Genomic DNA, 72,089 nt, shown 5'->3' with positions numbered 1-72,089 from the left:
ATATCACACTGCAGGAAATGGAAGGACCTGTCCATTACCTATGTTCCTGAGTTCTTGACCAAGACCCAAAATCATTCAATTTTCGAAAACAGATTTGTCTCCTTTTCCATCTCGGCTATCAAAGAGGTAACTGTTGATCCAGACAGTCTTGTTACAGTACTTTGTCCTGTAAGGGCAGTCAGATGTTATCTGAAGTAATCTTAAAGTATATTTTACCTTGAGGCACATATCTAGACCTTGCCTCTCATATGAGCCAGATTTAGATATGATTAGCATACTGTATAGCTGAGTTGAGGCTAATCAGTTGCCACATAGACTCTAGAGACTCTTATAAATTATGAGGGTTTGAATTTGCGTAGTTACAAGCTACAAATTTTCCACACTATTTGTATTTATTTCCTTTCTATACAAACTCGACACACTTATTTTAATGTCTCATCTCATCCAACCCATAAAGACTTGACCATGATAAAAGTTAATAGCCTCAATGAGGTTCCGGTGGTTCGGTGCTTGCCATCATCGTGGGTGAACAGCTGGTAACTACACAATGTTACTAGCATCCCAAGAATTATTTTCTGGTCATAGCAAAATGAATTAGGAATAAACCCTTAAGACTCAACTATGTATAGCCGGGAAAAATACAAATTGTTTTTTTTTTTTTTTTAGATTATTTTTCATGCAAGTGATTAAGATAAATTTTACTTTCATGACAGTATCGTTTTCTATAGGTATGTTGTCTGACCTTATCTACTGTGTAATATGCTCTTGGTTTTCCAATTTTTTTAAGCAGATTAAGACAGGATTTTGGTTGTAGCTTCATCTGTGGCTTTAGGTCAAGTTTAGGGTTACCAACAAGGCCTATTAAAGAACTTACGAAGATAATCCTTGTTTGTTCCACCTCGGAGTACTTACCTCGATCTACTTTTTTAAGAGTACCTGGGATCTCCTTCCAACCGACCAGAATTTTGTGTAGTTTACCCTACTCCCGTTTTCTATGCGGGGTAACCTCTGGCGGAGTCATACACGCCCAGAGATGACCCGGGGTCAGAGAGCATGCTTGCTCAGGTCTCGATCTCCAGTAAGTTTCTGGTCGCGTCGTGGATAACATCCCGACACACTCTCTTACCCAGTGCGACCCTTTGTGTCTCACGCGGGAATCCCACATGGTCCCTTTGTGCTCTTCCTTATCCTTTTCCCTCTGTGTTCCTGTGTCTCTCGGTGTCTTACTAGAGTGTTATGGAGCATCCCCGTCGTTGCCCTGGGCCTATGGCCGGTAAATCGTGTGGCACCTTCCTCTCTAAGCCTGAAGTTGACCCGCACTCCTTGTGTCCTTCGTGTAGGGGCAGTGTGTGTTCCCCTACAATCAGGTGTCCGGAGTGCGAGTCCTGGAACGAGGTGCAGTGGGTGCGCTACGGCACCAAGACGAAGAAGACCTCTAGACGTTCACATAGGAAACTGAGCGTCTCTTTGCCTCTCGCTTCGGCCGGCGTTTCTTCGGACAGAGTCTCTCTGCCGCCTTCCCCTACCCAGCGTAGGGGTCGAGGCGAGTCTGTTGCGGGGAAGAGGCCTGTGGCCCTTCCCCAGGAGTCTGATTTACCTGACAGTGGGATTGTGTTTTCGATCCAGGCTAGGGGGGGGGGGGCCTGAGGGAGGGACAGGAGTGTGTTCGGGGGACGGAGCCCTGGTGAAAGCAGAGCCCGTCTCGTTGGACGATCCTATGTGGGGTAAAACTGCTGCAGTCTCTTCTCCCGCCTCTTGGGCAGGTTTTTCAGGTGCGTCAGCAGCCGAGGGTGCCGCCGAGAAGAAAGACTCGCCGCCGTCAGACCCCCTCGCGTGGGCGCCTCCGAAGACGCCCTTCAGATCTTCCCCGAGGATGGAAGAGGAGTTTGAGACCTGGTTCCCCAGCGAGGAGCTCCCCCACTCCCCTCCAGCGCCTTCAGCTACGTTCCCGTCCGTCTTCCTGGAGCCTTCGTCGCCGACGGAACAAAATGTGAACCCACCAGCAACGAGGCGCGACTCAGGCCCTTCAGTGAGGTCCTACAGGTCTTCGGGCTCTTCGGTCGAGGCCTACTCCTACTCCTCGAAAGACGGAGCCCCGAGGGACCATAGGAGACAGCGAGATAGGTCTCGCTCACGTTCCCGGTCCAGATCCCGCCACGAGGGTAGGCGCTCTAGATCCCCCAGGAGGAAGTATAGGAGAAGCGACTCACCGGAGGAAGAATGGGTGCGGGTCGCCATCCCCCGCAGCCAACTCCTGGGGGCTTCAGCAGTACCGAGCACCTCGGGATGGCTCCCTAGGTCCCGCTCACCAGTAAGATTTTTTACCAGCAGCAGGTATGATCGACGGAGGGAGTTGTCTCTTCAGGCCCCAAGGGACAGGCATAAGTCCGCGAAGGTTCCGACTCCATCCGCCCAGCAGAGAGAGTCGCCCCTTCGGTCTGGCAGCCTCGTCCCGGCCTCAAATTCTACAACGAATCGTCCGGAACGAGAGAGACTCCTTCCCTCGATGGGCAAGCCTGCAGACCCCTGGTCCTCCGGAAGAAGAGAGAAATCCAGGACGGAGGCCTCTGTCCCTGCGGCAATGCCCGTCTTACACCCTGAACTGCCGAGACTGGACCACTCCAAGAATATGCCTCCTCCCCGTGCGGCTCCCCCTGTCGGAGGTCCTCCGTCACGAGCACCAGAGCCTCCGACGGAGAATGTAGAGGACGGTGTAGAAGGTTCGACAGCGGAAGTTTCGGCCTACAGGCGGGTGATAGGCCTCATTAGGTGTCACCACAGGCTGGACGAACCTGAGGCCTCCACTGACGAAGTCTGGCTCTCGAGCCTCAGCAGACTGGTGGATGCACCTATGCAACAGAGGCCCTCGCTAGCCCTTCCTTTGGCTAGGGATGTTAAACTGGGCATGGCGCACGTTGACAGGATCGTGGCCAACCACGCGGAAGCTCCCAAGAGCCAGAGCGCCTCCAAACTTCTCCTGGGCCTGAAGACACAGAGCCGTTTCTACCTTCCCGAAGGACACCGCGCGGGCCCCTGTATGGTGGAACCAGTAGTCGCCATCCTGGGACAAGGAGCAGCAGAGGAGAGGGCTACCACTGCCCCGGTTTGTTTCTCTCCTGCGGAAACGTCCATGATGGAGGAGCTGGCCAAGGACCTGGTGCACGTGTCATCGTGGCTGGGTTAGTGGGCCTCCATGCTGGTGGGGTTCCAAGCCTCGTACGACCTCGCAATCCCGGAAAACCAGGCCTTGCTGAAGGAGCTGATTAGCTCGGGAGGCAAGGACCTGAAGTTCCTCTCCTACCAATCCATCGCGCAGGCCGCCAATTGGATACTGCGGAAGAGGGACACTGTGCTCAACAAGCTTGTCAGGAGACTCCCTGACAGAGAAGCGAGGTCCCTGAGGAGCCTGCCACTGTGGAACGACTCAGTGTTCCCCTGAAGGTGGTGGGGGAGACGGTAGAGAGGGTCAGGAAGCTAAAGGATGCGGGAGAACCCAGACCCCCTCCAGCGAGAAGACCAACACATAGAAGAAGACCCTCCGACGTCTCACCTAGCCAGCCCAGGAGAGACGCCCTTACTACGTCCTGGCATCAGCCTTTGCAGCCCCCCGTAGAGGAATGCCTGCTGCGCAGTCAGCCTTCAGGCCTTCCTATTCGGCCGCCAGAAGAGGTCGTTCAGGCCGCGCCTCTCGAAGGAGATAGGGAGAGAGGCCCCCTACTCCTGCCGAAGCCTCAGGTGGGGGGATGCCTCAAACATTCTTGGCAAGCATGGCGAGACCACGGATCGGATCAGTGGACCGTAACAGTTCTGAAAGAAGGGTACACGTTGCTCTTCCTGGCGAACCCCCCACCTCTGATACCAGACCTGCAGGCGGAATGGTTGGCACTAAGACCCCTTGAGAAGGACGGCCCTACAAGAAGAGGTCTCTGCGATGCTGGCGAAAGGGGCAATAGAACCAGTCAAGAACCCGGGTCCAGGGTTCTACAGCAGACTCTTCCTGGTGGAGAAAGTGACAGGGGGCTGGAAACCAGTCATAGACTTCTCAGCCCTCAACATGTTCGTGTGCAAGACCGACTTCAAGATGGACACTCCGAAGTTGGTCCTAGCGGCCTTGAGGGAGGGAGACTTCATGATGTCCATAGACCTCAAGGATGCATACTTCCAAATCCCTGTTTGCCTCTCCAGCAGGAAGTACCTAAGGGTAAAATGGGTACCCAAACGTTGCAGTTCAAGACCCTCTGCTTCGGTCTGTCCACAGCCCCTCAGGTCTTCACGAGGGTCTTCGCAACAGTCTCAGCCTGGGCACACGAACAGGGTATCCGCCTGATTCGGTACCTGGACGACTGGTTGTTGCTTTCAGCCTCAGGGGAAGTACGGAGGGAGCAAGGCACGAAGCTCCTGCAGTTCTGCAACATCCTGGGTATTATCATCAACCTGGAGAAGTCCCAACTGATACCCTCCACCAGGATGAACTACCTCGGGATGGTCCTGGACTCTCTGTTGGCGAGAGCCTTCCCTTCCACGGAGAGACTGGACAACTTGGACCAGATCCTCCGGCCCTTCCTGTCGGACCAGCCCAGGAGAGCCGAGGACTGGCAGAGACTGATAGGCCACCTTGTGTCGTTAGAGAAGCTAGTCCCACAGGGGAGACTCAAAACTCAAGGGAGTACAATGGAACCTGAAGGAGACCTGGAACCAGAGAGACAAGGTGGTCCCGATGTCCCCGGAGACGAAGGAGTGGTGGCACGACAGATCGAACACCCTCAAGGGGATGCCCTTCGCAGCCGACCCTCCGGAGATGCTCCTGTTCACGGACGCATCCAAGGAGGGTTGGGGTGCTCATCTCCTCGACAGCACAGCAAGAGGAAGATGGTTAGCCGAAGAGAAGAACCTGCACATAAATGTGCTAGAAATGATGGTAGTGCGAAGAGCGTGCCTATAGTTCATCCATCGGCTCCGGGGAAACACCGTGGCACTGATGTGCGACAACGCCATGGTGGTGGCCTACATAAAGAAGCAAGGAGGACTGAAATCAAAGGAGCTGTGCGACCTCACGTTAGAGTTTCAGGAATGGGACGAAATGGAGCAGATCAAGATCTCGGCCAGATTCATCCCAGGGAAGAGAAACGTCCTGGCTGACGGCCTCAGCAGAATGGGTCAAGTGGTAGGGTTCGAGTGGTCTTTGCACCCGGAAGTGGCCAAGACTCTCATTCATTAGTGGGGCTCGCCAGTGATAGACCCCTTCGCCACAAGACTGAATGCACAGCTCCCCGTGTTTTGTTCTCCTGTGCCAGATGCGGAGGTGGCATTTAAGGACGCCTTCCAACACCCTTGGGACAACCTCGATGTTTACGCCTTCCAACACCCTTGGGACAACCTCGATGTTTACGCCTTCCATCCCTTCGGAATGCTCAAGCAAGTGGTTCGCGGATCTAAAGGAACTGGCGCGCCTCCCACCTTGGCCCCTTCCGGACAGACCAGACCTTCTCCAGCAACCGCACTTTCAAAGGTTCCACGAAAACCCTCGGTCCCTCTGCCTTCACGCGTGGAGGTTATCGAGCGTCTCCTGAAGAAGGAAGGGTACTCGGCGAAGACGGCAACAAGGATGTCAGGGTACCTGAGACGTTCGTCAGCCGCAGTCTATCTCAGGGACGAGGTGAACATATCCATACCAGCCATTAAAGAAGTCCGGGCTGCCCTGGGACAAGTCTTCCTCCTGAAGGGCATCGACCTGGGTACCTCCAGACACATCTCAATGCTCATCAAGAGCTTCGAGCAATCGTGCCCCCTCAGGCCGTTAGGGTGCCCCAGTAGGTCATGGCTAGAGTCCTGAAGATGCTGTCAGAACCTCCCTTCAAACCCCTAAAGGACATCTTGGACAGAGTTTTTCTGTTAGCGATGGCATCAGCAAAACGGGTAAGGGAGATTCATGGACTGTCATACGAGGTGTCACACTCGAAGGGCTAGCGTGAATCTACCTTCAGGTTCGTACCATCCTTCGTGGCCAAGACCCAGAATCCAGCAGTCTGGGACCCCAAGTTTGAAGGATTCTCGGTGCCGGCAATCCCTCGTTCGGACAACCCGAGGGACTTGCTTCTGTGCCCTGTCAGAGCAGTACGGAAGTACTTAGAGAGGACAGCCAGACTTCGACCCGAAATCAAGAGTCTGTTCGTCTCCTAGGACTAGTAAAGAAGCCAATCTCCAAGAATACGATCTCCTTCTGGCTACGGCAGGTGATCATGAGAGCCTACAGTAGTGCAGGGGTTCCTCTTCTGGGGAAGCCTAGACCCCACGAGATCAGAGGACTTAGTACTCCGTTGGCCTTTGAGAAGAACATGGCAGTCGGCCAAATCCTGAGGGCAGGTACATGGGCTAGTCAGTCAACCTTCACAGCTCACTACTTGAAGGAGTGTTCGAGGAGATCCCTGGACGGATTCTCTCTCGGTCCCGTCATTTCCGCGCTTCAAAAGATTTAAAGGTGTAGCCTCAGGGAAAACCACAGGCAGTAAGTCCAAGAGACACAGGTTCCTTCCTTACTCCCTTTTTTCCCCTATTACCTTCCCTGAAATGACCCTAAAATCCTTTAACTGCCATGGGATACATCGTCAGTGATTGAATAAGTTTCCAAGGATTTTTACAGAGGTGAGTTACTTGGACACTAAGATAGTTTTATAGGTAGTTTTTCCTATTTCTCGTGTTTTCTCTTGGGGGTCAGCAGAACCTAGCCTCCTATTTAGGTTCCCCTTTTCTCTCCTCATCACGGTCTCTGGGTCCTGTGGGACACTTTCACCTACTAAGGTACAAGTCTCCTAAGAAAGTAGTTCGAGGTAAGTACTCCGTGTTGGAACAAATCACAAATTTTAAGTCTTTTTATTTTTCCTAACAGTACTTACCTTGAACTACTTTCGGGTTATGCCCCCCCCCCCCTCCTACCCCGAGTGCCTTACAGGACTTAGTAGAAACCTATCTGTCAAAAACTTACTGGAGATCGAGACCTGAGCAAGCATGCTCTCTGACCCTGGGTCGTCTCTGTGCGCGTATCACTCCGCCAGAGGTTACCCCGCATAGAAAACGGGAGTAGGGTAAACTACACAAAATTCTGGTCAGTTGGGAGGAGATCCCAGATACTCCTAAGAAAGAAGTTCAAGGTAAGTACTGTTAGGAAAATACAAATTACTTAAAATTTGTGATATATTCTCACTTTGAACATGGGGAGATGGGTTATGTATCGGAAACAATTCCTTCCTCGAGAATACATTTCAGTAAGAGGTTCTGGTATTCACTGCAATTGTTGGAAACCTTGTGCCCTGAAGCAGAGACCAAACAGGTGAAGGAAGTCTTTCCCATGGATGGGAAAAATCAACCAACATCTGCTGCCGCTGTACGTAATTCTCCCACAGAAGGGAAAGTTCCAGCACCTGGAGGCAAACCTTCTTGCCGCACTTTTCTTTCCCATCGATGAGCTGTAACTCAATTTGAGGGTTAACTTTGAGCGTTGCCTGAGAAACGTAGCCTTAGCTCGTTTCCGGGTTACCCCTAGTCCATTAGGAAGGCTGATCTCGTCTCAAGGAGATTTAAATGACAGTACCCTTCGCACTCTGACCAGAGCCAGGAGGCCGATTGGTACAGCATGTGGCCACTCTTTCTTTGATGCATTTGAAGGGCGCATCAAATCCTGGGAAGGGACGAGGAGGTCGATTCCTCGGCTGAGATTTTCGTTTGTCAACCATCTTCTCAGGTCCATCACCTGAACCACCTGGGATCTGGCTGCCCCTGAAGAGGTTAGATTCAAAGGACTCCCATGCGGGTTTGACGAACTAGAGTGAAACTGTGACCCACGAGACGTAACCACCCCTGGCTGAAAGTGCGTCTTGAAGAAGGAAGAGACTACCGCCATCTTCCGCCTTGGACCCTGTCGTTCTGGGGAAACTTCTGCAGGCTGAAGACGACGAACATGTCTAAGGCTACCCGTCTCTGATAAGGAAGCCAGAATATCTCTCAAGATTAATTTAATTCTCAGATCATGGTAAACTCAATGAGTTACGTCGGTGGTGATGAAGGTAAACCACCAAGTCTTAGGATCAGCCAGTCATCCCGAAGTCTTCGGAGAAAGAAGCCGATCCTGTAGGACCAGGTTGGCACTAGGGTTAAAAATCTTTTGAAAACCCGAGTTGCTGTCAAAACCGAAGCACCGCCCCATTATATAGAATGTCTGTATGAACCAAGATACTTCCTTGATGACGGATGTCCAGTTAACTAGGAGTAGGAGTCCTAGTGGTCAAACTTGCACAGGAAGTCCTGTGGACTAACTGCTTGTGTGACTGTATTCTTTCTCCTTGCCGGACAGAGTTTGATAAACTAACTTGTTCCCAGAGGAGAGGACAAAACTGCAGATTTCTTTAGGAAGAAGTGACTAGAAATTTGGAGATATCTGGATGAAATACGTCGTTCTGCCAAAAAGACGAAATACCCAAATCCGGGCATCCGACCAGATGTTCAGATTGCGAAAGTAAAAGAGAGAAAGATCTGAGGGAGCATAGGCCGATAGAGACAGCAAGAAGAGATGCCAACAGCCTCTGGTGTTCTAAAGGGGTCACCCATCAAAGGGCCAACCGGACCCCACGTTGCATAACTTCGCTGGTCGGAAGAATCCATGCAACTAATTTGCTACAGCCGTAGCGTAAGCCAGCGCAGAATTCAATCCTTTAGTATCGAGGGAATGAAAGAGGAGATGAAGGGCCAAGAAGAAGATCCAAGGAATTGGTCCAGAGATCCAGCAAGTTCTTGAACTTGGGAGAGAAGAGAAGCAAATAACAACAATGGATTATGTTCGCAAGATTCGTTACGACTCGCTAAAGACAGGCAGCAGAGCTGAGTAGTCTGAAGACTTCTGTTGGGGCAACCGCTGTGTAGAACTATGTTCTACCTACCTGGAGGCAGCGAATAGGTGCGACCTCATGCACTTCTAACACAGATATTATCAATGAAGACATAGGCTTGTAAGGTAACCATATACGGTACGAGAGTGGGGTATTAAGCGCCAAGGTAACACTTGTGCTTTACCCTGCCCCTCGGTGAAGAGTTTTGGGTTAGGGAATGTGTGCTAAGCTCCAACTGCATGTGGGAAGCACTACTGAAGTAGCGCAACTTGAAGAGACCTTGGGATGATTATTTATGTCATCTCGATGAGGATACTCTCCGATGACCAGAGAAGGAGAATCTCACCAGGAATAGCAATATATTAAAGTTATGGTCTCAGCAGAGCAGATCGTACAAGAGAGTATCTTTACCTAGGAAGGAAAATGTAGCTAAAGGAAAACATCAGGTGCTGCAAGCAGTTGCTGGTACAACAGCAACCTAGTGACGATCACAAGCTGGCGAGTGACTATCACGAGCTGACAAACGACAAGCTGGAAAGTAACGATCACAAGTTGGCAAACGACGAGCTGGAGAGTAACGATCACAAGTTGGCAAACGACGAGCTGGAGAGCGACGATCACGAGCTGGAGAGTGGCGATCCCGAGCTGGTGAACAGCGAGTGACGATCATGAACTGCCGAACGGCAGGTTGTAGGTGAAAAGAGTCTGCTGGGCTAGAATAGACTACTCTGCAAGACAAGTTAACTTGGCGAGACAAGTCTGCTGGGCGATGACTGCGCCTGACGAGGAATGGTGGGGAATGGACAAATCCAATTGCCGTCGAGGGAATCCTCCGAATGGAAGAGCGAACAAGTGAAGGAAGTTTCTCCTGCAAACAGGAAGATTGCTGAACAGTGGCTGGTGGAGGGACTCTCCCTCGGAAGGTTAAGTTCCAACACCTGGAGGCAAGCCTCCGGGCAGCACTCTACTTCCCTTCAACGAACTCTAGCTCAAATTGAAGGTTGTCATAGAATGTTGCCTGAGAACAAAGACGAAGCTGGTTTTCTGGGTTGCCACAAAGGGGCTGTTACCCAAAGAACAGTGGAGAGGTTCGATCACACGTACGGAAAAGGCCGACGTCAACGTGATGGACAGGAATTGGAGAATCCAATTCCCACCTGAGGAATCCCTGAAAGAGGAGACTGAACATGTGAAGGAAGTCTCTCTCGCTGACGGGAAAAGGCGACCAACATCTGCTGCTTCTGTTGGCAATTCTCCCTGCTAGTAAGAAGATTGCCAGTGGTTGGTGTAGGGACTCTTCCTTGGAAGGGAAAGTTCCAATATCTAGAGGCAAAACTCTGCCTCCCCTTAAAGAGCTCTAACTCAAATTGAAAGCCAACATAGAGTGTTGCCTGAGAAAAGAAGCCATAGCTTGTCATCTGGGTTGTCCTCCGAAGGGGGTTACCTGAAGACAGCAGCTGCACCATAGACAACCGATCCCGCTTACGGTGAAATGTCATCGTCGGGGCGATGGTCAGGAACTACCACAGGCGCAGGCGAAGAAGGTGGAGACTGGGCAGCAACAGGAACATGCAACTTCATACTTTTACGTCAGCCGATAGCGATGAGGAAAAAACAAAACGAAAATGTAAAGACTCCCTCAGCAGGACAACCCAACCCGCGGATGGGAAAGGTCTCTCCCGAGAGGCACAGGAACAAGCTAAAGACTAAGCACTCCCTTTTCCGACTGTCATCACCGAAGTAAGGAGAGTGGCATCATTAGTGCTGTAGAAAAGTTATATTAAAACAATTTAAGATTAATTTGCTTAAGAAAAACAACTCTGGACAACAATCTAACCTGTAGGCAGAAAGGTGTTCCCAGAAGGGCACAGGATCTGCAGGCTGCCCACGTAAAGAGGGAGAGCGGTATTGTTAGCTTTGAGCAATAGGACCGAAGTCAAGCTCTGGCTAGGCTGCATGCAGTCTTCCCTCCGATGAACTGGCAGTGAGTGAGCTACAACAATATCTGAACGGAGGAGTATTCACACAAGGACAACTCACCAGCGACGAAGGCCAGGTCGTTGTACTCTGAAAACGAGTTGTACGGCATCAAAGAGGGAGAGACCGTAAGAGGAGGTTTCTCCACCCTCGGTTGATGCTGATCTACGCTGACAGCAACGTTAACTGTAATGATAAAGGAATATTTATATATATACATATACAAATATTACATGAATGTTTAAATATATATATAAAACCATAAGAAAAGTAAGACTTGTAAAAACAGTTGAGAGGAGAAGGAGATGAACGTCAAGTCTCGCCAAGTAAAAAGTGATGAGACAACACAGGTGTGTGTGAGCAGGGCAGCTGAATACCGATCTTATTCCCCACTAACTAATAGTAGGGTAGTTTACACCTCGCTAAAAGTCTTGTGGCTAGCCTTCCAGCTTCGCCAAAAGTATAATCCCTATAAAAAGGGAGGGTTTGTATTTAGTGTCGGAACAAATACGTATTTGCACATCGCCCACCACATGACATACTACCCGGATCGTCCCTAACAATCGTAAGTTCGAGTCCAACCTTATCCTGGAAAACTTGGTGCCAACCCTCCTGACACCTCTTGAATTATTCCATAGAATGAAACAATATTAAATTATCGCTCAAATCAGGCGAGGAACGTTAGAGAACCCAGTCTGAATGCTTTTGGATGTACTGTAATTCTGAGAAATAAAATGTCCGATCCATTATCATTTGGAATCTTTTATCAGAGAAAGATCTGCAATTCTATAATACTGTATTTTACACTCAAAACATGTCATAAATAGATATTATTTTGACAATCCAATATATAAGTTTCTCACCTGGATTTTTAATTGCACAGTGTGGCCTTCTGCTCGTGCTCCTCCTCGTAGTGGTATACAACTGCCACGAAGAGAAAGTCCAGCTCTCATTTTCAACGTGCACATATTTTACTCCGATTCTCATCTCGTCCAGGTCTTCATCTTAAGTCCAGGATGTGCTGCAGCATGGCAGGGTTGTGTTTGATGAGGCATGGTGTCACATACTGCTATAGGGTCATTGTGAGTGTGGTTTTCTGGTGGGCATGTAGCAGCTGATGTCTGCCGAGTTTCATCAAGTGGCCTCTTTTACATCACAACTGTCAGTATGTCAATGTTCGCACGCCCCTAGTGCCGTGTTGCTGGTACCTTCGTCTCCAGACACTCAACATGTCATCCGAATGGTCATCCAAGAAAAAAATTCGCCCGCTGTCATTCCCACCATCTATTGATGGTCTGGAGGTATATGTCAACATTCAGCACCGCTCGATGAAAAAATCGCAAGAGAGAGTCCAACCTTAATCTTTCAAACATGACTGTGACAGCACACGTGCCATTTCCTCAGAAAAAAAGAAAAAAAAAATATTTTCTTTAGAGAAACTGTAAGAGTGCATCTGTACTAAATGTAGCCAAAATAAAGATCGAGTGGAGGGTAAGCCCCTTGCCCTCTACCTGCCAGTAACAACTATTACCTTCCAGCTAAGCTAAAATCCTATTTCTTTTGAAGGACAATGATTTGTATTTGTATAGGAACAATTGATTTTTCCCTTGTAAATACCGTACTTTTTTGGTGACTACTGACTGAATTGTGCTAAACCAAAATCATAGCTTAATTGAAATAAAAAAATTTGCGTTTTTGGATCATGAAAACTATGTAATTCATCAATAATGCATTTTAAAAGCCGAAAATTTTGAGTGTACAGTATATTAAACACGAAGTAGATACCGTACTTAAAATTAATATACTGGTAATAGAATAAAAGAGTACAATAATGCCAAATTTTATTATGATAAGACACTACCCTCCATAAGCACAAGGCCATTTAAACTTTCAATAAGCATGTTTTTCAACATGTTTGAATCTCTACAAAATACATATCCGCAAAATTAATCTCATCTGATTTGAGCATGTATCACTTGTCCCAAAGGATCATTTTTCTTTTTCATTTTTTCCGTGGTGGTAATTTTCATATCTCTATACTTCTATGGCATTTGTAGGTTACATCTAATCCTTCATTGCCTCAAAAATATGGACAAAAGGACAGATGTAAGATTCTAGCCACCACTACTTCCGAAGATAATAAAATGGCACATTCTGCAGTTCCATTCCCTGCACTTGTACTCGACTTCAAACTTGAAAATGCAAAACCCAAAATAAAACCCTCTAAATTGCCAAGCTGTTTAAATAATAGTTTCTTCTTTTACAACTGTACCACAAAAGATTAAAGCTTCTAAAGAATCTTTGAAAACAGGAGAGCTTCCCACCCTCCCCCCAAAAATAAAAATAATTTGTCAAATTACAAACATAGTCCTTTAAAATAGATTATTTCAGCATGAGCTGTAACAGCCGTTTAAGTCATTAACAAGATAGCTATTTAACAAACAGTGGTGCGAAGGGGAAACCCTCCTGTCACACAACTGATGTTAGACCTACGACTGAGAGGGATGGATAAGGAAAGAAATAACCTCAAGTGTCTTTTTTGCATAGCGGGGAAAACTACAAAACTGCTTTTAAAATTTATTTTCTACTATAGGTATGCAACCCTTTTTATCCTTAAAAATTGGAGACTAACTCATTGGTGGGAGAAAGTCCTAATTTTTTTCTGCTCTTGTCATCCCTCTTGGTCCTACACAGGAGCAAGAAAGGGGACTCCAACAGCTTAATAGACCTACAAAGGGATGTACTGCAGAAGCTGTTAAGACATTGCCCAATTTTGCCTTAAGAGGAAGCTAGTACAAGAGCACAGAAAACCTATATCCTTAACAGGGAGATGATGTCAGATGTTTAAACGAGGTACATCAAGAAATGTGTAGCAAGACACCAATCCTTCCATCCCCTTGCAAAAAGGATGGAGGAATTGCTTCGTGCAAATGAAGTGAAGTCACAAGAAGGGTCTCTGTCACATAACTCACCAGCACTAGTGTGTTACAGTTGCGGCTACTGCATACCCTCGAGAGGGGAACAACTTTTCCCTGAGACAAACAAAATGTGTTACCTTATGATGAGATGCATACTTGTCCCATGAGGGTACTTACACAGCTTATGAGCAAACACCTCAGGATCCATGAAAAGCAAGCCAAGGATCTCTGGGCAACATCCCTAAGGAACAGAGACAATGGTGATCCGAAATGCTAGGTCATGACCACCAGCTCCAATTACACCAAAAGGTAAACCTGAAGGCTACCAACATGGCTCAGCTTGCAAGATCCTCCTCAAGATGATAGTTGTCTGCATATGCAAGCAAGCAAGCAGCCTCACAAAGCCAGAAGGAACAATGTCTGCACAATTCCTTCTTGATCCTGCGAAGGTCAATGAGAAGGTTGCAACACTTACTCATAAGGTTTTGAGTCCTCTCAAGTAACACTGCAGGCCCCTCATACAACACTAGACATCTTTGTGGCAACTTCACATCGGAGGGATTGGATCAACTAGGTTCTGAACTGGTGATCAAGACCAACTAATACTGTGTCTTTATAATGGTGGCAGAATCCCCATTCCTTTAAGGTTAACATGATGAGAGATCCAGAATACTCTCTTGTTGAAAAAAAGAGACTAAAGAAAAGACTCCACTATGATGCCCTCTTCAGGTTAGCATGAGCCTGTAATCTAAGGACGAGAACCATCCCACCCAGGGACATAAGTCATAGGGTAGACAGAACTGCCAGAAGCTTCCTTCAAACATAAACCGTTCCGTCAAGGACGAAAGATCCAAATCCTAATGACGAGGTTCTCTGGCAAGGGCAGGTGAGGCTGTCAGTGAAAGGTGCTCTGTCTGGACAGATACATCCTTTACAACCCTCATTGTAGTCAGTCAGTCTCTCTGTATCTCTCTCAGGGCCTATCCAAGAGCTAGCAGAATGAGATACCAACTGACTTGAGACCACCAAGGTGTGTCCTCTGGATGTGATTGGAAGGATGGATGAACATATTGCACTCTACCTGAAGCAGCACCTGCTGCCAGTATGTCATAATAGCCTCTGTGTCAGTATAGATAAGATCTGTCACTCCCTACATAAGGAGGAGGAAGGTGACTTTTTTAAGGCCATGTATAACCTGGCCTGTTGTACTGGTGATGGGTTTGTGTTAGACTGCTCACCTGCAACAGGTAGCTGTCATATGGTGCTTACCCTTGATGTTCATCAAGCCTAAAGTATTAGTCAGAATTGAGCTCCATTACTGCACCCATAAACATTTGGCATGGTTACCATCAAAATGCCATGGCTCTTGAGGGCTACTGCATAGTGAATAAAGGAGTCCTAACACAAGGTTGGCTGTCTTTTACTGCTACCTCATAATTATCAACAACATCTTCTGAAAAGGGAGATAAGGAGTCCAGCAGAGCAATTATCATTTCTGTGCCAACAGCAGAGTAGGGATGGTTATCTGTCAAGTAAAGAAAAAAAAATTCCATTTCTCCCAAAAACACCAATCTGAAACTTACCCCAATATGTACTAGGGAACTGAACCCATCGAAAGGCAGAGTTCACTAACATGGTGTTGGTCAACATTACCATTAGACAGAACATGGTCAAAGACAGTGCAGTGTCCTCTACATCGAAGACTGTTCTTGAGGCAGCAGAAAAGTCAAGGAATTTCAAGATCAACTACACCTACAAATATTTTAGACCGACACAGATCTGAGCATTCGCCCCATCCAGGAGCATATAGGGTTTGGTTTTGTATCGCGTGGGTCTTTGAAATGCAGTGCTCACAACCTTCAGGGACTGGAGCCATGGTTGCCAAGGACCGCAACGCTATGTGGTCCAACACAAAAGCAACCTGACAGCAAGTACTTCTAGGTAAAAGGCTTGCGAGCCTTCTGCCATTCACAAGGACAAGTTCTCTGGGGATTGTTCCCTCTCCTATAATAGAAATGGTCAAATCCATAAACAGATCTAGGATTGTGTAAATATAAGGTATATAGATGTTTAATAGGGCCATAAATGGTCTTGTTCCAGGCCTGGAATGTAACCCTAGAGCTGTACTCTGTACCCTCCCTCTAGCGATAGATCGTGGCTCTCCTCATGAGAAAGGACCGATCATGTACAGGCTAGGAAGTAACCTCCCTCTTGTGCACAAGTGGGTGGCTAGATTGCTATAACAACAATGAAAAAGGACAAAGACAATCTTCCAGGTACCAGAAAGAAAATTTCTTTTCTTTCTGGTACCTGGAAACGGGAGAATGAAAGTTTCTTCCCCCTTGCCTTGTAATGAATTGGTAACTGGCTGCTCACCTGCTACCAGTACAACTGTCATAAGAAGATTCAGACTCAGTTTCTGCTGTCCAACCCTAAAGGTACCAGTTGACAAGAAAGCTCTGTAACATTACGAGAAGTAGCAATTGATACTAGCTATGCCTACACTGCAGTGCTAGTAATTGGTCCGCGTGGGACCACTTATTTGTGATCCGTATAAACAGGATAGCTGTTGTACCAGGCTCACAAGCACCAACCACTCTAAAGGTATTGGTCAGATAAGGGGCTCCATATCAACTTAAGGAGGTAGCATGATCAATACTCTTATCAGCCTACCATACAGTACTGGAGATCAATCTGAGTAGAACTGTTCCCTTGCAACTGATGAAACAGCAGTAGCTATCACAGCTACTGTCACACCACCATCACACTTCACTAATCGACCCTTAAGGTATCGGTTGGTGGGCAGGTTCCACGTGGTACATTACAGGGCACTTAAGGTCATAAATAATTCTATGTCACTCATGTTTCTATGTCACAACAGGAATGGATATAATAGCTGCATATGCCACACCCTACCCTGGTCTCAGGTGCTGGTGTTTGGTCCAGGTAGGACCACTCCGCTGCACCCAGTGCAACAGTGGTAAATGTCACAAGCAGTCATCATAAGTCCCAAGGAACTTGGCCAAAAGCATTCACGTACAACTTTTCTTCAACATCCGTTTCTAAAAGAAGTATTTGAAAAAAAAAAAAAAAAAAAAAAGAGAGAGAGAGAGAGAGAGAGAGAGAGAGAGAGAGAGAGAGAGAGAGAGAGAGAGAGAGAGAGAGAGAGATATATGACAACAAACTGCCTCTATACCCCCTTGCCAACTATTCTTCTTTGATGCTACACAGTAGTCAGTGGTCTGAGTAAATGATAATGAATGCACTTCATTGGAGGAGTTCCTCCACAACAACACAAATCATCACTTGGGGTTTTACTGGAAGCACTCACTGACATCAAAGTCACCTCCAAGAGTCAATGGCTGTGGCATGTGTGCGGGCAGCAAAAATATTATTTTCATAATAAAATAAATTTTTGAATATACTTACCCGGTGATTATAATAGCTGCAACTCTGTTGCTCGACAGAAAAACTCTAAGGAAAAAATTCGCCAGCGATCGCTACACAGGAAGGGGGTGTACTTCAACAGCGCCATCTGTCGTCCAGATACCCAGTACTCAATGTAAACAAAGAACTCAATTTTCTCCTCGGTCCACTGCGTCTCTATTGGGGAGGAAGGGAGGGTCCTTTAATTTATAATCACCGGGTAAGTATATTCAAAAATTTATTTTATTATCAAAATAACATTTTTCAATATTTAACTTAGCCGGTGATTATAATAGCTGATTCACACCCAGGGGGGTGGGTAGAGACCAGCAAAATATGTTTACATCATTATGAGCTAAGAATTTTTATTTCATTTTAGAAGTTATCAAAATAACAAAAACAAAATAAATAGGTACCTGGTAAGGAAGTCGACTTGAACAATTACTCTGCCTTTTTAAGTACGTCTTCCTTACGGAGCCTCGCGATCCTCTTAGGATGCTGAGCGACCCCTAGGATCTGAAGTATCAAGGGTTGCAACCCATACAACAGGACCTCATCAAAACCTTTAATCTAGGCGCTTCTCAAGAAAAGAATTTGACCACCCGCCAAATCAACCAGGATGCGAAAGGCTTCTTAGCCTTCCGGACAACCCAAAAACAACAATAAAAACATTTCAAGAGAAAGATTAAAAAGGTTATGGAATTAGGGAATTGTAGTGGTTGAGCCCTCACCCACTACTGCACTCGCTGCTACGAATGGTCCCAGAGTGTAGCAGTCCTCGTAAAGAGACTGGACATCCTTAAGATAAAAAGACGCGAACACTGACTTGCTTTTCCAATAGGTTGCGTCCATTATACTTCGCAGAGATCTATTTTGTTTAAAGGCCACGGAAGTTGCGACAGCTCTAACTTCATGTGTCCTTACCTTCAGCAAAGCTTGGTCTTCCTCACTCAGATGTGAATGAGCTTCTCGTATTAACAGTCTGATAAAATAGGATAAAGCATTCTTTGACATAGGCAAAGATGGTTTCTTAACTGAACACCATAAAGCTTCTGACTGGCCTCGTAAAGGTTTAGTTCGTCTTAAATAGAACTTAAGAGCTCTCACAGGGCATAAGACTCTTTCTAGTTCATTTCCAACCATATTCAATAAGCTTGGAATATCGAACGATTTTGGCCAAGGACGAGAAGGTAGCTCGTTTTTGGCTAGAAAACCAAGTTGTAGAGAACATGTAGCCGTTTCAGATGAAAATCCGATGTTCTTGCTGAAGGCGTGAATCTCACTGACTCTTTTAGCTGTGGCTAAGCATACCAGGAAAAGAGTCTTTAAGGTGAGTGTCCATCCTTGGTCTAGCTGACAAGGTAGGCAAAGGGGTGGCTTTGTGAGCAGAGGACGCAACCAGATCGTGAGTATCCTTCTGTATCAAAGAAGCAGCAATCTCCTTAATCAGGTCCTCTGGAAAGAGGCACTTGGAAAGAGGAGCAAACAGAAGTTCGGATCTTTGGCAAGGTGTAACTCCAGCTGACAGGAAAGAGCAAAGGTTCTCACGCTTCTTGAGGACTCCGGACACGAAAGATGCAGCAAGCTCATTAGATCCATCACGTACGGCCTTGTCCATGCAGGACATGATGAGCAAGGAAGTCTCCTTCTCTGTCGGAGAGATCTTTCTGCTTAGAGCTCCCAGACACCAGTCTAAAAAGTTGAAGACCTCGAAGGCTCTAAAAATACCTTTCAAAAGGTGGTCCAGGTCCAAAGAAGACCAACATATCTTTGAGCGTCTCATGGCTAGCCGACGGGGAGAGTCTACAAGACTTGAGAAGTCGCCCTGGGCAGAGGCAGGAACTCCCAAGCCGAGAACTTCTCCCGTGGCATACCAGATGCTCGATCTAGAAGAGAGTCTAGCAGGGGGAAACGTAAAGGCTGTCTTCCCTAGACTCTTTTTGGACTGCATCCATTCTCCTATCACTCGTAAAGCTCTCTTGGACGAGCGTGCGAGGACGAGTCTAGTAAAGGCAGGCGTGGATGACGGCATACTTAAAACAAACTCTGACGGAGGAGAGCGCGGAGCCACAAACACAACTGGTCCGGAAACATCTCTTTGAACAGTGGCCAAACCTTCCTAAAGTCCAAAGAGGGTTGCGTAGACTTAGGCTCGTCCAGTTCTGAATGTGGTTCATCTACGTGTGCAGCACCATCATCATCAGAAAGTCCCTCATCCGAGTATTGAGGAGGAAGCGGCAATGGAGTAGGTAACGGCTGGTTAGCTGGGTCCGGTCGCACGGGTGCATGCGTGACTGAGCCGGACGCAACGTCATGGAACTGTTGCCCAGTCTGTGAGCTGGCAACAACCATAGCAGTGCGGGGACGCACAGCGTCTACTCCAGACTGTCTAGCCTGATGTGGGTGAGCAGTGGCAACCACACTGGGTTGCGGAGGTTGACGCACCGCGTCAAAACAAAACAACTCTGACGGTTGTTGTACCTCACGAACGTCAACGGAAGGCTCCGTGCGTCGCTGAACGTCAACATGCGGCTGGCAGGGCACACTGGAACGCATGGGTGGCGGAACTCTCTCAACTGGAGTGCGCAAGAAGGTCGCCTCAGCGTCCACAGGACGCACAACCGAGCGTGTGGGTGGTTGTAGGCAAGAGGTTGCACTAGCTGGTGCGGCAGCAACCTTCTCCGCATGCAAGTCCTGCATCAGAGACGTTAATTGGGACTGCATGTCTTGCAGCAAAGACCACTTAGGGTCTGCAGGAGCAGGTGCGGTGACAGACAGTGTAACTGTCTGAGGCGGTACCGCTTTGCCTCTCTTAGGAGGTGAGCAGTCATCGGAAGACTGCAGCGAGTCCGAACTGACCCAGTGGCTACAGCTGGGCCGTTGGACTTGCGCGGAAGGGACCGACTTGCGCTTTAATGGTCGTGAGACCTTGGTCCATTGTTTCTTGCGAGAAACACCTTCCGAAGACGAGGAATAAATGGGCTCTCTCGTCTTTGTGCGGCAGGGGCGATCTTGGGAAGATGCGCCCGATACCACGGAGGGAACGTCTGTTCGCTGATTAAAGCCTCTCGAACCCATTGGTCGTACGACATTGCTTCTCCCCTGGACTTGGGAGCTTGCAAGAGGTCCCGGACTAGGAGGACGACAGGCACGAACAGACGAACCCTCAAGCGCAACACTATCCACAACACTATCACTCACTTTAACACTTCCCACTGCACTTTTACACTTCAGCTCCTTGACGTCCGCCATGAGCTGGTTACGGTCACTAGCCAGGGACTCAACTCTCTCACCCAGAGCTTGGATGGCACGCATCATATCAGTCATCGAAGGTTCCTGAGTGCCAGAAGGGGGATTAGGAGCAACCACTACAGGGGAAGGAATAGGTTGTGGGGCATGAGGAGAGGAAATGTCAATAGAACGAGAGGAACTTCTCCTAACTCTATCTCTCTCGAGCCTACGTGTATACTTTTGGAATTCGATAAAATCGAATTCCGAAAGCCCAACGCACTCCTCACATCGATCTTCCAATTGACAGGTTTTATCCCGACAATTGGAACAAACAGTGTGAGGGTCGATAGAGGCCTTCGGAAGACGCCTTGAACAGTCCCTAGCATTACACTTCCTAAATTTTGGGACTTGTGAAGGGTCAGCCATTTTGAATTGGTCAAAGGGGAATTCAAAAACTATCCAAAGTCATCAACAAATAATCCGTAATCAAAAAAAAAAAAGAATGCAAGGATTTTTGAAGAGAAAGCCTGCACAGCGATAGCTCAAAACTAGAATAGTGTACTTCACCAAATAGTTGTAAAAACAAATCCAGTTAGCAACAGCGAATTAGTAGGTCTTGCCGGTAGCACGACAGAGAGAAAATTGAGTTCTTTGTTTACAATGAGTACTGGGTATCTGGACGACACATGGCGCTGTTGAAGTACACCCCCTTCCTGTGTAGCGATCGCTGGCGAATTTTTTCCTTAGAGTTTTTCTGTCGAGCAACAGAGTTGCAGCTATTATAATCACCGGCTAAGTTAAATATTGAAAAAATTAAGTTGTTTCGCAGACACAATAAGTTGCAAACCAGGTAGGTACCTCCCAGGTAAGGATACTATTACAGAAGAAGTTGAGTTTGTCATCTTTCTAATATGAAAAGCATGAATGACACTCTCGGGAGAGAATGGGCAGTCCTTCCTTCACAAAAACTCTATAACACATTTGGATTCACAAATAACTCATTACAGTACTACATGTATTTCAGCATGCTTCCTGTCACAAGCGTGAGTGCTCTGATGAAAAAAAAAAAAAAAAAAAAAATTCTAATAGTGAAAGAGCATAGCAACAGTACAGTTGTGGCCAAGGTATATATAGATAAAAAAAGAAAAAATAAATAAATAAATCAGTTTGCGACAAACAGATGGGTGAAGCCTCACCCTCAGACCACCTGTATTCACTAACTACATTTTGAACAATACAGCGGTCATTCCAGCTCAAGCTGAAGTCATTTATTATAAATGACAATAGGTTTGTATACTCGCAGGAACAAATAGGACGAATCTGTGTATGACCCAAGTACAGAGTTGGTGTCTTGATTTTTAAACTATGTTCCAATTTTATTACTTGAAACAAAAGAAAAGTTAAAACTGTTATGCAAGTCATTATCTAACATGGCAGAAAGACTACAACACCACATATAGTCAATGCCATCCACAAGAAAAGTCACTTTTCAGTAAAAATATGCATGCTATGTTTAATATATGTTGCCCAACTAAACTTTTGGTTCTAAAATTTTCATTAAACTGTGTACTAAGCTCATATTCAACCATAAAACTTGTCCACTAGTATGACTCACGATTGACTCCTGCAAAATTCATGAGCATCTATTAAAGTGAGATATTACTGTACTTGTGATTATAAAGAAGAAATTATATAACCATATTTACATGTCCTTCAACAGACCTACATTAACAAAACAAAACACTACAAGACTATATAGATCGCATAGTTGTTATGGAATACAGACTTAAAAATCTTGCCTTATTACGGTGGCTCAAAAAAAAAGAACAAAAATATTAGCACTGATTATCACACTGTTAAGCCAAAATTTACTTTTGTCATTAATAATAAAAAAGCCCTCAAACCCTACTTGGCGAAATAAATATATCAATTCAGTATTCACACTTTCCTTACAGGAGTCAAAAGCACTATACAGTTTAAGCTTGGAGTAATGTACAGTATAATAAGAAGGTATATGGGGTACCTACTATAGTATACAAAAGGAGGTTTGCATTGCTTACTGGAAAAAAAGTTCTATGCAAAATAAATATAATTTGATCTTCCTTGACCTTAAGGTCTATGTCTGAAGAATCAATATACCTATGTTTATCCCATATGTACAAAATAGAATATACAATTTCCAAAATTAACAACCACAAACTTCTTATACTGTACTTATAAAATAGAATTCTCATCAGGATGCATATAATGTAAGACAATTACTGAAATGGTATTACAATTGTAATAAGTGTCAAAATTTACTGGGAAAAAAAGCATCTTATGAATTCTCTGTTCATGCTTATTAATACAACATGCATTCAGTAACTATTTGAGTGTTGAACAAGAAAATGAAAGAAAAAATAATGCATCTTGTCAACTATCAAATATAAATTATACAGTACTTCAATTAATTCAATTTTTTATTGATTGTAAATATCCCAATACCAATCCAGTCCTGTCCTCATGACAAATAATAACTATGCAAGACCTTTTCTTATACAACCAAAACAAAAATATATTTTCCTCACTTCTATCCCTAATGAAATTTACAATAGTAGGGTATAACATCGGCACTAAGCAATGAGGAACATATTTAAACAAACGGCTTTACCAATTCCAGCCAATATACAGCAATCTTAATAATCCCTTCCACTCCCTGTTAAGACTTACAGATTAGTGGTCAGTCATTTTTCTTTCTCTTTGGACTATAGTTGCAGCAATATTATAAATGCTTTTTTAAGTTTATTCCATGTTTTAAGTATGTAATCAAAAAGCTTCAGAGGTTTTAAATAATAAGACATGACATTGAATATAAGGGTCAATGTATCCTTCATTGGTAGCCCTACAAACTTCACCGTTATACACACTTGCAAAATTTTAAAGCAATTTCTCCATTACATAAACTAGTATGACTTATCCAATCATGTCAACTCTTGAAAGCTGTCCCTCATTTAATGAATTATAATCTTTCCTAAGTCAGTGATAAAATCCATTAAATGTTGAAAATTCAGAAAAAAGATTAACATACAGTAGAGGAGATAATATTCAAACTTGAGTGCTCTTTTAGACTTGAAGAATGCAACAATTCAACAATAGGTTTGTTTTAATTTATCAGAATCCTTCCATAACAATGACAATAGGCCTAAGATAATGGAAAATCACATCTTATATTTGTTCTGGTCATAGTAAATGCAACTTTGATAGCTTTTTACAAATCTCTATTTCTTTAAATCCCTAACTGAACTAGAACTCAGCTTGTAAGTGATGGAAAATATCAGGAATCTACCAAAAAAAAAATTTTAACTGCGAACAAGAAAATCTGTTCAGGGTGCAATTACGGTATATAAAGCATCGGAACCCGCTGCAAACTAATAAATTTGCAGCTATATACAGATATTTTTCCACAATACAAAATCTTAATTTTCATCTGAAAATATAATTCATGGAACAACAGTTTAATACCAATATATTTTAGTAGCCTCAATCCGATCTCATTTTATCTTTTTACCATCAATAATAGAAAAGTAAAACCTCACTGGCACAATGCATTTCCACGACACAAATATGGCAGTTATGCAGATATCTAATAAATGCATAGAAGTAGATCCATAAGTATTTTCATATTTAATCAAATAACCAAACATTTTATTTGCATAATCATTGTATTTATGCCACGAACAATAGTAATAACTTAAGAACCCTTTGGCACCAATTCTAAAGTGAAAATACACTACAGTACTATAAAACTAAAAACTGGACAAAGACACCTGATCTATTAGAAAAAAAATGGAAGCACAATGGCATCTGATTTAAGGAAAATTTGCATGATAATTTGTACACATTTGTAATTTGTTACCCGACATGAAAATGAAAATAGTTCTCATAACCATGGATTAATTTAAAGAATCAAGTCAGATGACCCGGTGTTCGTAACCGGGCAGGTCTTCAATGCCATCAATAACATAGCAAAAGGCTCATATTTCTTACATTAATTATACTACTAAGCACTTGGCCCTATCTTCCAAAACCTTGTCAAAAACTTCCTGAATGCCTTACAAGTAAAAATCTTAGGAGAGATGGAGCAAGCAGTTAACAGCCACGAAAATTGCATAACTATGCATGTGTCCATTACTAAACAGAGGAGCAAACCATTCAAGAGTGTAACACCTAGTAAAGTTTTCAAATTACTTCATTTCTTAACTAAGCTAATTTCAGCTTTGTGAATGTACTGTACTAACAAACATGTCATAAAACCATGTTGGACAGAAAGCTTCATCAGTACACCATTGATGAAGCTTTCTCTCTAACACTATTTTATGACATATTTGCTAATACATCCCCAAAGGTGAAATTGGCCTAATTAAGAAATAAAGTAACTTGAAAAGTTTTCTAATACAATGTTGTGTGGTTTGCTCCTCTGATTAATAGTTGATACATGCTTAGTTTTTGCAATTTTCTCAACTGTTTAAATGCTTGAAAACGTGTGGTGAGCAAATGGATTCTATCCACTCACCACAAGAGATGGAACACAGTACCACACATTAACATCATAAAAAAATTAACAAATCTCTTGCATTGCAAATTACCCCCACCCCACCCTTCAGCATCTTCGCCCAATCCTAAATTTCACCTTTAACCCAATTATTGTATAATAACCCTTACTCTAACTTATTCAAATAACTTTTTCCAATGAAGAGAAATTAAACCTAAAGCCTTCCAAAGCATTATACTCAAATTTTGTTGAGGCTTCTGACTACTAAACATGCTGCACAGTATGATATTTACTTCCCGAGTAATAAACAAAAAAATAATGATAATCACAGCAATGAAAAATGTCTTGCCTAGTTCACTTATATAAAATTAAACCTGCTGATTTTGAAAATAATAATATGTAGTCACCAAGATTATAAATGGCTGATCAGGTTACCAAATAATGACAGAAGTGCTACTTTAATACTCTTTAACCAAATAATACACTAATCCACATGAATTTTGATTACCCAAGAGAATAGGTCATTAAGAACAGTCAAGAAAAATACTCTGAAAATGCAGAGCAAGGGTTATGCATTGAAAATAAATAGTTATCTGATACAGATAACATACATAATTCCCAGGCTGTTTTAATATGTACTGACATTTGATTGTAACCCTGATACTGTACATAGATCACCATTAACTTCTAACTACAGACTAAAATGAGTAAGTCCCAATTACCAAAAAATATTGTTCAGTTATTGCTTAAATACAAGTCTTAAGAATACAATATAAAAAATAGACATAAGGATATAATTTCTAAATTTCCTTTATCATTAAAACAATGCATTTTTTAACCAAATTTCTTTAGATTCATTATTGCTTGTTTCTTTCACAGGTACATATAAATATCACTTGTTAAATAATACTCTACAGAGATTTTCACAATGATTACAATATCAAATTTAGAGCACTACCTACATAAAATCTCAGATCTACTGCACATTATGCAAAGCAAAGCAAAGCAACAGAACAAATAAAATTCGATATTTGGAGTAGGCCTACTGTATAATTTATACAAAAGGTCTGGTAATTGTTATAAAGCTGTGCATATTCAAAACCTTTTAAAAGTTTTCAGTAATGTATGTACAATGAGGTATTTGCCTATACTAATCCTCCTATAAAAAGTACATTGCTTATACACCTGTACTGTGAAACCTAAACCAATGTAAATGGCATGTTAAGCGTTTTTATATTGTTTTGTTAAACAAATACTGAAAGACAATAAAAGTGTACTGTACACTTTCAGCACCGATGCAAGTAATCACAAACGTTCCAAAAATGACAACGTACTGTATTTTTCTATGAGCTCTTATATAACAGTTCTTGATATAATTTATTTTCTCGCTCTCTTTCTTGCCTTTGTTAGAGATTTAAAAAAAAAGTGAATTCCATGAAAAAGCAATGAATTTGCCCTTATATATAATATTTACAGTTCCAGCTTCAAGCCTTGGCTAAATCGAAGAGCAACGAAAGGTGGTACAGTACACCAACAGTAATCAATGATAGAGTTCTGGTTTCTACTCTTTACTATAGAACAGTACTGTGTATCAAACATAAGGTGATAATTGCAATACATGTCATTCTGAATAATTTTATAAATCAAGCCAAAATGATTCATACATTTCCAGTCTTGATGTGAACAGAAAATATAAATTGTTTGAGTTTTAAGATGTTTTGAGGATTTTTCAAACATGTTTTTAAATTTCTGAAAATCATATGAATGTTGATAGTGCTGCACAGTATTAAAATTTCTATGAAAAACATATGATTTCAATATAATAAAAATATTTCACCCAAACTTGATAGAAACAAGCAATAAGAAATCTAGAACGGCAATGAAATTTCTTGCAATTTCTGCCAGGCAATTAAATTTGTGATTTGAGTTTCAGAAAAATATGATTACCATTTTAGCCATAATTTTCCATTTGAATAAGTTTTACAGTTAAGTATTTAGCCAATTTTCCAATGCAACTTTATTCCCACTGTTATGAAACACCCCAAGAAACAAAATACTGTTATGTAACCCAACCAAAAAACAAAGTACATCAGATTATCCAAATGCCTTATCACCTGAATTCTCTACAGCATCCTTTTGGCACTGTCCACATTAATTCCTCAAAAATCTAATCGATATACGGAACATCAAAAGACACCACCCTAATGAAATTTTATGAAATGAAACTCAAAACCTGCGATTTTGGATCCCATATATATTACTGGTAGCATACCAGGTTTGTTCATTGTTACTACAGCATCTCTTCAGTCCCAGTTATGTTTCTTTCTGCCTTTCACTCTTCATCCCTTCCCTTAGGTAGATTCCAACCCAGCTGTCAAACTCTTCTAAAATTTTCACTACTTTTAAAACAAATAATTTGAACAAGCCCTATGAGTCTATAAATGATATTATCATTTGGAAATAATTTACATCAACGACTAAAATTCACTCCTGCTTAAATAATATCTCTAAATATCTTCACTGGACTGGGAACTTAGACAAAATTATCTCAAAATTCTGGACTTTCAGATGTTCTTAAAATTCAGAGAAATTGTATATAACTATACTTACATTTTGCAGCAACTACTGTAGAGGGATGTTTTTCCAATGAATGGGCATTTGAGTTTGACTTTCATTTAAACCATCACCACCAAAAAAACTGTGAAAATGAGTTATAAACAGGCTGGTAGTATCAAAAGATATTACTCAAAGCAACAATATCAGTATTACTTATGCAATTTAAACAGTAAATCTTTACTGTTCTAAACTATTAACATACCCACGATAATAGTTCAAACGGGCAGCTATATTGTTTATTATTTTAACTTTGCACCAAACTACAGAAATATGAATACTGTACTCTATTATGGATGAACTAATAAATATTACCAGAAATAGACTCATTTTGAAAGGTTAAAGTAGCAACAAATTACCAAATATTTTCAGACTCAAGTAGAATATTAAACATTTTAAAAAATGCTCACTGTATATTACCATACGAGATGTGTCTTGGTAAAACATAGGCCAATTTACTATCTCCATATTTTATTTCATCCAAATCACTACCCATGTAACTTCATTTCAGTGCATTCAGTACTAAAAAGAAAACTTTGCATTGTTTTATTACAGCACTGTAAAGTCATCAGGAAATTTCAATCTCTGTCTCACAGCTACTTGTAGTAGCCTTTTATCAACAATGTCAAGCGTAGTACACAAACCAAACGACAAAAAAACTTATTGTCCAACCTCATCACTAATTTATTCAGTTACTAAAGATATACTTTTTGAAAACTGAAAGACCATATAAATCTTGGCTGATCCAAGGGCTCGAGATTTTGTTTGGAGTGAATGCTTCTATGTAACCTTAAAATTTAAATCATGAAAATTACTTTATAAGTTAGTATATGTACTGCACAGCATAAAGGCAACCCAAACAAATAGCTAGTGCCAGAAATTAATAAAATCTATTGATAAATCTCTTTTCTCAGATCTTTTGCAAAGTTAAAAGTTGATGTTAATTTTTTCTATTGAAAGCAATGCTTTTAACAAATTTCAAATGGAGCTAAAATAAAAGAAATAATAATAAAGGGTACCTGACTTTCCAGTTTGAGTATGAAGTACATATAGCAGTAAGTTATTCTATTCACCTAAAATAACGAGATTTATGTAGAACAATCTATTATAAAAGCTTTATTAAACTAGAAAAGCATAACGTTGTACTGTATACAACCTCTTGAAAGTGAAATGTCAGAAAGAAAATTTATCTAATAAATAATCACTATCTTTTTAAGACGTAGTATGTTATAATGCAGCCTAGAATTTTAAATGCATCATTCTCTCATCATTCTCTATCTTTTCCTTTCCATTTTTTCTTCACTCCTAACAAAATATTTACATTAGTGTGTACTTTTAGTAAAGTATTTATGTACAAAAATTTACTATGGCATCTTATAAATCACTATCTAAGAGAGAGTTCAGTAAGACAGTTCTGATATTAAACAGCAGCTTTGGGAAGTGTCTTTTCAGAATCAGTGGTATCAAATAGCTATACATTTATGCCACCACATGTATATTTTCATCAACATGAAGAGCTGTCCACATCAGTGAACTTGATATGTTCTTATTTTTAATGGAGTTTTTGATGAAATGCTGGACGTTCATTACCTTCATAAGTACAAGATAATAAAAAAAAGTGAAAACTATGATAAAAATACCATATACTGTAGTAGTTCACAAAATAGGACTTCCCAACATTTAAAACAAATTCTGAATAGGCTTTCAAGCCTACGTTAGAGAAAATTTAAATCGGCATAACAGTAGGAGAATGAGAAAGATCATGTTATCTACCTAAGTTAATAAGTTAATAACCTATAAGCTTAATAAACTAAATATAGTATATGCTAGAACTAATGAGGATGAATAGCATGAGAAAAAAAATTAAAAATGAAAACTTTCATGATAATTTATACTATATTACACATATATTGCTGCAAAACTCCTATGTACTGTACAGTACTTTAAAACCAATTTCTGTTTTTCTCACTTTTCAAAGACCATTAAAGAGGTAATGAAGTATTTCCAGTTGACCGAGTATATCATGAAAAATGACAGATTCTGCTTCACAAAAGCTGAAGTCGCATCAAATCATTTGGTAAACATTACTGATGACAGGTTTCTAAAATTCTGTAAAAATTAGAATTTTCATAGTATTTCAGACTACGGTTTTACTAAAACCTAGAGGCAATACCCCTTTATTCAGATTATAAGAAAAAGAAAAAAATATAAGATTAAAGGCAAAAATTATGCACGTGAAAGCTTAATACAAACCCAAATTCTATTCTATGAAGATAGTTAGAAGGAAAATAATGCATTGTTTGAAAATCCCAATGCTGCGAGATCTACACACAAGTAAATAGTATATTTATGAAGAAAAAAAATTGGCACTGACCAAGAAAATGGAGGGAAGATACTACAGTACTGAGATTCATAAGCAGGATGTGAATGGAATATCATATTACAAATCAGGAAGAGATGGAAGGAAGTGGAAAAGCAGTAGATTAGGGGAGTAGCATGGCAAAGAACTGAAAGAAGGCCTCAAATGGAAAAAGAAGACCTAGACTTGTTGGAAGTTAAAAAGAAGAAAATGAAAATGACAGTGTGGGAGAAATCATTCCATTTCTAACTACACAAGAGGAAATAATAATTCACATGAAACCAGAGATGCATAACCCAGGGTAAAGAAATAAGTTCATAACCCAGGGTAAAGAAATTAGTTCACAACCCAGGGTAAAGAAATTAGTTCATAACCCAGGGTAAAGAAATTAGTTATCTACAGCAAAGAATATACTAGAATCATTAGAGTAGGTATATACTTGTCTTTATTAAAAAAAATTTAAAACCACTACATGAAATCTGCATATTTCTACAAGCTGTTTTTTTTATTGATAGCTCATAAACACCCACATATAATAGTTCTCATATATCCATAGCATTACTTTGTAACTACAACCCTTAACTGGATGTCTTCTGGGCATTTAGTTAATGTTCAACATATTAACACTACTTATAGCTATATTTTACTATAATTGTAAAATTACTATGACTATACTTTGTATTTTATTTGTATACTGTATGTAATACATCAATGAAAGACACTTGAAATTTATCTGATAAGATTTATGGGTAAGAAGCCGTAAGTAAAATATGTAACAAATATTTAGTACTAAGACAAAGCCAAATTGTACAACTAAAATTTCCCATCATAGCTTGAATGATACGGAAAACAAAAGTTGGTGTCTTACCATTTCCTTCCGTATAAATTTTCCTGAATTAGCACTAGCAAGAAAGCATTAATTGAAACTTATGCTCTGATGGAATAGCTATGTATAATGGTAGTCTACAAGATCGGATGGAAAAAATCTCTAATATCGCACTCACAATTAATGTATGACTGAAGTAATACTAAGTTCAAAATCAAGAATAAATTAAAACTTTCACATAATCTGGTGTAATTATAAAAATCATTAAAGCCCTTGTATTTGGCACTCTATTCTGTCAACAGTTGATTGTTTTGGTTATAAATTTGAGCCATAAGACCAAGCAATGCCAAAATTAATATGTATTTAAATCTAATTGCAACCAAAGAGGACAATTAGTACATACTATATTACGATCAGGATTTACATACCAAAGGTGGTTTTTCTAACAGAAAACAATGGTTACCTTAGCACTGAAATACTCTGGAAAATAAGTTACCTGCCACAGCTAAAACACCACTTTTGTTTGATGACCAGAATAAAGGACTAAAAATCCGTTAAAACCTCTTCTGAGCACAATAAAATCACTTTTTTCTAACATGGACAACTGGAAATGCATCATTCTTTCACTCGTATGATTGCAGGCAAAGGAGCCGTAATTGTACCTCATTGATTTTATATACTGTCAAAAAACGGGTGTAAATATTGGTCCCACCAGTTAAATTGAAGGCATTAAGCAGGCTCTTTAGATCACATCCTCCCATTATTCCACAACGATGACACCACTGTCTCTCTCAGCTGTGAGGCACCCAGGTTTACAACCACTGAAGAGTATAATAACTTAAGCTACTAAACTGGGCCATCACTTGAAAAGTCATCAATTTTTTGAGCGGAGTGTAGGCTGGTGGGAGGCCAAAACCAGTTGCATTAAATTCTGTAATGTTAACAGTGATTCTTGAAATAAACAATAACATCTGTAAAAAATTTTTGTACAAACAAATTTCAATATATAGAGTTTTATTTATTTAAAACTATCACTGACATATGAGGGTAACGTACCTTTAGCACATAGATATTGTTACATTAATGCCCAGGTTTCCATTATCTGCAAACAACTGGGCCATCGATGTATCAAATACCATACAATCTGAATTCATTATCGCTGACTGGACACCCTCATGTATGGATCTTGGAGTAGCTTCCCACGTAAATCTTCGTCGCGGACCATTGAGCTCCAATCTAAGTTGATTATTAAATTCCAATATGTAATAAAACATTAATACTGATGAAGCAATAACTAAAGAGTAAATGGGAGGTTACAGTAAAAAAAACTACATTGCATTTACGTTTATCAAATAAACTAATATGTCATAACTTATAACAAGTCAGATTTTGTAGTAGTGAACTCAAAGGGCACTACCAATGATCCAAAATGAAGAGACACAAGATAACTATATATCAACATAAAGTTCCAAAGAGTCTTGAGTGATAATCATCATTTTTTATCAATAATGGTGAGCACTATAATTGTCACTATGCCAATCATACCATCTCTTACTTTCTTGACTTAAATTCTTTCCAAGTGAATATTTTTATAAAATTTTCTTTAATAAAAGTCACTAATCATAGATACCAAGATAGAAAATAAATAACCATACTTTCCCATACAAATCACAAATTATAAAGCATCCTCATTTGCTGTCTGGTGCGCCCAGATATGTATACTCTTGTCTTTTAAGAAGAAAAAGGAAAAGGTCTTAATATACTGTGCAGGCATGCACATCTTTGACCCAACCGTAGGAAGTAACTATATTTACCTTTATTCACAAACATTGAATATGCAACCCCCCCTTCTTGCCGAGAATAAAGGTATGGAAGGTGAGCACATCATACAGTATGTTTTCGGCGGCACTGGAACAACCATCGTATCATTAATAAGGTAGTTGGTAATGACATGGTACAAAGGTAAGCCCCGCCCAACCGCATATTACAGAATAACCACTTTTGTCCATATGCCTAGGACTGGGAGGGATGTTATTCTTTATTTCAAGAATCTCTGTTAACATTACAGAATTTAAAGCAACTGGTTTTGGCCTCCTACCAGCCTCCACTCCACTCAAAAAGGAAGACAGATAGCATGGCCAGTCATTCTCTCTCCTCAAGATTTATGCCAAACGCATTACTGAATGGATGCATAGTAAGTCATAAGAAGGCACTAGGAGTATTACACAATTACTGAACAGTCACCTTATAGCTTGAAAGAGGTCTAAGGACCTGTGGGGGCATCCATAAGGTATAGAGGCAAAGGTAGCAGAGGTACACTGACTAAAGTCACATATGCAAATAAGCAGCCTCACCAAGCCAGAAGGAAACATATCTGAAAACTTCCTCACTGTTCCACCTGGGGCTAATGAGGTGGCTGCGATATTCACATGCGAGGTGTTGAGTACTCCTCAAGCAGCAATGCAGAGCCCCGATGTAATACCAGACATAGTCATGTCAACTTACACAAAGGGATGATTTTGAGAAGGTTCCAAACTTGCATTTGAGACCAACTGGTACTGGGTCTTCGTCACAAGTCTGTTATGACAAAGGTGACAGAACCTTTATCCCTCCAAAAGTTTGACATGATGAAGTGTCTGATACTCTCCAACTCTCTTGCCAATGCTGAATCCATTAAAATTGAGAAAGATCCCTATGATTCCTTCCATAGGTTGGCAGTAGGATGAGGGCCATCCCACAAGGAGACTTAATACCAGGATGGGCTATACTGCTCAAAGCTCCCTTTGAGCAAAGACCAATCCCTCCACACAATATCGATGAGCCTCTATTCTACACATCATGGTGAAGCAGAGAAGAGACAGTCTCAAAGAAAAGAAATTATGACCACCTACTCAAGTTAGCAGGAGACATGTGGGCCCATGCCCCAAGGCTAAGAATTCTCCCACAAATGATAGGCAAGAATTCTTGAAACTCCCTTCAAACATGGCCCATTCCCATGAGAAGGATGGACCAAAACTCTACCAACGAGCTTTATTGGCAGATATATCTGCCATACTGGGGTCATGGTCCAGTCGAGTGCTGGGAAAATGGTCAAGGGCGAGCTCTGTAACTCCCCCACCTAGGAGGAGGATGACACTAAAAGGAAGTATAACCTTACCTGAGCTCAGGTGCCGGTGCCTGGTACGTGTGGGACCGCTCACCTGTGACCGGTACCACAGAGGCAACTCGCACCGGGCTCATGCTATGCTTGATGACCTTGAAGAAATCTGTTAGCAGTAAAGCTCTACTACTCACTCCTGACAGAGGAGAGTGGTCCTATAAGGGCAAGGACAGTCCTCCCATTTATAGTAGGAAAAGGGAAAGCGAGTGAAAGTCTCATCTTTGCCTAACGTCCCAACCAAAACCGGTCATTTACAGCAGAAAAAGGAGAAAACCGTTATATCAGGCTCACAACCCTTCAACCAACCTAGCAGGTATCAGTTGCAAGATGAGAGAGGAGCAGCTGCTTTCTAAGGGCCAGGGCATTCCTCCTATGAAACAACTGGAATGTTGAAGCTAGGTAATGCTCACTTTCACCTGGCTTACAGATCAGCTTGATTGAACACTAAGGTAATATCATCAGGTGAGATATGTTATTCGCTCCCGAAGGAGAAGAGCTGATGTTAAATATCTCCAGGAACTTTTTACAATAGGCCACCTGCAGGTTTTCTACTGAGTTCTACTTCCCTAGAAGTGTTGAAATAAGAAAATGCATGTGGGAAGGAGTTGGTAAAAAAGGGAAAGAAAGCAAACTCATTCTTGTCCCCTTGCCAACAGTTCTTCTTTACTAGCATGAGTGCTTCAGCAGCTCCTAATTAGCAACAGGTAAGTTACCCTCGAGTTCACCAATACAAGTTCAAGGAAAAGTTCCTAGTCGAATAGCATTTCCAGATATTCATCCTTTGCTTTGACAAAAGATCAGTCTCTCCTCAATCACAATCCTCAGATTGTAATTAGAGTGGGGAGTAGTTTCCATCACTAACTGGAAAAAGTAAGAGTGAGGAGTGGTCTCAATCATTAAATGGAAAAAATCCGAAGAGGTCAATCCATGCGGCCCATGCTTGACACTTGGGTGGACACTTGTGTGGACACCTGAGAAATTGAAGTGGCCCTTTTAGAATGAAGGCCTACATACATTGCAAGTTCCTCGAGTCACCAAAGGCACGAAGTCTTCCTCTCTAAAGACCTGACATATACGGGGTTGGCTGGCTAAGAAGAGTATGGGCTCAAGCTACATCTGTGAGACATCTCGTGAAAAGCAGACAAGATCATACAAGACTTTCAAGACTAAAATCCAGGATCATTCCACCTGTCACATTTCCAGAGCTGAAACCTGGAAGGTAGGTATGGAACAAATTTGGATGGAAGAGGGGGGACTGTGCACAGCAAGGATCTCCTCTACTGACAACATGGGACAACTTCTCCATCATACCCTTCTTGGAGTGAGCCTGGGAGGGGTAATAACAAGTAGACCCTTATTCAAACCCTTTGGGAAATAGAAGATCCTAGTAGTCATTGCTGGGATATGATGAAGGCTGGGACCTTCCTCAAACTCAAACATAATGGTATGGCCATCCCTGAAGGCTTTGCCAATATCTCCCTTGAAAGACCAGAACCCATGTAAACATTTATATACGAATGGATCAGGAACGTATTATCGGGAAGCATGGTATGAATCAACCCTTGAACGGTCTTGCTCTATGACTAAGAAACAATTCCTGGTGTCAGTGCACAGTTCACAGCACGGAACCAACACTGAGCAGTGATATCTCTTCTTTCAAAGATACCTTAGTGCTATACCTCATGAAAGAATTAAGACAGAAGCTGTACTCCCTTCATTTAGGTAAGCTAAGGAAAGTCAAACTCCATAGTCACATGGCCTTTGCTATGATCTTTCCTGTCAAAGATCAGCAGCCCAGTGATCAGACGTTAGCCCAGCATAATCGCCTGCAATTTTAGGGTAGAGAATGTGAGATCAACAGAAAGGGGAAGCGGGGTTACACATTCAAGTACATAGAATCTTCTTTGTTTAAAGAGTGCAGGAGGTAGGATCATACTAGACTGGCTACACTACAGTGAATTCTCAGCCCAAGAGGTCTGAGATCTCACTCTGTTCAAGACCACCTCCCACCATGGCAACTCCAGCAAGGTCTTTTGATCCTTGAGAGGCACCAAAGCATCCATCAAAGACTAGATGCCATTATCCCAGAAGCACCAATAGCCTTCCAAGTTTCACTAATGAAAGAGCGTACAAAAGTCAACAAATGAGCACTCAGTCCCAGAGGTTCTCCACCTCCACTAGCGTTGGACTGACGTCGGGTATCAGGAAGTGAAGAAAACCCAAATTCCACCTTCCTCTCAAGGGGTCTCAACAATCACCTTGGATGACAGTTGCTCCTCAAAGAGCAAGCATGATCTGAATCCATAGTTGAACTGGGAGTGTATTCATAATAGTATTTGAAGATTTCAAGATTTTCTTCCTAGACTTCCTAGCCAGAAATAGGCTCTTGTATAAGAAAACCCTGAAGAGACACTATTGGCAATCTGCTTTCCTCCTTTAAAACAGAATGCCTTTGGCACTCAGGTCCCACCATAAATTGATAAAGTAAAGCTTACTTAAGCCTCTAAGATACATGTTAGTGAATGCAGAATCAGGAGGCAAGCAGGCACGGCACATATTTATCAGTCACTAGTGGTGGAAGACCTTGTCACCAATCACTTGTATGCGATAGAAAATATCTGTGCTTGTAAGAGGGTTGAGATCGGTGTAAAGTGGTCAAATGCTCTTGTTCTTGGTTGAGCATAAGCACTGGAAATGCTTGGTACATAGTCTGCCCCCAGAGAGGGAAAAACAGGTGACAGATGAGTTTGTTCCCTATCGTAAGCATCTCTGTGATCCAGGAGTCAAGAGAAGAATGATCAGAGAGGCAGTTTACACAGTAACCTATTACAAGGTGACCAATTAGAAGATTTACCATGCAGTGACCAATCACAAGGAGACTGTGAATCGTATTCCCTCTCACGCATACACAAAATGCATGGAGACCGAGCATTGGTTGTAGAGTGGGTGGCACCCTTTATTATGAGCAACAGGCATGAGGCACTGATAGCAAGAGCATAAGCTCTTGGCCCGCATACCGAGATACCTTCCCATTCTGGGTTTATTTTAATACTGCATTGTTTCTCTCATAACAGAAGAGAGATCAGCCAAGTTTCCACAAAAAAGGGTGAGTGTCTGATCCCTTCATCCCAATTGACAGTGCACATGCACAGCTCAGAAAGAGATCAAGCACCAGTAAAGCTAAGGCGTAAACTCCTGTGTCGCGTAACGAGACGCATTCCCTGCCTGGGCTGGTTCTCAGTACTGTATTGCACACACTCTCACAAGTAAGTGGGCAGAAACCTAGTTTTATGCGATTCCTGCCACCTGGTCTTCCTAGAATTCTATAATGATTTTGTCGTAACAGCATCTGGAGAATCTAATGAACACTATATTGGGAGGAGAGTGATGGAAATGGAGGTACAGGGAACGAGGAGGAGAGGGAGACCAAAGAGAAGGTGGATGGACTGTATCAAGGATGACCTTCGATCAAAGGGATTAACCGGTGATGAAGTGTGGGACAGAGGTAGATGGAGAACGCTGGCCAGAAACATCGACCCCACATAAAGGTGGGAAAAGATGTAGACAAAGAAGAAGAAGAATCTGGAGAATCTAATGAAGACGAAACAGAGGGGAAAGAAGAACTAAAAGAGGAGCACACAATTCTTGTCAGCTTTCTTTGAGGTAGAGGTCTTAAAAACCAATGACGATGGTCCCCTGAAGAAAGAGACAACACGGAACCCTTTAAAAGCAAGAGACAGCACCTGCATGTGTCTAGGCCCTTCAACACACTAACATGTAAAGCAGCATTCGGAAACACACCACAAGTGCAGCCTCAGAAGTCATGGCAGTGACAAAAGACATCCTCCCAGTGCTGCAGCATCAGTGATACCTGTGGCAGACCAATTTCCTAAGGTTCAGGTTGTCGTCGTATACATACAGGCAGCGTACTACGAGGATAACTATGAAGAATTATAACCCACCCACAAAGGGCACAAGGATTATTAGATTAATGGCAGATTTGCACATAAATCTGCCACACATTTGTAGCTTTACCCAGAAACGGATAAATTTCCTTGTACTTTTCTTTTAATTTATCCAGGATTACCCAGACAACTGCATGTCAGCACAATTAACCATTTATTAAAGAAAAGATTTTATTGAGAGAGTACAAGAATACACATGAACTGCTTGAGGGCAAGTCAAAAGTGAGTGTCTTACAGACTGGCAATCAGTAGTTACTTTAACTACCTCATTGAATTTCAACTGCCGTTTTAGCTTCACTGAAGTCATTCTATTAAAGATGATGGTTTATATTATGTTGGAACAAATTTCTCTTCTCGTGAATTTCAATTACAGTACAAAATAAATTTAATAAAGCTTCGTATGTACTCTTATACAACAATTTTCATGAATTAATGTTCAATCTTAAACAACTTACATGAATTAATACTTTATCTTAATCATGTTTTCACAGTATAACGATGCATTTGCAATGAATTAACAAAGTAAGCCACAAATTGGCTCTCATTTAACTAAAGATAATTATATTACAGCAACTCCTGTTTCAATTCTTGGTTATACCACAACAAACAAAAGTGGTCTATTTCTAAATACTGAAAGTATGATAGTAGTAATTAAAACAAAACAAAATTCTTGGTATACTTAAGTGTGTGAAATTAAAAAGTTATATTTGGAAACATTTTTGTTAAATTATTACTTAAGCACTTTAAAATTAGAAAAAGGTTGCTGTATGTAACTTGATCACAAAAAATCCCAAAATGGAAGAAACAATCTGGGGAACTACTTAGTTGTTATCAATGCTGTAGATGCACAAACAGTGAGGCAGATAATTTACATGTACTGTATCCACAGTGTCAGGGGAACTAAATTTTGTTTCAAATGATCATCTGTATATTAGACAAATGAGTGCAGGGTATTAGGACATTCAAATACAGTAAATGCATGCTTATATGAATGATAGTTTGTGACAATTATTTACAGCTTATACGAGTGATGAGCTGTAATGAGATAAATGTATTTATTCATGTATAATTAAGAATTACAACCCATTCATTGAAATTTCAGAAGATATAAGACATGCATTAATAAAAGAAAAATAATTAGAAGACATGAATAAAGCGAAGCTTCCAACAGATTAAACAGTGTGGCTCCACCTACCAGGGAATATCTCCCCTATTGATTAATACTTGCTTCGTTGTTTATAATCACTTATGAAATTATCAGTTTAAAAACCAAAGAGCATGAACCTATAAATTTTACTTTACAAATTAAAGCACAAGTTAAGTAAGCAAAGCAGTAGCACATTAAACATCAAAGAATAATGGTGTAAGCCCAAAATACACAGTACTGTATCTAACATAAGACAAACATTATGAAAGACTCGACTACTTGCCTATAAGCAAAATTTTCCGCTTGTTTTCTTGAACCTATAAGCTGAACAATGGCAAAAAATTGTTGATGGCCGTCAAATTTTTCTTGCTTCTCCAGTACTAACATAAAATGATGACCAAAACAGCTTTGCATCATAACCCAATCTACGGCACCTGGCAAATTTATGTCTGTTGCCAGAAAAACGATGTCCTCACCTGTCATATAACCAAAACTTTTTAATCAAATAAATCCTTACATTTAGATTAAGTTTCATTCTTCTATAACATGGCTAAAACTACAACTGGCCAATAAAATTTTACAAAAATTGTAAAATGTTATTTTCATAATAAAATAAATTTTTGAATATACTTACCCGGTGATTATATAAGCTGCAGCTCTGCTGCTCGACAGAAAACTCTACGTTAAAAATCCGCCAGCGATCGCTATGCAGGTAGGGGGTGTACTTCAACAGCGCCATCTGTCGTGCAGGTACTCAGTACTCAATGTAAACACAGAACTCAATTTTCTCCTCGGTCCACTGCGTCTCTATTGGGGAGGAAGGGAGGGTCCTTTAATATATAATCACCGGGTAAGTATATTCAAAAATTTATTTTATTATAAAAATAACATTTTTCAATATTTAACTTAGCCGGTGATTATATAAGCTGATTCACACCCAGGGGGGTGGGTAGAGACCAGCAATAAATGTTTACATTATTATGAGCTAAGGATTTTTTATTTCATTTTAGCAGTTATCAAAATAACAAACATAAAATAAATAAGTACCTGGTAAGGAAGTCGACTTGAACAATTACTCTGCCTTTTTAAGTACGTCTTCCTTACTGAGCCTCGCGATCCTCTTAGGATGCTGAGCGACCCCTAGGAGCTGAAGTATCAAGGGTTGCAACCCATACTACAGGACCTCATCAAAACCTTTAATCTAGGCGCTTCTCAAGAAAAGAATTTGACTACCCGCCAAATCAACCAGGATGCGAAAGGCTTCTTAGCCTTCCGGACAACCCAAAAACAACAATAAAAAAACATTTCAAGAGAAAGATTAAAAAGGTTATGGAATTAGGGGAATGTAGTGGTTGAGCCCTCACCCACTACTGCACTCGCTGCTACGAATGGTCCCAGGGTGTAGCAGTTCTCGTAAAGAGACTGGACATCTTTAAGATAAAAAGACGCGAACACTGACTTGCTTCTCCAATAGGTTGCGTCCATTATACTCTGCAGAGATCTATTTTGTTTAAAGGCCACTGAAGTTGCGACAGCTCTAACTTCATGTGTCCTTACCTTCAGCAAAGCTTGGTCTTCCTCACTCAGATGGGAATGAGCTTCTCGTATTAACAGTCTGATATAATAGGATAAGGCATTCTTTGACATAGGCAAAGATGGTTTCTTAATAGAACACCATAAAGCTTCTGACTGTCCTCGTAAAGGTTTAGTTCGTCTTAAATAGAACTTAAGAGCTCTAACAGGGCATAAGACTCTTTCTAGTTCATTTCCAACCATATTTGATAGGCTTGGAATATCGAACGATTTCGGCCAAGGACGAGAAGGTAGCTCGTTTTTTGCTAGAAAACCAAGCTGTAAAGAACATGTAGCCGTTTCAGATGAAAATCCGATGTTCCTGCTGAAGGCGTGAATCTCACTGACTCTTTTAGCTGTGGCTAAGCAAACCAGGAAAAGAGTCTTTAAAGTGAGATCTTTAAAGGAGGCTGATTGTAGTGGCTCGAACCTTTCTGACATAAGGAATCTTAGTACCACGTCTAAATTCCAACCAGGTGTAGCCAAACGACGCTCCTTCGTGGTCTCAAAAGACTTAAGGAGGTCCTGTAGATCTTTGTTGTTGGAAAGATCTAAGCCTCTGTGACGGAAGACTGATGCCAACATGCTTCTTTAACCCTTGATAGTGGGAGCTGAAAGAGATCTTTCTTTCCTCAGGTATAAAAGGAAGTCAGCTATTTAAGTTACAGAGGTACTGGTCGAGGATACTGATACTGACTTGCACCAGTTTCGGAAGACTTCCCACTTCGACTGGTAGACTCTAAGAGTGGATGTCCTCCTTGCTCTAGCAATCGCCCTGGCTGCCTCCTTCGAAAAGCCTCTAGCTCTAGAGAGTCTTTCGATAGTCTGAAGGCAGTCAGACGAAGAGCGTGGAGGCCTTGGTGTACCTTCTTTACGTGTGGCTGACGTAGAAGGTCCACCCTTAGAGGAAGAGTTCTGGGAACGTCCACTAGCCATTGAAGTACCTCGGTGAACCATTCTCTCGCGGGCCAGAGGGGAGCAACTAACGTCAACCTTGTCCCTTCGTGAGAGGCGAACTTCTGCAGTACCTTGTTGACAATCTTGAACGGGGGGAATGCATATAGGTCTAGATGTGACCAATCCAGTAGAAAGGCATCTATATGAACTGCTGCTGGGTCCGGGATTGGTGAGCAATATATTGGGAGCCTCTTGGTCATCGAGGTTGCGAAGAGATCTATGGTAGGCTGGCCCCAAGTGGCCCACAGTCTCTTGCACACATCCTTGTGTAGGGTCCATTCCGTTGGAATGATTTTTCCCTTCCGACTGAGGCAATCTGCCATGACATTCAAGTTGCCTTGGATGAACCTCGTTACTAGAGAAAGGTTTAGATCTTTTGACCAGGTGAGGAGGTCCCTTGCGATCTCGTACAACGTCATAGAGTGGGTCCCTCCTTGCTTGGAGATGTACGCCAAAGCCGTGGTGTTGTCCGAGTTCACCTCCACCACTTTGCCTTGAAGGAGGGACTTGAAGCTTTTCAAGGCCAGATGAACTGCCAGTAGCCCCTTGCAGTTGATATGTAACGTTCTTTGACTCGAGTTTCAAGTTCCCGAGCATTCCCGACCGTCTAATGTCGCACCCCAGCCCGTGTCCGATGCGTCCGAGAAGAGAACGTGGTTGGGAGTCTGAACAGCCAGGGGCAGACCCTCTCTGAGGCTGATACTGTCCTTCCACCAAGTCAGGGAGGACTTCATCTTCTCGGAAATGGGGATCGAGACCGCTTCTAGCGTCTTGTCCTTTTTCCAGTAAACAGCTAGGTGAAATTGAAGGGGACGGAGGTGTAGTCTTCCTAACGAAACGAACTGTTCCAGGGATGATAGTGTCCCTATCAGACTCATCCACTGTCTGACTGAACATCGTTCCTTCTTCAGCATGTTCTGGATGCATACCTGGGCTTGACTTGTTCTGGGGGCCGACGGAAAAGCCCGAAAAGCTTGACTGTGAATCTCCATTCCTAAATACACAATAGTTTGGGATGGGACCAGTTGAGACTTTTCCATATTAACCAGGAGACCCAATTCCTTGATCAGATCTAGAGTCCACTTTAGATCCTTCAGACAGCGACGACTGGAAGAAGCTCTTAGAAGCCAGTCGTCCAAATAGAGGGAGGCTCTGATGTCCGCTAAATGAAGGAATTTGGCTATATTCCTCATCAGCCTCGTAAACACAAGAGGAGCTGTGCTTAGGCCAAAGCACAGGGCTTGAAACTGGTAGACAACCTTTTCGTAAACGAATCTCAGAAAAGGTTGGGAGTCTGGGTGGATGGGGACGTGAAAGTATGCGTCCCTTAGGTCTAAAGAGACCATCCAGTCTTCCTTTCTGACCGCTGCTAGAACGGACTTTGTGGTCTCCATGGCGAACGTCTGCTTTGTGACAAAGACATTCAGCGCACTGACGTCTAGCACCGGCCTCCACCCTCCTGTCTTCTTTACCACTAAGAAGAGACGGTTGTAGAAGCCCGGGGATTGATGGTCCCGGACTTTGACTACCGCTCCCTTTTCTAGTAAGAGAGACACCTCCTGCTTCAATGCTCGTCTCTTGTCTTCCTCTCTGTACCTGGGAGAGAGATCGATGGGAGACGTTGCTAGAGGGGGTTTTCGTACAAACGGGATCTTGTACCCCTCTCTGAGCAACTTCACAGATTGTGCATCTGCGCCTCTTTTCTCCCAGGTCTGCCAGAAGTTCTTGAGTCTGGCTCCCACTGCTGTCTGAAGAAGGTGGCAGTCAGACTCTGCCTTTAAAGGACTTGGTCCCTTTCTTCTTCCCACGTCTCCCTTCGGCACGAGCACCTCCTCTGCTGGAGGCTCTGCCACGAAAGGGCGGAATGAATCTGGACGCTGGAGTGTCCATCCTGGGTCTTGACAAGGTAGGCAAAGGGGTGGCTTTGCGGGCAGAGGACGCAACCAGGTCATGGGTGTCCTTCTGAATCAAAGAAGCAGCAATCTCCTTAATCAAGTCCTCTGAAAAAAGGCACTTTGAGAGAGGAGCAAAAAGAAGTTCTGATCTTTGACACGGTGTCACTCCAGCTGACAGGAAAGAGCAAAGGTTCTCACGTTTCTTGAGGACCCCGGATACGAACGAAGCCGCAAGCTCACTAGATCCGTCACGTATGGCCTTGTCCATGCAGGACATTATGAGCAAGGAAGATTCCTTGTCAGACGGGGAGATCTTCCTGCTCAAAGCTCCCAGACACCAGTCCAAAAAGTTAAAGACCTCGAAGGCTCTAAACACTCCTTTCAACAGATGGTCTAGGTCCGAAGGAGACCAGCATATCTTAGAGCGTCTCATGGCTAGTCTGCGGGGAGAGTCTACCAGACTTGAGAAGTCACCCTGGGCAGAGGCAGGAACTCCCAAGCCGAGAACTTCTCCCGTGGCATACCAGACACTCGATCTGGAAGAGAGTTTCGCAGGGGGAAACGTAAAGGCTGTCTTCACTAGGTTCTTTTTGGACTGAATCCAATCTCCTAAAACTCGTAAAGCTCTCTTGGACGAGCGGGCGAGTACGAGTTTCGTAAAGGCAGGCGCTGATGACTGCGTACCTAAAGCAAACTCTGACGGAGGAGAGCGTGGAGCCGCAGACACAAACTGGTCCGGATACATCTCTTTGAACAGAGCAAGAACTTTTCTAAAGTCCAAAGAGGGTTGCATGGTCTTGGGTTCGTCAAGGTCCGAATGTGGTTCATCAACGTGTGCCGCGTCGTCATCATCAGAGAGTCCATCATCCGAGAATTGAGGAGGACGCGGCAAAGGAGTAGGAATCGGCTGGTCAGCTGAGTCCGGCAGCACGGGTGCACGCGTGACTGAACCGGACGCAACGTCATGGAACTGTTGCCCAGTCTGTGAACTGGCAACAACCATAGCAGCGCGGGGATGCATAGCGTCTACTCCAGACTGTCTAGTCTGATGTGGGCGAGCAGAGGTAACCACACTGGGTTGCGGAGGTTGACGCACCGCGTCAAAACTAAACAACTTAGACTGTTGTTGTACCTCGCGAACGTCAACGGAAGGTTCCGTGCGTCGCTGAACGTCAACATGCGGCTGGCAGGGTACACTGGAACGCATGGGTGGCGGGACTCTCTCAGCTGGAGTGCGGCAGAAGGTCGCCTCAGCGTCCACAGGACGCACAACCGTGGTAGGTTGTAGGCAAGAGGTTGGTTCAGCGTCAACCTTCTCCGCACGAAAGTCCTGCATCAATGACGTTAACTGATACTGCATGGTCTGCAGCAAAGACCACTTAGGGTCTACAGGAGCAGGTGCGGCGACAGACGGTGTGACTGCCTGAGGCGGTACCGCTTTGCCTCCCTTAGGAGGTGAGCAGTCGTCGGAAGACTGCAGCGAGTCCGAACTGACCCAGTGGCTACAACTGGGCCGTTGGACTTGCGCGGAAGGGACCGACTTGCGCTTAAGAGGCCGCGAGACCTTGGTCCATGGTTTCTTACGAGAAACCTCTTCCGCAGACGAGGAATAAATGGGCTCTCTCGTCTTTGTGTGGGTGGGGCGATCTTGGGTAGATACGCCCGAAATCACGGAGGGAACGTCTGTTCGCTGATTAAAGCCTCTCGAACCCTTTGGTCGTACAACATTGCTTCTCCCCTGGACTTGGGAGCTTGCAAGAGGTCCCGGACTGGGAGGACGACAGGCACGAACAGACGAACCCTCAAGCGCAACACTATCCACAACACTATCACTCACTTTATCACTACCCACTGCACTCTTACACTTCAGCTCCTTGACGTCCGCCATGAGCTGGTTACGGTCACTAGCCAAGGACTCGACTCTCTCACCCAGAGCTTGGATGGCACGCATCATATCTGCCATCGAAGGTTCTTGAGTGCTAGAAGGGGGATCAGGAGCAACCACTACAGGGGAAGGAATAGGTTGTGGGGCATGAGGAGAGGAAAATTCAACGGAGCGAGATGAACTTCTCCTGACTCTATCTCTCTCTAGCCTACGTGTATATTTCTGGAATTCGATAAAATCGAATTCCGAAAGCCCAACGCATTCCTCACATCGATCTTCCAATTGACAGGTTTTATCCCGACAATTGGAACAAACGGTGTGAGGATCGATAGAGGCCTTCGGAAGACGCCTTGAACAGTCCCTAGCATTACACTTCCTGAATTTAGGGACTTGAGAAAGGTCAGCCATTTTGAATTGGTCAAAGGGGAATTCAAAAACTATCCAAAGTCATCAACAAATAATCCGATATCAACAAAAGAATGCAAGGATGTATTGAAGATAAAGCCTGCAAAGCGAAAGCTCAAAACTAGAAACGTGTACTTCACCAAAAAGTTGTGAAAATCAATCCAGTTAGCAACAGCGAATTAGTAGGTCTTGCCGGTGGCACGACAGAGAGAAAATTGAGTTCTGTGTTTATATTGAGTACTGAGTACCTGCACGACAGATGGCGCTGTTGAAGTACACCCCCTATCTGCATAGCGATCGCTGGCGGATTTTTAACGTGGAGTTTTCTGTCGAGCAGCAGAGCTGCAGCTTATATAATCACCGGCTAAGTTAAATATTGAAAAATAAAGATTACTGGATCCTTTTCAAACCAAACAAAATAAATGACATTTCTTCAAGCTAGTTTTCTTAACAGACAAACCATATATTTGCAAATACTGCACTACAATCTCCTAGTACAACAGAAAATAAATCCTTAAAATCGAAACAAATTTCAAATATTTAGCATAAAATATTTAATGCAAATTTGAGTTACCATATAACTGACATTCCTTCTCACACTGGTAGGATGCATATTTTCAATGGGAAAGCACCGTTATAACATAAGAAATACATTGGAAACATTTACTTGCCATGAATCAAATTTAATATAGATCCAAACTTAAATGTTAAATGAAATATCCATTCTCTCCACACGTGTCAAGGCCTTACATCCATAAATTCTAAATGAAAATAAATAATAGTTTATGAAGATTATATCTTTTGGAGAAATCCCTGTTCTCAAAAAACTTTAAAATACTATGCAATTTGCACAAATCTTTTTCTGAAAGCATAGAAAGCATTTATGCAATTCCTCCCAGAACACAAAGAGATGTACTCTTGGCATTACAGGGCAGAATCCCTCTAGTAGCCCAAGACTGAAGAACTTGGTCAGGAGGTCCCATACTGTCATGGAGACAAGGCAGAAATAATAATAATAGGTTAGGGTTTTGTAGATACCAAAATTACATTTGTACAGTTCTGTATTGTATCATACATACAGTCTCTCATAATGGCATCTTACTTTTCAGCTAAAAAGTTATCTTAGTATTTGCTTCTGGGGATTAGGGTGCTGTGTGGTCCCCCAAAGACCTTCCTATTAAGGTTAGAACAGGGAATCCCATACAGATTAATAAATCAAAGAAATATTGTCTTCCCTCATCTATGCCCAGTGTATCAACTTGCAAACCACTGGCTCAAGTGTGTATGGGGGAGACCTACAGGTTCTAGCTCTAATGGACACACAATACCTCCAGCATTGAACTTATCTTCCAACTGATGACATTTACTTCACCAAGATCAATAAGTACACTGAAGACTATTCTTTATTAGGCATTTATTTCTCACCCAGCAAAATTCTTTCTGCCTGTTGATTCAAAGTTAGAATGTACTACTGGGTGCTCTTAACGTGTTAAGGGATTCTACATCAAAATCTTGGTTAAGGAGCATGACTGACTACCTATGGCTTGGAATTTTGGAAATTCACATTCTTGTATTTATGGCTAGGGGAACCTCTATCAATTACTTTCTTTGAAAATTTTTTTTATAACTGTATTGCTAAAAAAGACTTACTTTATTAAACAAAGTATATCCAGTCCTGTAGGTAACAGTTTTCTGAGCTGGGTACCTATTTATTTACCTTTCCTTCAAAACTTCCAGGGAATATTTATTTTAGTAACCCATATTATGCCACCATTTTCTCTGATTTTAAGAGGAATAAAGTACTTGTTTTCTTTATTGAGTATTCTGTATCCATAAATAAAAATGTTGCACATCTCTCCAAGCTATGCTCTCATGTCTTTGCATGCTATTTACCTTTTTATAATTTTAATGTTATGATTAAGTTGAAATATGTATATAGTGTTAGAGAAAACAACTAAATATGCCAAAGCATAAAACTTGAAAAGAAAAATAAGCAGAAGAAAATGTAAAATATTATACTAGCCACGTTCATCTCATGTGTACGCATATTTGGTACATGTAGCATATATATTTATGGGGAGAGCTATATGGCTCACCACTAGTTATTAAATAACCCTGAAATAGGATGATAAACTCCTTATGATCCCCAGTGGTGAGGAAAATTACTGCTAAAAGCCCATACTTACACATATTAAAGTGTATTCAATCAATATTGACCGATTTTTGTCATCCAAACACGAAAAGATAAGGAATTTTATAGCCTACAATCTGTACATTCAGCTTTAGATGAAATACAAAATTTCCTCATAAAAAGTCATCTTTTCATCTCCTCCTACTCCTAGTGACACAAAGGACACCAATTAGATATCGCCAGTCGTCTATGTGGAGTTTTTAATTCAATACTTCTCCATTCATCCTCTTCTACTTCACGCTTCATAATCCTCAGCCATGTAGGGTTGGGTCTTACAACTCTTCTAGTGCCTTGTGGAGCCTAATTAAAAGTTTCGTGAACTAATCTCTTAGGTAGTGCAAAGAGCATGCCAAACCCTCTCCATTTACCTCTCACCATGATCTCATCCATATATAGCACTCGAGTAATCTCTTATAGTTTCATTTCTAATCCTATCCTGCCATTTAACTTCCAATATTCTTCTGAGGGCTTTGTTCTCAAATCTAATGAATCAGCTGGGGATATTTTTAGACATACCATAAATCGTGTCCATACTGTAACACATATTTCAATAAACTGATATATAGCCTAATTTTTAGATGTAATTTCAGGCGATTTGATATCTAAATTTTACTCAGCCTAGTCACTGTGTGATTTGCTTTTTACAGTAAAATAAGAAATAATGCTATTCATGTCCATTGTATAACTTTAGTGTATAAAATTCTCATTCAAATAGTTTTTAAATTAAAAACATTGCTCAAAAAACAAAATAGTAGTAGAAGTTTGAAGTACAGCATCCTTGAAGAATTAGAAAGGCAGCCTTCAATTTCATGAGGTTTATGTGGTATTGCCAATTGCGATCGGACCATAGCCAAGAGGCCACATGAAGATCATCATGTTGGGAGTGGCCAGGCAATAAGGTGGACACCTCAAAGAAGATTGGAATGTTGCATCAATCCACTCGAGTCTTTCCTTTCCTGTACTCTAATCATAATTAAACAAGTTTCCCGGAAAGATCCCTGCTTAAGAACTATCTGGTCTTTAGTTGCCACTGAAGTGACTGCATGCAGAGGCAGCCATTGGGGACTAAGCGTACCAAGGAAGCTATAAAACCCAGCAGTAACTGCCAGTGATGGGTTGGCAGTGACCTCAGCCAAAGAAAGGGAAGTCCCACTTCTTTGAACCTTTTTGTTTCTGCTCTCAGATGGAAAGATCTTTCTTAGTAGAGTATCGACGGACGTTCCCAGATACACTGTACCAAATCCTGCTTGGGCTACAGCAATGACTAAGACATTTACCATGATCCCCAGATCATGGAAAAACTTCAAGAGGCACATCTTGGTGTAGAAGGGTCTCCAACGAGTCTAGCAAAATCAGCCAAGATGTCCAGACAGAAGAGGAGACTGATAAAGTTGGCATGGGCCCAGGCTGAACTTGAGAGTAAACGCTCTTATAAACAACTGAAGTGCTGTCAACATGGCCAAGCACATCACTTGGAACTGGTACTGTATATTCTATTGTGCAGACAGACTTTTAGGAACTTCCTGGAGGAGGGATGGACCATGATCTGGAAGTATGCATTTGTCAAGTCCACCGTTATCATGAAGTCCCCTGGTCTGCTCACCTACTGTATATGACCATGGCTGCAGTCTCCATCCTGTAATAGAATAAATCTTTGTTTCCTTGAGGTCTCAAATACTACAGAAAATATTTACACTATTTAAATTCATGTTTAATAGTAAGCTGGACTTGAAATACTTTATTCGATTTCATCAGCTAATCTCTAGTTTTAGTCAATATAAAATATATACATATATATCTATATATATATATATATATATATATATATATATATATATATATATATAGGTAGTAGGTTAGCCATGGCACCAGCCACCCATTGAGATACTACCAATAGAGTTATTGGATCCTTTGACTGGCCAGACTGCCAGACAATACTTCATTGGACCCCTCTCTCTAGTTACGACCCATTTTACCTTTGACAACATATACACCAAATACTCTGGCTTATCCTTTCCACATTCTCCTCTGTCCTCATACACCTGAAAACATTGAGATTACCAAATAATTCTTCTTCACTCAAGAGGTTAATTACTTCTTCATCTTCTTTGTCTACATCTTTTCCCACTTCTATGTGGGGTCGATGTTTTGGTCAGCTTTCTCCATCTAACTCTGTCCCACACCTCATCATCAGTTAATCCCTTTGATCGAAGGTCATCCTTGATACAGTCCATCCACCTTCGCTTTGGTCTCCCTCTCCTTCTCGATCCCTGTACCTCCATTTCCATCACTCTCCTCCCAATATACTGTTCATCTCTTCTCATGATATGACCATACCACCTCAGTCTACTTTCTTGGATCTTATCTGATAGTTTTCTAACTACTGTGGTACCCCTAATTACCTCATTCCGTACCTTATCTCTTCTTGTCACCCCAAACATCCAACTGACCATTCTCATCTCTGCCACATGCATCTTCTCTTCTGTCTTCTTTATTGCCCACGTCTCCGCTCCAAACATCATTGCCAGTCTCACAACTGTCCTATTTTCCTGTCTCATAGTACTCCATGCACTTTTTTCCCCTGAGGGGGGGGGGGGGGGGGGGGCAAGCAGGCCTCAACTTGGTGCCGGTCCCAAGCCCGGGTAAATGGGGAGGGTTGGCAGCAGGAAAGGCATCCGGCCATGAAAAATTAGCCAAAACAACTATGGTCATCAAGAATAATCAAGAGGTTAATTACTGCACTATAATTTTTCAGTGGCTAATTTCCTCTTCTTAAGGGTGGAAGAGTGACTAGCTATGGTCAGCAACTCTTCTAGAATGACACCCCAAAATTAAACCATTGTTTTCTTATCTTGGGTAGGGCCATAGCCTTTGTACCATGGTCTTGCACTGTCTTGGGTTAGAGTTCTCTTGTTTGAAGGTACTCTCTTCATTGTTTATATGAGACAAATCTATTCTAACTTTGTTACTGATCTTCATATACTGTACTGTACTACCGACACTGAAATACAAGCAAATACAGTACATTTGAATAATTTAATACCTAAATTAACCAATAATACTTCTAAATGATGTAGTTACTAAAACATAATGCAATCTTTAACTAATCCTTTCCAATAGTATTGTTGGATGGTCAGATTGCTGGTCCGAGGAGGCAGGCACACTATGAAGGGGACTCGATACCCTGAACAGAGGACTTCTTTTGTCCAAGAATTGGTGCAGAAGTCCCGGCAACTTTGCCAAGAGCTTTGTAGGCATCCCCTCGTTAATAGTAAGCTGGGGGACCTGCCCTCCCTAGCGTGAACTTCTTAGACCTTGTTCTTTTCATCCAGAGGGATGTCTTCTCCAACGAAAGGTGGATCTAGGGTTCTGCCTCACGGGTTACTACGCATCCATTGGAGGGAGAAGTCATCTTTGTTGGGGGAACTGACTTAAAAGGCAAGTTCCTGGGTTGTTTTTGGGGAGTGGGAAACCTTGGTACCACTACTCAACTTAACATGAGACTTCTTCCTATCCTCTCTACCTTTTCGATTGCCTTTGCCACATCCGAGGATAGGAAAAGGTAGGGGAGAGTTTACTAGCTCAGAATACCTTACAGCTAAAGCACCTCTAGGGGTCAACTGCCTAGAACATCTGGCTTAGACAGCGTCGCACCTCTTTAGAACACAATTTCCCAAAAGAAAGAGGTTCTGATTGATTGATTTGCGGTTTTCTGGAAAGACGTGTTCTGATGAAGGAGGAACTCTACGCCTTTGGCACCGGATCTAGATAGTTCCTCAAATTGTTCTCGAAACAAAAGACTGCTCCAGACCAGTGGTCTATCCATGAGCAGGACTGGATAGCTGACATAGCTGCAACCACCATGATGACCAGCTCAGGCACCAACACAGTGGAGAAAGATTAAGTAGTCTTTCAGTTGGTACTGATGGGACTAGATTAGCGACATCAGCATCAATGGAAAGTGGACTCTGAAAAGCACCAGTGTGTACATAAAAATGTCTCTGGCGTGAGAGGTAATGACAGAGGTAATGGTGGGAGCTTCGAGGATCTACTGAATTCCAGCATGTTTTCCAACAAAGAAACTTAGGTATTCAGAAAGCCTAGTGTATTCTTAGTCTGATTAGAAAGCGCCACACTGAACCTGTGTCTGGGGCTTTGAGACTGTGGAACTAGAGTTGATAACGCTCTGTCTGTTAGAGGTCTGCGCAAGAGAAGGCTCGTCCAAACAACGGATGAAGCTCAATCTTAATAGAGTGAGAGGCTTTTGAGCTGGACAATGGGGCCTCAAAAGGGGTATATGAGCAGAGCTAGTACTCATGCGTGCATCAAGGCTATCCAAAGAGTCATTAATAATTATAACACGATACGGTTGTTCCGTTTTAATGGTTGATGAGTGCTTAACTCTTCCTTGGACGTTCTTCCTTTGTGACGGGAATAGGAGGCAGAGAAAGAGTAGGTGAAGTTCAGCTCACTCCCGTTGTAACAACAATCACCTCAATTTACGAGATGTTAGAGAGTTCTTAAAACTCTGTCATCTAGAACACTTACGGTGAGGACCACGTCTACGTCATCCGCCGCTAGTCCCTCGTCTGTGTCTGATGGGGGAATGACTTTGTGGAAGGGGGAAACATTCCATGTCCCTTATCTACATACTGCACCTGCAAAGAACTATGTGAAATAGAATGGCATTCTGTAGAACATGCAGTATTATCATCATGAACATTAGGCCCAGCGCTAGAGTGTCGTCTGTCCTGACGATTAAGTTTGTCATAAGCGCACGATACAGGTTTGTTATTAAGATAAGTCATGGTTTTATCCTACTGTGCCCTAGCCGAAAGTTTATAAAACTCCAGGGGGTGATCTACCATACCCCCTGGAATGTGGAGGGCATATAGTTAGTTGGTGATTTTTTGTGCAAGACACTTGATAAATTAAACCCTTATTTAGTGTATTAATCATGGATTTCAAGATTTTCAAAGTCGTCATAATTCTGAGTTATCATAAAACAAGACATCATTAAATAAGGAGTATCTGTATATTACAGCAATACTATACTGTATTGCACTACAGTATCAGCAAATGTTTTTGTACAGTACAGTACTTGAGAGGATACATTGGGCGGTGTGGTGCCGACTTTAATGTTACTAGTCATCTTAACCTTACATTGAAGCTGTGTTTATGATTTAGAATTACCTCTAAAAGTAATTTGAACTACAATATGAACTTTCAAAGAAACCCTATGAAAACAATGTAGTGCAGTACACTCTGTTACCTAGTGTGTTAGTACACTGCCTATAGGTAGTAGTGTGTGTTTGGGGGGGGGGGTTATGAATTATCCCATCCCTAGGAACGAAGTATTCATGGATTTTCGTTCCTCGTAGGTGTCTATTCCCTGCAGCTAATGCCAATAGGTTCTTAAGAGGACCTTTTAAGTAACATAAGAACTCCAGTTACATATCACACAAGCGGTCAAGTTCTTTTGCCCAAGAAAACTGCTTGAAGTTCCTCATGAGCTCACAATGAGAAAAGGTCTAAGCTTTTCGGTCTAAAGACCTGGCCGAAAGCCGAGTGATAACCTTCCAATGGCGAGACTGAGAAAAGTTTCTCCTTGCTTAGGTACACGAAAATAACTGCAAAGAAGCTACAACCAGAGAGTTACTCCTTCTATGGTACCAATCACAGAAGATGGCCCACTTTGCTTGATGAACTGTTGCAGAGAATTTCTAGATGTATCCAGACATCTTTGCAGTGCCTTGTGAAAAGCCTTTGGCTCTGAGGAGATGCTGGATATTCTCCACCTGTGAAGAGGGAGGAATGTCAGTGAGCTATGAATCTCTCCAGATCAGATTGGCAAAGCAGATTGGGTCAAGTCCAACTCATCGCCTCAAAAACCTTGTGGAGGTTGATTAGCGAGATTCAGTGGATATTAAAACCACCATTATTCAGAATTAAAATAAAACACTTTCATGATGCTAAAACTAAATTAAATGCCACATAATTAAGTAAAAAAAATTCCCAATGATGATGGAAAAAAATAATCTATTCTATGAGAAATACTGAGTCCCTTCAGTAAAATTTTGAACAATTCTAAGAATGCAGGCATCAGTATTCCTGTATCTTTTAAAATTTTGCTGGTGGTGAACTCACTGATCATTATAAGCAATTTTAAATAACAGTCTCGACCTTTTGAACTTTTCTGAGTGCATTAATGAATGTCCACTTGTAGTCTTCTGACTGCTGCTTCTGAGTGGATATTTGTTTTATCTTCATGATTCAAAGTTGAGTTAGTAACTGAGTATTTATTGTTATTGCTTTTACTGTATTTACTTTTCTTTAAATGTTTTCATTTAGTCTTCTTTAAATAAAGGTGTGTGTGTTTTGTAAGGCCCTTTTTTTACCTGTCAAAATTACTGAGTAACTGCTGTTATTGTTTTAACTTACTCTTTAGATAAGGAGTTTTGTAATGATTTCAGAGTTTAGTTGAGGTGAGGCAATGAGTTGGTGGAGATGAATTAGGTCAGGGATGAGTTGGCAGCGATGAATACGGTAAAGAGTTGTTCCATTCCGAAACAGATTGAAACGTAAGGGGAATTTCCTTGGAACTTAGGTCAGGAGCATCTCCAAGTCTGTGACCATTCTAATTGTAGCCATTTAGGAGCCACCAGGATCAGCCCGAGATCTGAGCCAAATCAGTACCCTGGTGATTACACTTCAAATCGGCAAAACTTTGGAAAAACACAAGTGGTGAGGCCATCACAATTATGATGGAATGTATCTTTTAGAGCTGATGCTGGATCCAGAATCAGTGAACAGTTGACCAGAAGCTTGCTGTTGAGCTTTGTAGCAAACAGGTCTATTGACGAGGAACCCCACTAGTCGGAAGCCTCTCCACTACTAGAGGATGAAGCAACCACTCTGCTCCTATTACATGATCCAAAATAAATCTTGCACACAGTTCCACTACATTGTCCAGTCTCCAGGAGTGTGCCTACCTTGCCAAATCCTAGAGGTGATGTGAAGCTGGACCTCATAACTTGTTGACATTAGCCACTACAGTGGTGTTGTCGCTAACAGCTAGAACATGCAAGTGTTCAAACTATGGCAAGCAAAGGTGAGCAAGCAAAGACAAGACCAATTCATCGGATTAATCCTCTAGGCGCATTGGCAACACACAGAATGCCCGTAATCTTGTGCGCAATGACAAGGTTGGGTTAAGCCTCCAAGAAACATTAGTATGCATCAGATGCTGAAATTCAAGTGGCTTCTCGGTGAGTCAGCATTGGGACAAGGCTTCTCCACTGCATGCTGGTAACTACCGACATCTTGTTATAATTTTAATTTTCCAGCTTCACTGAAATCAAATAGCTATTACAAGACGAAGGTTTGTTTTCGAGTAGGAAAAAATGAAGGACATAAGATCTTGAATTAAGAGATACTTCTGGGGGTTCAAAAGCGTAAACAAGACATCTTCCTTGAATGAGACTTTTTGAACAGGCAAAATAACACTATGTAAAACAGCAGTTTATATATCCATATACAGTAAATGTAAGTCAACTCACAGTCTACCTTTATCATATCATGGACAAAATTCAACTTACCTTGAAGCGTGGTAATACTTTTATGAACACTCATCAGATGTGGCATAACTTGTTCTAAAGAGCCTTGCCATTTACAAGAGGCTCCTGGACAGGGACATAAATATGGTCGGAACTCACAGGTCTCTTCGTGCTCAGTTTTGTCTGTGTGAAGGAGAGTTACAGAACAACCTGAAGATGAATATTTGCATGGAAACATAACTGTGGATGCAACCTTCTCCATTGCTAGATTTCTGATGTTACCTGTAAATAAACAAAAAATTATTCAAATATACTTTAAGAAATATGTAATCTTGTTACTGTATTTTTACGCTATGTAATTATAACTGAATCTTTATTTGATCAAAAAAAAAAAAAAAAGTTTCTTCTATGCAAGCTCTGGCACATTCTACTATTAGTATATAATACAGAACGGTACTTATATAACTTGAAAAGAAAAAAATACCTACCTAGTGGTCCTCTGCATGTTGGACAACAAGTCAGCTTTGGCCGACAATTTGCACAAACTAAATGACCACTCTGACACTGCAGAATTGGTGGAAGCACGAAGTCAAAGCATACGGGACATTCAAAGAGATTAGCTAAATCTGTATTACCACCAGGAGAAATACCAGAAGGTGGGGACTGTGGGGGGATTCCCCTACCACTCTTGTTTGCATAGGCACTCATTTCTGTCGTGTTAATGTCTGAAAAGACAAAATAGATCATTAATATAAATACTAAAAGTAGAACAAATAATATTCTTGACTACTGTATTGTGTTTGTTACACATTACAGTACTTAGGATAGATTATTATACGACCATTATGACAGCAAGCTTCCAACCATGGATTACTGTGTATCTTATTACAAGTACGAGATCTGAAGAGAGTATAACCACCACCACAATTTCTACAATAAAGTACAATACTTCTTCCCTAGTTATAATATCAGAAAACTGAAACTGTGACTTCAAGAAACTGGAAATATGGTTTATTATTAAGTTGCATTGGTTTCATTACATGCTACAACCTTCCTTTCAAATTATTATTAACTTCAACTAACTTATTACCAAAAGCGTACTAAGGTACCTACCAGTCTCAATCACAAATGGTAGTCTAATTCAATGTATATACAGGACTTTCAATTTTACAAGTTAAACAGTAAACTACACTAATGTAATTGACAATATTCAATGTCGTTTTATCTAAACGGAATTTATTAAGGTTTGCTTTATAATATTTTAGTGTTAAATTATCTTTCAAAAATCCAAAATACAGTAAAGAAAAATTGAAAACTATACTAAAAATCTCAGAACAGTTTATGATCTGAGCTTACATGAAATACTAAACCGTTTCCTCTGAACCAGACAAAAATAGGTCAAACAATGAAAACAATACTTGGATTCTTACTACCAAACCATATTGCACAACTTTTCATTATCATATTTAATGGCAATTTAAAGACACAATCTCGCACTTACCAACAGAGTAAAATCAAGGAACAGACTCAACCTGAACCAATATCCTATATACTGCACTGTATAGCACTAAAAACATATTGCTTAACATTTTATATCAATACTCATACAATATTCATGTGCTACAGTATATGCTTATGAAGCACAGCTTTGGTACAAGAAAAAAAAAAAGTGTTAAGAGTTGATTCTTTAACTAACCCTGGTTGCACACGAAAGACATCACAATCTGCCGAGCGCTATAATTTTGGGACTTAAAAGCTTTCCAGTGTTGCCATTTTGCTATCGTTGGGCCAATATTAAGTCATTGCTTCATATCCTCCAGGTAGCCTATCTTCTCTGATTTCTCTAATTAAGATACGGAGCAAGTCTGCAATACCCGGCTTTACTGACTTTATTATGACCCGAATTCTAGGTGTGTAGCCTGCAGAGGTAAAGTTTATGTAGTAGACGATCAATACGAAGAATATCGGCATGCTCTCCGATACAATGGCCTCCTATGTGAAATGATAAAGTTTAAAGTCATTTTTATTTTATCTAACGATGCAAACCTAGAGCTCTTTATTAGTTAATATACTTTCAGCAAAGCTGGAAGACCAACCATAAGACTTTTGGCAAGGTGTAACTACCCCACCGCTAGTTAGCGGTGGGGTTTGGGTGCAGTACCTGCTACCTCGCACAGACACACACCAGTGTTGCCTCGCTCACACACACACACACACCAGTGTTGCCTAGCTCACACACACCAGTGTTGCCTCGCTCACACACACACACCCACCAGTGTTGCCTCGCTCACACACACCAGTGTTGCCTAGCTCACACACACCAGTGTTGCCTAGCTCACACACACCAGTGTTGCCTCGCTCACACACACCAGTGTTGCCTCGCTCACACACACCAGTGTTGCCTCGCTCACACACACCAGTGTTGCCTCGCTCACACACACACACCAGTGTTGCCTAGCTCACACACACCAGTGTTGCCTCACTCGCACACACACACACACACACACCAGTGTTGCCTAGCTCACACACACCAGTGTTGCCTCGCTCACACACACACACACACACCAGTGTGGCCTCGTTCACACACACACACCAGTGTGGCCTCGTTCACACACACACACCAGTGTGGCCTCGTTCACACACACACACACACCAGAGTGGCCTCGTTCACACACACACACACACCAGTGTGGCCTCGTTCACACACACACACACACCAGTGTGGCCTCGTTCACACACACACACACACACACACACACCAGTGTGGCCTCGTTCACACACACACACACCAGTGTGGCCTCGTTCACACACACACACACCAGTGTGGCCTCGTTCACACACACACACACACCAGTGTGGCCTCGTTCACACACACACACACCTGTGTGGCCTCGTTCACACACACACACACACCAATGTTGTCTCGTCATTTCTGATTGTAGGCAGGACTTGCAGGAGGGGATAGGTGATGGTGGGGCAAATTTGTATAGAGCTCTCAAGGTTTGTATCGTTAGGAAAAAAAAAAATTACTTCAAATGTCATTTGTTCCGTCACTAAATACAAACCCTTTCACTCTTTATTAGGGAAGACTCACCCTTAAGGTAAGTGGAAGTCCTAAACACCTGGCTGGTTTCTGACCCAGAGTTTCCCACAGTGCTACGCACACACGGAAGAAAACCATGACACCTCGGTAAAACTCTGTGCAATAAGCATACTTAGCGGCCTGAGCAATCCGTGTGATTGCGTGATACTAGCAATGTAACTTGTCTAGGTAAAAATTCTCAGAAATCGTAGGAGTCTTTGAATCAACCATAGATGTTACCCTATCCCACCTCGCCAAGGGGTATGGGGACGCAAAAAGTATATACTGTATTTCTAAACCTGCTTACACAATGGAAATGGGTATTATCTGCAGACAGAGGAGGCCAGCTTGCAGAGTACCGTAGGTGCTGTTCCCTAAGGGAGGGGAAGATGAAAGAAAGGAGGAGCCAGTTTTTCTTATAATTCACCCCAGACTTAATGAATGGCTAACCTCTGCCCTCTATCACCTGCTACTTGTCCATCAAGGAGCTTGAAGTATTTAAACCAATTGTTGTGCAGCCTTCACAGTGAAAGTCACTTGACACTTCCACACACTCGCTTAAAGGACCTGCGCCACAGAGTAGTTCTTAAATGCTAGGGAGGTACCAATCCCCCTAGCTTCGTGAGCTCAAGATCCTCACTTGGCAAAGTAGCAGTTGATCCGGGTCATTGGTTACATTACGGAGATTCTCAATCCCGAAAGGTTCGAATCTAGGATCCACTACTCCCGGATTCCGAGTCTTGGCGATAAACTCAGGGACGAAGCCGACCATTACCTCTCCACATCCCCTTGAATGGGAGATGTACAAAAGACCAAGAAGTTCACTTACTCTCTTGGCTGAGGCCAAAGCAAGAAGTAAAACGGTCTTTAAGGTCAGGTGAAGATCAGATGCCTGGCATAATGGTATGTAAGGGGATTCTTTCAAAGATCAAAAGAGCATGAACCATGTTCCATGGAGGAGGTCTAACTTCCAACTGAGTACAGGTAAGCTCGAAACTCTGTACAAGTTGAGACAATTCCAACAATGAAGAAATAACTTCTTTCAATTTAAAGGCGAGGCTCAGGCTGAGCGATAGCCTTTCACAGCCGAGACTGAGAAGAGCTTTTCCTCTCAAAGGTACACATGGAAATCTGCTATTGCTGTAGTAGCATCGAGAGGAGAGATATCCCTTCCCGACACCAACCACTAAAGACTGTCCACTTAGGCTGGTACACAGCAGCTGAAGATTCCCACAGGTATCAGACATCTTTGCATCGTGTTATGAAAATCCTCTCTGCATGAGATGCTGGAGGCCCTCCAGGCTTGAAGACATTGGGACTCTTCGGTTCTGTGGGAGATGTACAGGTGTGGTTGTCTGCGTAGATCCTGACACGGAGGGAGTTCTCTCGGGACTTCTGTCAGCAGCTGAAGAAGGTCCAGGAACCTTGCCTTGTTGAGCACCCTTCTCATTAGGCAAAATAGGGAAAAGGCGTAGACATCGATGTTATCCCACCATTGTTGGAATGCACCTTGCCAGAGAGCCTGGGGATCCAGTGCTGGGGAACAGTACAGAGGGAGCTTGTTGTTCAGCAATGTTGCAAACAGGTCAACCATCAGGGAAACCCACAATATCAGGATTTTGTTGGCAACCAGATGATTCAAAGACCACTCGCAGCCCGTTACCCGAGTCACTATGCTCAGGTTGTCTGCGAGCACATTCCTCTTGCCTGGAATGCAGTGAGCCAATAGGGACACCGAGTTGTCTTCGGCCCTTCTTAGCATCTCCACTGCTATAAGGCAAAGTTGCAGAGAAAAGGTACCGCCTTGCTTATTTACGTAACTCACTACCATGGTGTTGTCACTGATCAACAACACACAGTGACCTGACAGGAACAGATGAAACTGTTGCAGGGCTAAGAAGGCTGCCCTCATCTCCAGACCGTTTATGTGCTGGGATCTTTCGGACCTGGACCAGAGCAAAGAGGCTCTTTTGATACAGCAGATGGGCTCCCCACACTTCTTTTGATACATCTGAAAAGAGCAACAATTCCGGGGGAAGAGAGAAAAGATGGACTCCTAGGAGGAGGTTCTCATCTGTCACCCACCATCTCAATTCCGTCCTTTACTTGGGTCACATGGGGACCAGAGAGTCCACCGAGTCCTTGTTTAGAACCCAACTGGACTTCAGCCACCACTGAAGGAATCATATCCGTAGCCGGCCGTTGAGTAAGACATTCCAGGGACGATAGGTTACCCGAGACGTAATCACTGCTGAGCCGGAAGTGTCTTTAAGAAGGGACTTGCTACCTCCTCCTCCCTCTGGATCCTGTCATCAGAAGGGAAGACTTTCTGCAAGTTGGTGTCTATGAACATTCCAAGGTATACCAGTCTCTGTGATGGTAGCAGGGGGGTTGTTACACATCGTTACATATCTTATGACTAGTCTTCCAGCTTTACCGAAAGTATATTCCCTAAAAAAGAGCGAAAGGGTTTGTATGTAGTGATGGAACAAATAAAGGATTAGAAGAAGGATAAAGCCCCCAAAATATAACAAATTTTCTTCACCTTATTATGTACCATTTATACCCTATATCTATTTCCCCCACTATTCAAAGACACAGTGGCCACCAACTCTTATCTTTTCTGTTCCTGGTGCTTGCCGACTACCATTCCTATGTCATTATAAAACCCCAGTTAAAATAAGACATGATAGCTCCTCGATGGAATATTAACACTTTCTTTTGAAATCTACTGCATTAAACTCTTAAACCTATTGCACTATAAAAACCATGCAATATTCTTTTCTTGGTACTGAACATTCCCACACAATTTTTTTCCACTCTTCTATGCCTACAACCATGCCTTCTTTTACCTTGACATATGATCTTCCTAGCCTTTCTGCTCCAGATTGTTTTCCTTCCAGTTAAGCAGTCAAGTTGTCCTCCAAACCTGAACCTCCTTTAGCCTATTCTTGTGTAACAGGTCCTACTTGACAGCATTCTTATTGAGTACTCACAGACTCAGGGTCTACATAGTGTATTATTCTGCCCCTACAGGAACTTCCTCGGTGCTCATACCTGTACATGAACCTATTCCATCTGTTCTTCCTCCTCTCACTGGTCAAAATGTTGCCGAATCTCTTAATCCTGTTATTCCTCCTGTCCATCTTGTTTTTCAAGATCCATCCTTTGTTGTCCTTTCGAAAGTTGCTAATGGAGATCCCACTCAGATTTCAGCCCTACAGATTCCAGGAGTTTCCCTGGTCTTGTACTTTTAATTACATCCTCCCTCCCTCTATCAGGCTCTCCTCCAAAGGAACTACCTATTCATGATGTGCTTCAAGATGTTCAGGATTTCATATTTTCTTCCAGATACACCAACCTTGCTTAACCCAAATTAGGGCACAGGCTCCCTATGCTGCAACAGGATCCCCGAAATCAAATTATATTTCTAATAGACATGAAGGTTAGATTCTTTTAATGCACCACACTAAAGCACAGTATAAACAAACAGTAATACCTTATCATACAAGCATTACGAAATAAGACAGCCTCTGAGCAAAATTTTCCGAGATACAAGCACACTTACAGAAGCTAACGCTAGGTGGCCGAGTGCTTGGGAGTGCTTTAACCTCCTTTAAGCCTGCATCACTCGTTCATTTGATGTGATCAACAACTTCAGTACACATCTCCTGTGTTGTTTTTGCTTTAGTTATTCATTTTAACAGTATATTTGCTAACATTCTTCATAAGTGATGGGTCCAAAGAAAGCGAGTGGTAACGTTGGCAGCAAGAAGAAAAAAGCATGACGACGAGAGCTAAAGCATGAAATCACCGAGAAACAAGAGCGTGGTTTCCACATCAGTTTGTTAGCATGCCATTATGAGCCGAGTATATTGACGATATGTACAATCCTAAAACAGTAAAAAAAATGCATACTGTATTGTAAAAAAGTGAGAAAGAATACCCTGTATTGTAAAAGTTATTAAAAAATTATAGTAAAATGTTATTAAAAAATTAAGCTAAACTCAGTTAATTATAAGTTTAAGTGTTACGCTATGTACAAGGAACAGTAAATGTGGTCCAGTCCAATTATCTCTCTATCCCTACCTCCCTCCTCCGCACACACCGCCATCAGCCGCTATCTTGTCTCAAAGGTAAGAACTTCGTAATAAAACTACATTTTATCGCATATCACAGTAATCATTTATATAATTTTGTGAGAGTATGTGAAGTATGTTTATACTGTACAGTGTAACATTTAAAATCTAAGCTTTTTTCTATTGTTATTATCATTGATTTGTATTTTTTTAGGACACGAAGATAGATTTTTTTCAGTTATTTTATATGAAAAAAATTGACTCGAGATACGAGCGAATTGACATAGGAGCTCTGTCCAGGAATGAATAATACTCACATGTCAAGGTATTACTGTTTTTTCTGAATTTGCCAAAACAACAACTGTGCATATGTGGTATGTGTAAACAAAATCTGAGAACTGCACTTGCTCCTCTCTTAAAACATTATATTTTCCGAAGCTGTAGATATGGGGCCCGTAACAGAATAGTTGTTTAATGATACAAAAAAGTAGCCTGTAAAATATTAGTGTTAATTAGGCTAATTTTTTTTTTCAATTCATACAAAACTCACTTTAAATCATGTGGAATTACTCATACAAGTTATTTCACTTCTTATTCTAAAAGCACAAAACGTGATAAAAAAATTAATATATAATTTGTAATTATCCGGCATCATAACCTCGGTGGTCATTGATGTCGATTTAAGAGGGTCATATGAAGTTCACAAGAGTTTGTTCATGTTGGCCACATACATTGTCGTTTTTGTGAATTCTGGACCCTAGTCAATATTTAGAATACAGATCTGTCCTAACCCAAAATAATACCACTTGCCTAACCTAACCTGGCCACATCTTGGCCCTTTCAACTAACAGTTCAGATACACTAGACACCCTTTAATGTGAAGACAAAATTTGTGTTATATGTATTTACAATGTTATTATTATAACAAAAAAACAAGTACATTTTCTAACTGGTTAAGGGATCATTTTGACATGTTATTTCAGCCCAGTGTAATACTGTACTTTTATTTTTCGGCTCCCCGAACCAGAAACCTTTAAAGGTCGCTCAAAAATGGCAGAGGCAAGGGAGAGTGACATTGCCTTAGTAATCAGGACAATGCCCAAGAGACTGACCGTATATCACATGATCAGCGTCCAAGCCTCCTCTCCACCCAAGCAAGGACCAGGGAGGGCCAGGTAGTGGCTGCTGATGACTCAGCAGATAGACCTATAGGCTCCCCCAAAACCCCCAACCTTAGCTCAGCTCACAAGGATGGTAAGATTGCAGACACTAAAGGCACTAACAAGTCTGAATGGGACTCTAACCCCCGACTAGCAAACACCAGGCAGAGACGTTACCAATCAGACCACAGCAACCCCCACTGGGCATAACTTCTGTATAGTTCAGATACACTTAGGTATGCCATGAGTATGAACATAGCATCATAGGTCTGTTAAAGTAATTGAGGGATCACAGGTAGGTGAAGGCCCTTAGTGAGTAAGGACAGAGTTTCCAAGGTTGGGTTAGGGAGAAACAGGAGGGTTCAATATTAAATGGCAATTTATTCCCCTGGGATTTACCCATAACTGTGGTAAACCTTTATCCGTGCGCTTACTCTAATAACCATTGACACCCAAAGTTCTCCACAGTGGGGTGACTGTAGTTCGTTAGGACAGGGTAAGCTACGAATACGGTAGTGTAAGGACAAGTCACAGGAGGTATAACCCCTGCAGTTAAGTAGGTAGGAATATGGATCTGATGTTATGTTAGGTTAGGTTAGGTGGGGAACCTTTGGTTAGATAGTGTTCTTGTGTCTGTTTACCTTGTAAAAAGGAAATTTTCACTATGCCCCAACAAACTACGAAGGCTTCTTTTCCCTTATAAACTAGGACACGATGTTCTCACACATCAGAACAGCAACTCCGTCCACTAGATTACAATGACCTACAGGGGGACGTCTTAATGATCCAATATCTTAGTATCTTTGAACAGTACCCTGGTAAAATTATATAATAATTGTCATAAAAACTAGCAGTCTGCCCATACATTAATGGCCTGGAATATATAAAATACATAAAAGCAACGGAAAATACATGGTTCATATATTAAGGCAAGAAACTACAGAATCATACAACCATGAGGTACATTAACCTGCCGTAGGGTAACTTAATGGACACAACCGGTAGGCCTATTTCATACTGCCTACACTAGGCAATATTACAGTATTCTGTATATCGAAATTTTATGTCAGCATGTGTACATTGTAGACTAGCCTAACGTTGTTGCTTTACCGTACGTAATCTACAATACAAATTACGGTAGGCCTAGCTCGTACTTTAAGTATCAAATACTATTACGCCTATGCCTTACTCATTAAAATCAACAAAGCCGAGATTACCTTCTGGTCATAAGAAAAATCTGGCAGGAAATACACACGATAACTGGAGGTTCCACAAGATGTCTTGCAAAATCACCAAAAACCTCATCTGTCACGAGCTTGTCAATTGTAATCAGGCGATTCCTAATAGCTGTCAACGCTTCAATATTCGCGGTCCTACTTCATGACAAATAATTTGATGAGTTGACAAAATGACAAGAATCCTCCCACATTAATTACCTCATAACAACGTTTGTTTTGGTTGTGAGCGAGTGAATGAGTCACCAGCAATTGGCGAGGGCGCTTCCGCCGTCTCTTTTGTTTCGTGCCCATTGATCAGTTGTTGCAATAGTGAGAATGGCGCCATGATTAAAATATGAAAGTTATTTGATTTGTTAACTTTTTAAAACAAACAAAAATATTCATATAAGTACCGTGTTTCATAGATATATTTTAATAAGATTTAACGTTTTTATTATCTCTCCGCTGGTTAAGTAATGGGCAGGAATACAGCAACTCGAAAGAGCATCCGACCAATGTTTTATAAAGTAAAATGCTAAATTAATCAAAGCCAATTTTTTTCTAACTTACGAGATTTCATATCTTGAACTTCACTCTATAAGATAAGTGAGGGGTAAGATTGAAGCAACTTCTATGACCACACGACTTGCGAAGTTACGAATCTCCAGGAACTACACCGTTTAAGGAAATGAAACTTTAGATTTTAGCATATTTACTTATTTAGTGCTACCGTAACAGAGAGAGCATACCTGGTTTCTAAACGATAGCTCACCTATTTGAAAGTGTGTTTACATTCTGTGCTTCAAGTTCCTGAATATCCTCGATATTTTGTCCCATAACAGAAAATAAACTACCATATCAGACGAGATATGTCTGGACCAAGATACGCCACTCATTGCCTGGACGGTACCCCGTGTACATCAAAAGTGTGTGTCGAAAACAATTAACAGTGATGGGTGAAGAATGAATTCATTGGGTAAAGTAACTTTGGATTTGTCGTTGAAATCGCACGCAAACGAGTAAATGCCTAAATAGACTGTTCTGGGGAAAATAGACTGGTTGACTGGCGGCCGGCATATTCCCTTTCGGTAACAAGGTAAGTAAATGCTTGTTACATGTTTAGGCAGAACTTAGACTTGACTTCGATGCTATGTGTTCTTGCTACTGACGGTCTTTTATGTATATCAAAGTGATCCTTCCAAAAGGATAATCACGTTTATTATCCAAGGCTTTATTCGCAAAGTTTGCCGATTTTCCTTGCATACTGCGCGTAGTAACTGTATTGCCATTTTTTTCTACCTGGAAAAGTGGGTTCTGTAACTTTAGGGTCATTCTCCTTATATGATCACATTTAAAGATTGTGTCATTCGTAAGCCACCCGTAAATTATTGGTAATATTTGAACATTTTATGGAGCCGTCCTATAAAGATACAGCATTAGGTTCAAGTAATCTTGATATGACTGCTTCACTATGTATCAGAGGCAATTATGAGGGGCACAATGCTAAAAGTTCCAATACAATGAATTTATGGGTTAATGTTTCAATATCCTCGTCTCGTATGTCCAAATCTCTATATGATTTATTTTACAATTGTTATTTATTGTCCTATTCGTTACTCTACTGCCTTATTTGAACGGTTAGGTTACGTTAGGTTTTGTTACTCTCAAAACAAAACAAAAAAGTCGAAAACCACAAATAAGTAGTTATGAAACAAAGGATTATAAGATTGTTACGGTTTAGTAATATATCATTTTAAGTTATTTTGGAAAGACAAGATCTCTGTGCAAATTTGCAACCCGTAATTTACAAACTTATATTCTGGTCTGTATTGTTTTTGATAAGTCAGCTGATGCACTTTAGACAGCAATTTATGCTGCTATGTGTGTTAATCCAACTTTTCCCTGTTCTGTGGTAGAGTATGTATGTATGTTAACCCACTGCACTTCTTTGTTGTCAATTAATGAAGCTGTTGCCAGAATGACAGTCATTGTTTCACGATCGAATGCGTATGTAGCGTATCGAACGTTTTGTTATATCACTGCCGTGTGTGGAATGTCTGATTTTTTTTTTTTAGATCCTTCTTACTTTTTTTCTTCCCCGAATTACCATTAAACTATTTAAGATTTTCATCTCTGATTCAAGTATGTTGTTCTAAACTGATGCTGAGCCAATGCTACCATTTCAAATAACAACAACAATAATAATAATGATTATTATTATTATTATTATTATTATTATTATTATTATTATTATTATTATTATTATTATTATTATTATTATTATTAGCCAAGCTACAACCCGAGTTGGAAAAGCAGGATGCTATAAGCCCAAAAGTAATGAACAATTGAAATGAGATATTTTAAGAACAGTAACAACATTGAAACATCTTTTATATAAAAACTATAAAGACATGTCAACAGTATTCTGTCTGGCAGAGGAAGAAAAAAAAACTAAACTGTGCAGTTATCTAGACATTCGTGCACTAATACATTGACAATCAACATAGTTTAGGTGTAAAACAGTTGTCCGGAATTCATTTTCAATGACTGCATTGATGTTCGATATCAGTATAACACAGTAGCATCTACTTATTGGCTTATTAATTAACAACACTACTTACAGAGTTGAATCAATTGTTTTCCTCACGCTGAATGATTGATTGTTTAAACTTTATTGTACGATTATACATACATACATATACCAAGGCACCTCCCCCAATTTTGGGGGGCAGCCGACATCAACAATGAAACAAAACAAAAAAAGGGGACCTCTACTCTCTACGTTCCTCCCAGCCTAACAAGGGACTCAACCGAGTTCAGCTGGTACTGCTTGGGTGCCACAGCCCAACCTCCCACAGATTTACAGTTAATACCATGACTTATTTTTGCACTCGAGTTTTGTCTGTACACCAAAAAGATCATTAGGGGGTTTATGTGTTCTTAGTATAAAGACTAGTTCATTTGAACATGTGTTCACGTATGAATTAATATAGATTTGTGTAGGCCTATGTCTGCAAATACAAATAATCTAGAATAGATCTATGCCGTAACTACTTTAGATAAGTGGATTCAGGTGGTATGGTAAGAATTAGCCTGTAGAACTTCTCGAATGACTCCAGAATTTTCAGTCAACCCAGAGGTGCCAAAATCAACCGTCCATCAACCTACTCTGGAAAACATTTTGTATTGTTATACAACTGCACAAACCACTTACATTTACCTACCATCACCACCACTCTACTGCATGCTAAAATATATATTTTCTTGATTTCAATCTCTTTCCTATGATTTAAAAACAGGAGGTGGGATAATTAACAAGAAAATACAGTTTATAGACTTTTAATTTCTACTTGTGATGGAAAATTTTTCTAATTTTTGTTTTTATTACCTAAAACAGTTTTTCCTTTTGATATGATAGACTGTCTCTCTCGATTACCCACGGGATGTGAGGAAATTAAATTTGTCCTAATCTAGTCCACATGTTCATGAAGGCCTTTTCAAACATTTCGTATGTGCAAAAGAAACGGTAGATTAACGCACTGAAATGTAAACATCTTAACTGACACAAAAAGTCAGGTAGATAGGTACAGTCACTCATAATATTGATGGATGTCCAGGTATTTGAGAGAGATTACCATTTCACCGCTTTCTGGACGACAGGGTACTAGGAGCACGAAACCGATCAAATAATAAACTATCTATTTCGAGCTCCCAGACACCTGTCGTCCAGAAAGGGGTAAAATGGAAATCTCTCTCAAACACGCAGACATCCACCAACTTATATAAGTGACTGACACTAAAATGGTACTTTAAGTTTGAAAGTAGGCTAAGCCAGAACACACAAGCACCTGTACAAACACAAATGTTAATGATTATCATGCAATTTGTACTACGATGTCGGAGATAGGCCTATATGGTATGACAATATATATTTCCTGCACGGAAGTGGAATTAAGTAAGCATTACTTAAGTGCCCCTAACTGCATTGAATGTTTAGCTTTCTACTCTACATCCGCCCCTCTTTATTTCTTCCATCTTGCAGTCCAGTTCCTTCTAACTTTTAACTTTTACTTCCTAATGTTACTGATGGCTTCCAAACCCCCCCCCCCCTCTATCCCTGTTGCACCTGGGTGCGGAGTGACTTCCCAGGTCCCACCGCCGATCCATATGGCCCACAGTCATAAATTCATTTATCCATAGCAATTTGTTGACCCTATCCGTTGTCATTTGAGAAAATTCAGTAATTCTTTCATTTATTTTTATATACATTTAAGTAACATAAAGTACCATTTATTATTATTATTATTATTATTATTATTATTATTATTATTATTATTATTATTATATCGCATTATTTTTTTGTAGCATTAGCAAGAAGATAATTTGACTAACAGACAAACTTCATTGCTTATCTGTTTGTAATTGTTGATAAGGATAACCAAAACACAACGATTATTCACGATTCCAGTGAGACACAAAAACGTTTAGATTTTTTCTCAAAATAATTTTCTTAAAAATATTTCCAGCACATTTTCCTTATTTCCTTTCAATGAAAGTAATGTATTGTTATTTTGCGTTTATAGCCTTTTATCTTGTTTTCTAAGTGCTTCGATAATGTGGATTTGACAATAAACGACCAATATGCGATGTGAAAAGCTGAATGCCTCCGAATGTATAGGATAAAATGACTGTGAAGGTCCTGTAGAAAGCAGGGATCCCCTACACTATTAGGACCAGATAAACAGCCCTTAAAGTATAAATAAAGACAACGGCCTTACCAAAAAGACAATTTTCCTTTGTAATCAATAGGCCTAACTGACAAATTTGATCTTGCTCTTTAGGTGTTAAATTTACGACCACGTAATGCTAGGATACTTTTAATCTGGGCACTCTACTTTTTTTTCAGGATCTAGGCCTATGTCCAGGTTCTGTATATTTTCATATCCTTGAGGCTGAAGCTCTAAAGGAAAAGACTAAAGTATTGCAATGTTTTTACATATATTCCATACATAGATACCAAATCTAAATATGTGGAGTGGGAACTTGATTTTCAGTGCGTGAAAGGTAGTGGAAAATGACATTTGTGTGGGGGAATAGTTCGGTCTGTCTTCATTGATTTGGATTGCAAAAAAGAAAGAAAAAAAAAAACCGTTGGCGATTCAGCGTGACGTTTGCCTGCCCAGGCAATTCTTCAATAAGCTCAGACTTTATATTGTTTGCTTCAACTTTTTCATACATCTGTAGCAGATTATTATTATTTGGTAACGAAAAGCACTTCCTAATATTACACCAAGAGAACTGTATGTTTAAAAGAAGAAAAATATTTTAGGCCTATACAGAGTTGAAAGGACTAGGAAAAGGGCTTCAGACTGTAGATTAATATTCAATTTAGTTATTATAAAATATATATATATATATATATATATATATATATATATATATATATATATATATATATATATATATATAATATATATGTATATAAATATATATATACATATATATATATACATATATATATATATATATATATATATATATATATATATATATATATATATATATATATATGTATATAAATATATATATATATATATATATATATATATATATATATATATATATATATATATATATATATTTATATATATATATATATATATATATATTTGTGTGTGTGTGTGTATCTCAAACCAACTTGAAGAAGTACTTTATGGCTTTATTAGGGCTTTAAGAATGAAAAAGAAATAAAAGCCATCTTGGGCTTGCAGAAAAAAAAAGTTCCCGTTGTCGCTTACAAAATAAAAAAAAAATTAAAAAGATATGCTGAAGTTAAATGATTAGTCCGTCACGTTCTTGATAACGCCATGGCGTGAAATGTATAAGATTCGTTTTCAACTCAAGTCGGAAATACTTATGAAGAGTTACCTGGAAATTCTCCAAAAACAAATCTCGCTCTATAATTTTCCATCAGAACTGTAGCCGTATCCAGAAGTGGAGCTTTTACTTACGATGTCATAAAGGCGACCCAAAAATCCTTTGCTTGTGGCCAGGAAGTAGGTATGATTGGCTTTGATTTTAGTGCTGCCCTTGACAGTGTTTCCAAGCCCAAACAGATGGGATAAGGAGTGTATAAATTTTTTAGCATTACTGAATTTTTAAGAAATAGATTGCAAGTAGCTGTTAATTGGATGGTCTTCCTAATGAGGTAGTTGAATCGGCGGAACTTCAAGAAGTTCAAAGTTACAGCAAATGTTGAATAGGTTGACAGAAGTCTTTCTTCATAGTTTACACAAGATATATTTTAACGTTGTTATAGATGGTAACATATATCTATCTTTTCATTTATTCATTATTCTTATCCTCACTTTCTCTGTTGGAGCCCTTGGGCTTTTAGCATCCTATTTTTCCAACTGCTGTTGTCACTTAGCTATTGATAACGATAATAGTAATGAAACCTGTATCTATTCACGACGCTATTCAGTATATCAAAAAGTTTACCAACGATACTATGGTATAAATAAAGAAGGGAGTATTTGCTTATATTACCTACGTATCAAAATAACTAGATAGTTTACCCATTGCTGTATTTTTTTTATGAAATCATAAGAGGAGCTTGGCCGATTAGTGACAGAATTTGGAAGAGTGTGTGAGAGAAGGAAGTTGAGAGTTAATGTGGGTAAGAGTAAGGTTACGAGATGTACGAGAAGGGAAGGTGGTGCAAGGTTGAATGTCAGGTTGAATGGAGAGTTAATTGAAGGATTGGATCAGTTTAAGTACTTGGGGTCTGTTGTTGCAGAAAATGGTGGAGTGGGAGCAGATGTACGTCAGAGAGTGAATGAAGGTTGCAATGTGTTGGGGGCTGTTAAGGGAGTAGTAAAAAATAGAGGGTTGTGCATGAATGTAAAAAGAGTTCTATATGAGAAAGTGATTGTACCAACTGTGATGTATGGATCGGAGTTGTGGGGAATGAAAGTGACGGAGAGACAGAAATTGAATGTGTTTGAGATGAAGTGTCTAAGGAGTATGGCTGGTGTATCTCAAGTAGATAGGGTTAG

General features: G+C 41.2%; 1 protein-coding gene across 11 annotated transcripts; it reads right to left on the bottom strand.

Moving 5' to 3' along the window:
- Positions 1–22,872: 22,872 nt before the first annotated feature.
- On the bottom strand, positions 22,873–66,023 carry LOC137647216 (E3 ubiquitin-protein ligase Siah1-like). Of its 11 annotated transcripts, none has more exons than XM_068380566.1 (7): positions 65,804–66,018; positions 57,190–57,412; positions 55,982–56,218; positions 55,536–55,775; positions 39,316–39,508; positions 31,817–31,996; positions 22,873–31,691 (listed from the first exon to the last, which is right to left on the bottom strand). In XM_068380566.1, exons 2-6 carry the CDS (start codon positions 57,209–57,211, stop codon positions 31,819–31,821), a joined length of 870 nt encoding a protein of 289 aa, XP_068236667.1. In that variant the 5' UTR covers positions 57,212–57,412; positions 65,804–66,018; the 3' UTR covers positions 22,873–31,691; positions 31,817–31,818. The 11 variants fall into 11 exon arrangements, with proteins under 11 accessions (XP_068236667.1, XP_068236666.1, XP_068236668.1 ...); XM_068380565.1 differs by lacking the exon at positions 65,804–66,018 and adding an exon at positions 65,602–65,756; XM_068380567.1 differs by lacking the exon at positions 65,804–66,018 and adding an exon at positions 65,598–65,734.
- Positions 66,024–72,089: the final 6,066 nt, after the last annotated feature.

Source organism: Palaemon carinicauda, chromosome 9 (genome assembly GCF_036898095.1).
Source record: "Palaemon carinicauda isolate YSFRI2023 chromosome 9, ASM3689809v2, whole genome shotgun sequence".
Classification (NCBI taxonomy): domain Eukaryota; kingdom Metazoa; phylum Arthropoda; class Malacostraca; order Decapoda; family Palaemonidae; genus Palaemon; species Palaemon carinicauda.
This window is presented reverse-complemented; position numbering and strand designations above follow the sequence as displayed.

Excerpts from the sequence above, each read along its gene's own strand:
- LOC137647216 (XM_068380566.1), bottom strand. The coding sequence starts at position 57,211 with ATGTCTTTCGTGTGCAACCAGG. Across the intron at positions 56,219-57,189 it reads GTCTTTCGTGTGCAACCAGG|ACATTAACACGACAGAAATG; the intron begins GTTAGTTAAAGA and ends TTGTCTTTTCAG. Across the intron at positions 31,997-39,315 it reads GCGGAAAATTTTGCTTATAG|ATTGGAGCTCAATGGTCCGC; the intron begins GCAAGTAGTCGA and ends TAATCAACTTAG.